The sequence below is a fragment of the Odocoileus virginianus genome, chromosome 23, assembly GCF_023699985.2.
Source record: "Odocoileus virginianus isolate 20LAN1187 ecotype Illinois chromosome 23, Ovbor_1.2, whole genome shotgun sequence".
In the NCBI taxonomy this organism is placed as follows: domain Eukaryota; kingdom Metazoa; phylum Chordata; class Mammalia; order Artiodactyla; family Cervidae; genus Odocoileus; species Odocoileus virginianus.
In genome coordinates, this window is record NC_069696.1 from 1,926,738 (window position 1) to 1,998,826 (window position 72,089).

The following is a 72,089-nucleotide window of genomic DNA, read 5'->3' on the forward strand; positions in this document are numbered from 1 at the left end:
GGTGCACTGGCTTAATTGCTCCGTGGCATGTGGCATCTTTCTGGACCAGGGATCGAACCTGCATCTCCTGCATCAGCAGGTGGATTCTTTACCACTGAGCCACCAGGGAAGCCCAGTCATTATCTTCTTGATGTAAGTTGTTCACAAGGGTTTCCCTCATCGTAGCAAGAAAATATTATGAGACTATAAGAAATAGAAGCATCGAGTGGAAAGACAAATGGCTGAGAGGCAGCCAGTGACTTCACTCGGGGGTGTGGAGCCCTGGGCAATGGGAAGAGGTTGACTTCATCTATTGGGAGGGAGGTGGGGGAGCAGGGACCAAACTTTCACTCACTTCACAGTTCTGCCGAGATTCTGCTGCATCATTCTTTCTGCCCCGTCTGGAACGGAGAAGTCAAGTGTAGAGACAGAAGGCAGACCCCTTATCAAAGAGTGAACACATGTAGTGGGATTAGGGCCTGTGGACACGAATAACTCCAGCAGGCTGGCCCCGATATCTTCCTGATCTGTTTGAAGGGAGGGATCCTCGGGCTGAGACATAACCTCACCCCCAAAGCCAAAGTATGTCATGGAGCTTTTAATAACCCTGCCTGTGCCGGCCTCCCCCACAAAGGGGAACAGCTGGCCTCACCCTCCCTTCTTTTCATTGTCACTTGTCCTCTGTGATTCCAGGACATTGTCTTCGAATGGGTGTCCCCATTCTGAGAAGCATGCATCAAGGTTATTAGCAGCAATCATTTGATAATTTCTTGAATGCTATTGTTTCTGGGATTGTCTGTCTACGTGATGGTTACAAAAGGCAGTTGGGGAGATTTGGTCTAATTAGGGGCCCATCAGACATCTCACCTGCCTGCAATTTCAGTCCCACCCATGTTTGCCTGGGCCACCCAGGCCCCACGACACCTCCTGCTCTCAGCGCTTGAGGAGAAGCCCCACATATTCTGGGAGTGCTTCAGACCAGCGCCATGGGCCAGGTCTACTTTTGGGGACCTCCTGTCTCCCCGTTTGGTGCCTCTCCACCTACTCATGGGGACCCACAGCAAGCCCACACTCACCCAGAAGCAAATGCCAGTCAATTTTTCATTTCTAGGAATTTTGGGAGCCAGTTGACATTACATTGTTGTTGCTGTTTAGTTGCTAAGTTGTGCCCAACTTTGTGCAACTCCATGGACTGTAGCCCGCCAGGCTCCTCTATTCATGTGATTTCCCAGGCAAGAATACTGGAGTGGGTTGCCATTTCCTACTCCAAGGGATCTTCCTGACCCAGGATCAAACCCATGTCTCTTGTGTCTCTTGCATTGGCAAGCGGTTCTTTACCGCTGTCACTTGGGAAGCCTTGGCAAATCATGGTTGCTAAGTAAATACTTACGAAATGACCTTAAGATCTTTCTCAACAAACTAGGAATTCTTCCCCTATTTTGAGCTTTCACTTGTTTTTCTTCCTATAGTATAGTAACCTGAACTTAAAGGCATTGAAGTACTATTTAATCAGGAAGCAGAGGGGTCTAAAAGCACAAATCCTCTGATACGGATAGCTTCTATTTATTGGTTCTAGAGTAATTCCATTGGAGAATCCAGTTGCTAAGCCCAACTCAAGAATGTCAGATCCCCCCATGACCCTTAATCAAGTTGTTAACACTTTTTGTGACCCAATTAGCTTAGCTGTGTAGACCAGGTTATTAAGGTGACTGTGGTCAGAATGAAGCTGAATAGGGGATTAGAACTATGTCTTGAACCCTGGGCTTCCCTGGTGGCTCAGTGGGTAAAAAATCTGCCTGCAATGCAGGAAATCTGGGTTCAATCCCTGGGTTGGGAAGATCCCCTGGAGAAGGAAATGGCAATCCACTCCAGTATTCTTGCCTGGAGAATCCCATGGACAGAGAAGCCTGGCGAACTACAGTCCACGGGGTTGTAAAGAGTCGGACACAACTGAGTGACTAACACTTTGACTTGAACTTCATCAATTTCTTGATTATTCAAGGCTTCTGGGAAGAGACTGTACTTGTGGCTGTACACATACCTATCCACCTTGCTGAAAATACCTCTTATCTTTGATGGGTCAACAAATGCAAGTGATTCCCCAACCCTCTCTAAGGCAAGGTAAGTGTCCTCTGCTCCAGGACTGTCTCAAGGTGTTGAGACAAAGGCTATGGAAGTCCTTTAACAGGAAAAGGCACCGTGACGAGGTGTCCTTTATGTAGAGAGAAGATGATACTGATCTACTTTATTTTTTTAATTGATACAACAGTGTGATAGTTAGAGATGTAAATATGCATATACATATTACTACTCTTTTTTAGATTCTTTTCCCATGTAGTTTATTACAGAATATTGAGGAGAGTTCCCTGTGTTCTACATACAGTAGGCATGACCATTAACTTGTTGGTTATCTATTTTACATACTAGCATGTATGTGTTATAGTAGTGTGTTATACTGATCTACTTTCAACAGGGCATAGGCTGAAAGGTATTTTCTCAGTAGCAGAACTGGGCTTCTCCAGCTAAGTCACTCTCTATAACTAAGTTTTCTTGAGCACAGTGGATCTGAATGGCCAGGACGGGGTTATAGACACTTTATACTGCTGCTATACTGTGGCATTTTCTTAAAATTCTGACTGCTCCTCTTCCCAATCCCCAACTCCTGCATGGGGCACATCTAAATTTGGGTGCAGTCCCCAGGTTTTCTCTTGCTCACTAACTTCCCCCACCTTTTATTTTGGCCACACCACATGGCTTGCAGGATGTTGAGATCTTAGTTCCCCAAACAGAGACGGAACTTGGACCCCCAGTAGGGGAAGTGCTGAGTCTTAACCACCAGACCACTAGGGAATTCCTTTGTTAATCAGTCCTTAAGTCAGACCTGGAGATAACTATTTCCTAAGCATGAGTATTAACCTGCTGAGGGTTCATCTAGTTTGGACAGAGGTTCTCAAAGTATGGTCTATAAATCAGCTATAGCATCAGCATCACCCAGGAATATGTTAGGAATGTAAATTCTAAGGGTCCACCACAGATCAATGTGCATGCGGGCTCAGTCGCTCAGTCATGTTCAAGTCTTTGTGACCTCATAGCCTCCCAGGCTCCTCTGTCCATGGGATTTCCCAGGCTAGAATACTGGAATGGGTTGCCATTTCCTCCTCCTAGGGATCTTCCCGACCCAGGGATCAAACCCGCGTCTCTTGCACTGGAGGCAGATTCTCACCTGGGAAGCCCGTAGATCAATGTATCAGGGCCCCCAAATCTAAGTTTTAACAAACTCTCCAGTTAATTCACATTCCAGCTGATCTCAAGTTGAGAATCACTGATCCGTATTTTAGACCATATTTTAGCCTCAATATTCTCCAAATTAGAACTTGGAATGGAATTATGAAACAGGAAGTCTTCTAAAAATAAATATTGTTCACCCACCCTATTTTTCAGGTGGGTCAGTTGAGGCTGGAACAATTTGTTCAAAGACATGGTACCTTCTTCACAGAACTTGGGTCTCCTGGGTTCATATTCCAAACTCTAAGAGCACAGATCAGAGTGTTCCCAGAAGGTCTGGTCTTGGAAATGTGCTCATTTCTCTCCTGTCAGGGCAGGAGCTGACATTTCTTGGGCTTGACCTTCTGGGCTGAGATACAAACCCCTCCCTCCCTCTTCTACTCTTTCCTCCTAATTTCTGAAGGGCTTCCAGGTGGCACTAGTGGTAAAGAACCCACCTGCCAATGCAGGAGACATAATAGACAGGGGTTCGATCCCTGGGTCTGGAAGATCTCCTGGAGGAGGGCATGGCAGCCCACTCCAGTATTCTTGCCTGGAGCCTGGCGGGCTACAGTACATAGGATTATAAAGAGTCGGACAGGACTGAAGCGACTGAGCACGCAAGCATGCACAAAATCTCTAACCACACCCCAAAGCAGAACCGTCTTGCAGGAAAAAAAAAAATCTCCAAAGTCTTGATGCAGAAGTGTGGCCTGCCTTCCGGAGCTCCAACAGGTGATTCCCAAATGTAATTGTCACCCAGATTCCCTGCGTGCCTGAGAACAGATGGGCTGCCTATAGAGGACTCCCTCCTGGAATTTTGGGAAAACCTATTCACAGGGGTGGGAGAGGGGCTGCAAAATGTCTCCCAACAGGTCGGCTGCAAATGCACAAGGCCTGGCAACCTTTGCTGCCCTTAAAAAGGAAAGAACTCACTGTGTTTGGGGCTGGTCCATTATCACTTGGGCAAAACAAAAGAAAACAAAACCCTAAACCTTCTTTCCAGCCTCGGCTGCCTATGTCCTTCCAACTCAGGACCATTGCCAGCTTTAAATTTCATCTATCATTTGAGACCATATGTGGAAATTCTGATCACTGACATTTTATTTTTATCTCTCAGACTGAGAAGGCTTGTCTCTCTTCCAAACTATCTTATTAAAAAGGGTAGAGTTGACTCCAAGTGCTGCAGGCAGAATGGTGACAAGTGAAGGCAGGGATTGGGGGGGGGGGGGCACAGGGGGATGCAGGGGGAGTTGAGTGCTTTGGGAAGGACAAGGCTGGTGCAAATCCTAGCTTGTCTCAGGCTATCCTGCATCGTTCACGAAGCCTCCACTCACTCTCTCCCCAAGACCCTCAAAAGCCTTGACTTATGCAATCTGCCCATCTCCTCTCCCCTAAACATAGTGCTGCGCGTTCCTCTATCAAAAGAGGTTGAAACAGTAAATTGTTGGAAGAACAGTGGCTCCTTCTCCTTCCAAAAATTTCTTTTTCCCCCCCTGGCTTTGGCATTAAGATTTTGGCATTGAGTGCCCTAGCTCTTTGCCTTCAAGAGATCTGTAAGTTAATATTTGCAAAGAAATGATCACTAAAAGCCAGTAAGGGTTCACTGAGAACTGGCCATGTGGAACTAACCCCATTTCCTCTTTTTAAAAATGGTTACCAGGCAGCAAATCAGAAGAATGCTATCGTTATGTAGAGTATCTTCATTTCAGAAGGGCATTTAACAGTCTTTCGTGGTAGCCATGTAAAACAAATAAACAAAACACAGAAATAAAGATTATATCCAACTTTGCATATGAATTCACAGTGATCATCATTCAACTTGAATGAAGGTCTTTTGCGCCCTGACCTGTGCCCACCCCCACATGCCTTGCTTGTCTTCAGTAATTTCTACAAAAGCAGAGAAGAGCTGTTTATCAAATTTAGATAAGGTATATCACAGAGAAAGATGAATGCTTTGGATAACAAGATGAGGATTCAAACATTCTCAACAGATAGGAGTGCATAACTAAAAGCCAAAAAAGTAGAATTCTTAACCCCAAATCCTGCAATTAATTACATAAAAAGAAGATGAAGGTAACTGGGTGGGCATAATAGTCATTGGTTAAAGCAAACAAAAAAACAAACAACGACTTAGTGGTCCCGTTCAACTTAAGCACTGACATGCAGCTGCCAAGAAAGCCAGACACTTCGGGGTTCTATTAATAGAAGCATATGCAGCAGATCAAAGGAGACAATGGCCCCATCGCACCCTGCACGGGACAGACCGCAGCTGGACTATTGCCTTGTCCTCTTATGCATGCCACATTCTGAGAGGGACATTGTCAAATAGGAGACTGTGCAGAGGGCCAGAAGTGGGATGGCTCACCGCCTGGAATCTGATTCATGGATGCTCCAAGAAATGGAAAAGTTCAAGAGGTTCCAGAAGTTATAAAAAGGCAGATTTCAGCACAATGAAAGGAAGATTTTCTAATAATCAAAGCTACTCAATAATGATCTATCTTTTTCTCACAAATTAATGAACTACTTTTCATACAGAATGCTTCAACTCAACTTGTAAGATATATCTTATATTCTTTTATATATATATAAACTTATATAGATATAGATATGTATATCTGGCAGCGCCAGGTCTTAGTTGCAGAATGCAGAGTCTAGTTCCCTGAAACAGAAACCAAACCCGGGACCCCTGCATTGGGAACGTGGAGTCTTAGCCACTCGATCACCAGGGAAGCCCTGATACAACTGATATTTTGTTGGAAGGATGTCTCTTTAGTGTGAATGTGATTCTAGGTCCTTTCTAAGACTATTTCCAACTCAAAGATTCTGTATTTGGCCTAGTTTTTTCACCACAGCAACACCCTGGACAGGGAACCATGAGATTTGGTTTTCAAATATGATTTTGATAAGACCCAGCTGGGCAAGTAACTTCTCTCTAGGTTTCCTTTTTTTTTTAAACTTGAAAAGTGGGAGGAATGAATTACATGATTTCTAAGGTCACTCTTAGGAAAAATATTCAATTTATTATATTTTTTAAATTATAAAGATTTCTTGCTGTTGTTCAGTCACTAAGTCGTGTCTGACTCTTTGTGACCGCATGGAATACAGCACGCCAGGCTTCCCTGTCCTCCATTATCTCCCAGAGTTAGCTCTAGTTCATTTCCATTGAGTCAGTGATGCTACCTAACCATCTCATCCTCTGCCATCCTCTTCTCCTTTTGCCTTCAATCTTTCCCAGCATAAGGCTATCTTCCAATGAGTCAGTTCTTTGCATTGGGTGGCCAACATATTGGAGTTTCAGCTTCAGTATCAGTCCTTCCAGCGAATAGTCAGAGTTGATTTCCTTTAGGATTGACTGGTTTGATCTCCTTGCAGTCCAAGGGACTCTCAAGAGTCTTTGCCAACTCCACAAGGTGAAAGCATCAATTCTTTGGCACTTGCCTTCTTCATGGTCCAACTCTTACATTTGTACTTGACTACTGGAAAAACCATAGCCTTTACTATATGGACCTTAGTTTGCAAAGTGATGTCCCTGCTATTTAAGATGCTGGCTGGGTTTGTCATAGCTTTTCTTCCAAGGAGAAAACATCTTTTAATTTCATGGCTGCAGACACCATTGATAGTGATTTTGGAGCCCAAGAAAAGAAAATCTGTCACTGCTTTCACTTTTTTCCCATCCATTTGCCATGAAGTGATGAGACTGGATGCCATGATCTTAGTTTTTGAGTTGAGTTTCATTATATTTTTTTAAATTACAAAGATTACTGAGTTAGAGAAGTGATCACTAACTAGGTGGAACAGACTCTTGGAAAACTTATCTTGCAAAATGAATATTTCAAGATCTGCTTGAAGAAATCATTTCATCTTTAATTCCTCTTTCCCAGCCTCTGACAGAGGATGCCTAAGAAGGTAGTCCATAGATTTCTGCAAATGGATATTTTTTAGTGATGGTGGCTACAGGGCTTTTTTTCCAAAAATGAAATTCTCTTATGCCCATAGGAACTATTCAGTGCTTTCCTATAGCATTGCAACACTAAAAAGCTGTAAAACTCTTGACACCAAGCCTCATAAGCACTGTAGAGATGCCTCTAGTCCCAGCTGGTAGAGACCTAACTACCTACAACCACTTCAAAGAGTGATTTAAGTGTTTCTATTAAAGTTTAAGACTGTCTTACCTCCTGACCAGTGATTCCTTTTCTTAGTTCAACCCTACAGAAATATACTCACATGTGTGAAGAGGGCTGTGTATTGGTAGTCATTGTAGACCTGTTTGTAACAGCAAAAGCCTGAGGACATCTAATCGCTCATGAACACAGGAAAGGCTAACCACGACATTGGGCATCCATCCAAGGGACAGTGTGCTTGTGCTTGATCACTAAGTCATGTCCAACTCTTGCAACCCCATGGACTATAGCCCACCAGGCTCTTCTGTCCATGGGATTCTCTCAGCAAGAATACTGGAGTGGATTCCATTTCCTCCTCCAGGGGATCTTCCCGGACCGGGGATTGAACCTGCATCTCCTGCATTGGCAGGTGGGTTCTTTACCACTCGGCCACCAGGGAAGCCCTAAGGAACATGTGCAGCAGCTAAAGAGAGGGGACTGATGAATGAAGAACTACATGACTCATTCTAGCGAGTGAAAACAAAATACGTTGCAGATAATATATCCAGCATAATATTCAATTATTTTAATATTCATAATATTCAACTATGTTGCTTGACCTGTATATAATGGGCCCTGCACTTTGCCTTTGATTTTTCTGAATTGGTGACTCATATTCTAAATTGAGAAGTTTTACATTAAAACACAGATTTATTCTTTAAAAGAAAATTGGCTTTTGAGAATTCCTTAGTGGCCTAGTGGTTAGGACTTTGAGCTTCCACTGCAGGGGGCGAAGGTTCAATCCCCGTTCTGGGAACTAAGATCCTGTAAGACATGTGGGACCAAAAAACAAAATGGCTTTTAAATCTAAGCTGATAATTTACTGTGTATAAAACATGCATAGAAATAAAATATGTGACAACAATTGCACGAAAGGTTGAGGGGGCAAAATGGAAACATAATGTTAAAATATCCTGAGAGTACACATTAAATGGTACAATGATTGAAGATAGGCTCTAACAATTTAAAGATCATTATTGTGAACTCTTTAAAGTTCATCTCTTAAAAAATTAAAGCAAAGAGGGATAGCTAATAAGCCAACATTGTAATTAAAATAATAAATTTTAATAATTTATTATATGAATAAGAAAGATACCCAATGAACACAAAAGAAGACCAAAGACAGAAGAGAAGAGGGACAAAGGATAGATGGCATGAATTTTTAAAAAATAGCAAGATAATCAATTTATATCCAAATATTAAATACACTAAACATAGAAGGTATAAATATTCCAATTAAAAAATAGACATAGAAAAGAAAACAAGACTCAGATAAATATACTATTTAAGAAATTCAAATATAGTGGCAAAAATAAGTTAAAAGGACAGAAAATATAAGCCAATATATTTTTTCTTACCAACCATCAGAAAGATAGAGTAGCTATGTTAATATCAAAAACTAGACTTCATTAAAAGGATCACAACCAGGACAAGGGACATTTAATAATAATAAATGAATAAATTCCTTAAGAAATCATAGTAACCCTGAAAATGCATGTATCCAATAACAGGGTTTCAAAATATAGGAAGCAAAAGCTAATAGATCTTAAAGGAGAGACAGAAAAACCCACAACTGTAACTAGACATTTCAACACTCTTCTCTCAGCAATTGATAATGAGTAGGAAAAAAAACAAAAACAAAACCGAACATTGATGAAATAACACTATTAACCAACTTGACCTAATTAAAATTTCTAAAACACTTTGCCCAGCAATAGCAGAATATACATTCAGTACACATAAACATTCACCAAAATAAATCATATTCTGGGCCATATACAAGTCTCAACATATTTGGGAGGGTTAAAATAGTACACAACATGATTTCAATCACAATGGAATTAAATTGTCAAGTAGCTTTTAAAATTTTTAATTAATTGTAAATGCATTATAGAGTGGATGGGAGAATCCTGAAATATATTTGCTTCAAATCTTCAAAAGTGTGGAGCTGAACTTATTGACTTTTAAGCCTGAACAAAGCACAATTGATTCTCTTACTCTTTTCAATTCCTTCAAGGCCACAGACCCTCTCAAGACTTCCCTAGTCACCAAAATAGTATGCAGCAATGTCTTTTCATAGAAGCAAAGTAGCAGTTGCCCGTGTATGTTCTGAAACATACCATGAAAAGCCCCTGCCCTTTGCCACCAATATCTTCCTCTCTTCTCTGTTGTGGTGACCACACATAAAGTTGTATTTGGGCATTTGTCCAAGTAGGACACAGTGTAAAACCCCAAAGAGCTGTGAGTGTCAGTAGGGACATTTTCGAGTAGATCACTTTATCGTAGGTAGACTACTCAAGCTGTGAAGGAACCAACTCATTTTTATGGAGGGAAATGAGAAAGCATCAAGGTGTCCAGATTATGGTCCTGTCTTAGCTGAACAAGCCCAGAAAGGATGCTTCTACAAATGACCTGAAGAATCTTCTGTGGCGAACATTATCAGGAGAAAAGAGAGGCGGGGCGGGGGCAGAGATCAGGATACAGTGAAAAAGGCAAAGCTGGTTAGTGACAGCCAACTGGCTCCCACCTCTACTGTAGTCCTGTCATAGATCTAATGAGAATGAAGACTTACTCCCTCACTTTCCTGTGCCTTCCTAGAGGATGCAAATGCCTGAAACATATCCTGGCAGGCACTGCATACAGACAAGGCCTTTACCATGGAATGTTCCATGACGTGGACTCAGATGGCGCCAAAGGGAACATTTTCCCAAGAGGTCCTGGTTAAAAGATTTATTTCGTTGGATTGTATTCCTTTGTTTCCCAGGGTCTAACTATATGTCCTTGCTTTACCCATGTCTCTAACCATAAGATCTTCTTTTGAGCTTATTGTGATCATGGATAACCTCTTCTTCTGCATCAGGGAAAAGCCAAGAGAACCTGGCAGGTGAGGTGACTGGTCACCTTCTGGTGTGATTTGAGGAGTCAGCCCTTCCTTCAAGGCCACTTCCTTTCTCCAAATCTCCCTTGTCACAGTTGCAGACTCATATTTTTGGACTGGGGCCAGTAGGTTTTATGCTTCTGCAGGGCAAAATTCAAGCCTTATCTATCTTTGAATCCATTTAAAGCAGGAGGGGCAATTCTTTGTTCAGGACTCTGCATAGGCAAGAGAGCTCCACCAGCATAATTTGCACTGTGTTGTGTTCAGTTGAGTTCAGTTCATCAGTCGTGTCCGACTCTTTGTGACCCTATGGACTGCAGCATGCCAGGCTTCCCTGTCCATCACCAACCCCTGGAGCTTGCTCAAACTCATGTCCATCAAGTTGGTGATGACATCCAACCATCTCATCCTCTGTCGTCCCCTTCTCCTGCCTTCAGTCTTTCCCAGCATCAGGGTCTTTTCCAATGAGTCAGTTCTTTGCATCAGCCAAAGTATTGGAGCTTCAGCTTCAGCATCAGTCCTTTAGGATTTTCTTTAGGATTGACCAGATGGATCTCCTTTCAGTCCAAGGGACTCTCAAGAGTCTTTTCCAACACCACAGTTCAAAAACATCAACCCTTCAGTGTTCAGCTTTCTTTATAGTCCAACTCTCACATCCATATGTGACTACTGAAAAAACCATTGCTCTGACTAGATGGACCTTTATCGGCAAAATAATGTCTCTGCTTTTTAATATACTTTCGAGGTTGGTCATAGCTTTATCTTCCAAGGAGCAAACGTCTTTTAATTTCATGGCTACAGTCACCATCTGCAGTGATTTTGGAGCCCAAGAAAAAAAAGTCTGTCACTATTTCCATTATTTCCCCAATTATTTGCCATGAAGTGATGGGACTGGATGCCATAATCTTAGTTTCTTGAATGTTGAGCTTTAAGCCAACTTTTTCACTATCCTCTTTCACTTTCATCAAGAGGCTCTTCAGTTCCTTTTCACTTTCTGCCTTAATGGTGGTGTCATCAACAACAATGCAGATGTTATTGATATTTCTCCCAGCAATCTTGATTTCAGCTTGTGCTTCATCCAGCCTGGCATTTCACATGATGTACTCAGTGTATAAGTTAAATAAGCAGGGTGACAATATACAACCTTGATGTATTCCTTTCCCAATTTGGAACCAGTCTGTTGTTCCATGTCTGATTCTAACTGTTGCTTCTTGACCTGCGTACAGATTTCTCAGGAGGCAGGGAAGGTGGTGCATTAAGGTCTCTTAAAATGCAAAACCTCTTGAAGGTGTGCAGGCTTGACTCTTACCAGTTAGACCAGGAATTACTGTAGGCATGGAGAATTCTCCCCCAAGGGAAGTTTGGTGGGAGGGGAAAGGTGTAAGTTGGTATGTGGTGGTAGTTTAGTCCCTAAGTCATGTGTGATTCTTTTCAACTCCATGGACTGTATTCCACCAGGCTCCTCTGTCCATAGGATTTTCCAGGCAAGAATACTGGAATTGGTTGCCATTTCCTTCTCCAGGGGATCTTCCTGACCCAAGGAAAGAACCTGCATCTCTTGTGTCTTCTACATTGACAGGCAGATTCTTTACCACTAGCACCACCTGGGAAGCCCCACCTAGCAGGGGCTCTGCTACCCTTTTGAGTGGGATCATTTTTCATTATGGATGAGGAAATGGCAACCCACTCCAGTTTTCCTGCCTGGAGAATCCCATGGGCAGAGGAGCCTGGCGGGCTACAGTCCACAGGGTTGCAGAGTTGGACACGACTGAGTGACTGGGCATGAGCACAAGGATTCAATTCTAGGAAATGCGCTTACAAAGGAAACATTTTGGTAGCATTTACTTACTGTATTTGGGGCTGTGAAGGTGATAAAATTTTTTCTAACATCAGATTTTTAGGCAAGTACTCAATGGAATTCAAAGTAGAAAGTCAAGAAACACCTGGAGTAACAGGCAAATTTGGCCTTGGAGTACAGAATGAAGCAGGGCAATAGCTAGTAGAGTTTTGCCAAGAGAACACAATGGTGATAGCAAACAACCTCGTCCAACAACACAAGAGAAGACTCTACACATGGACATCACCAGATGGTCAACACTGAAATCAGGTTGATTCGATTCATTGCAGCCAAAGATGGAGAAGCTCTATACAGTCAGCAAAAACAAGACCAGAAGTCAACTGTGGTTCAGATTATGAACTCCTTATTGCCAAATTCAGACTTAAATTGAAGAAAGTAGGGAAAACCACTACGCCATTCAGGTATGACCTAAATCAAATCCCTTATGATTACACAGTGGAAGAGAGAAATAGATTTAAGGAACTAGAACTGATAGACAGCGTGCCTGGTGAGCTATGGACGGAGGTTTGTGACACTGTATAGGAGACAGGGATCAAGACTATCCCCAAGAAAAAGAAATGCAAAAAAGCAAAATAGCTGTCTGAGGAGGCCTTACAAATAGATGTGAAAAGAAGAGAAGTGAAAAGCAAAGGAGAAAAGGAAAGATATAGCCATTGGAATGCAGAGTTCCATAGAATAGCAAGGAGAGATAAGAAAGCCTTCCACAGTGATCAATGCAAAGAAATAGAGGAAAACAATAGAATGGGAAAGACTAGAGATCTCTTCAAGAAAATTAAAGATACCAAGGGAATATTTCATACAAAGATGGGCTCAATAAAGGACAAAAATTGTATGGACCTAAAAGAAGCAGAAGATATTAAGAAGAGGTGGAAAGAATACACAGAAGAACTATACAAAAAAGATCTTCAAGACCCAGATAATCATGATGGTGTGATCACTCACCTAGAGCCAGACATCCTGGAATGTGAAGTCAAGGGGGCCTTAGGAAGCATCACTAGGAACAAAGCTAGTGGATATGATGGAATTCCAGTTGAGCTATTTCAAATCCTGAAACATGATGCTATGAAAGTGCTGCACTCAATATGCCAGCAAATTTGGAAAACTCAGTGGTGGCCACAGGACTGAAAAAGTTCAGTTTGCATTCCAATCCCAAAGAAAGGCAATGCCAAAGAATGCTCAAACTACCACACAATTGCACTCATCTCACATACTAGTAAAGTAGTGCTCAAAATTCTCCAAGCCAGGCTTCAATAATATGTAAACCATGAACTTCCAGATGTTCAAGCTGGTTTTAGAAAAGGCAGAGGAACCAGAAATCAAATTGTCAACATCTGCTGGGTCATCAAAGAAGCAAGAGAGTTCCAGAAAAACATCTATTTCTGCTTTATTGACTTTGCCAAAGCCTTTGATTGTGTAGATCACAATAAACTGTGGAAAATTCCTAAAGAGATGGGAATACCAGACCACTTGATCTGTCTCCTGAGAAACCTGTATGTGGGTCAGGAAGCAACAGTTAGAACAGGACATGGGACAACAGACTGGTTCCAAACAGGAAAAGGAGTACGTCAAGGCTGTATATTGTCACCCTGCTTATTTAACTTATATAAAGAGTACATCATGAGAGACGCTGGGCTGGATGAAGCACAAGCTGGAATCAAGATTGCCAGGAGAAATATCATTAACCTCAGATATGCAGATGACACCACTGTTATGGCAGAAAGTGAAGAAGAACTAAAGAGCCTCTTGATGAAAGTGAAATGGGAGAGTGAAAAAGTTGGCTTAAAGCTCAACATTCAGAAAACTAAGATCATGGTATCCTGTCCCATCACTTCATGGCAAATAGATGGAGAAACAGTGGAAACAGTGGCAGACTCTATTTTGGGGGGCTCCAAAATCACTACAGATGGTGACTGCAGCCATGAAATTAAAAGACGCTGACTCCTTGGAGGAAAGTTATGACCAACTTAGACAGCATATTAAAAAGCAGAGACATTACTTTGCCAACAAAGGTCTGTCTAGTCATGGCTATGGTTTTTCCAATAGTCACATATGGATGTGAAAGCTGGCGTATAAAGAAAGCTGAGTGCCTAAGAATTGATGCTTTTGAACTGTGCTGTTGGAGAAGACTCTTGAGAGTCCCTTGGACTGCAAGGAGATCCAACCAGTCCATCCTAAATGAAATTAGTCCCGAATATTCATTGGAAGGACTGATGTTGAAGCTGAAACTCCAATACTTTGGCCACCTGAAGCAAAGAGCTGATTCATTTGAAAAGACCCTGATGCCAGGAAAGGTTGATGGCGGGAGAAGGGGTGACAGAGGATGAGATGGTTGGATGGAACCACCGACTCAATGGACATGAGTCTGAGTAAACTCTGGGAGTTGCTGATGGACAGGGAGCCCTGGTGTGCTGCCCTCCATAGGGTTGCAGAGCTGGACATGACTGAGTGACTGAAGTGAATGGAAAGCTGCCGGAATATTTATTGAGCTCCTGAAAGTGAAAGTTGCTCATTCGTGTCCAGCTCTTTGTGATAGTCCATGGAATTCTCCAGGCCAGAATACTGGAGTGGGTAGCCTATGCCTTCTCCAGCAGATCTTCTCGACCCAGGAATCGAATCAGGGTCTCCTGCATTGCAGGCAAATTCTTTACCAACTGAGCTATCAGGGAAGCCATGGAGCTCCTAAGTGTCCCCAAACATTCTTGCTCTGACAGCCAAAATCAAAACAAATGCCTCCAGCAAATGCCTTAAAAATTTCCTGGTATGATGAACATTTCCCTTTATTTAGAAGAAGAAATAGTTCGAGTTGTGAAGCTGCACTTATATAGTGCTTTGAAAGAACACACATTTTATTTAGAACTGCTTTTTAGAAGCAAGAATAGATGACTTAATTTTTCAACCTTTAAAAATCTGTGGAGAAAAATGTAGAAATGGTATTTCCTTTTTCACAAGGCTATTTTGAAACTTAATGAATTAGTGCTTATTAAGAGCTTGGCTGAAAGGTGAGATGAAAAATATCAGTCATCTACATTCTTCTTTTCCAAATGTTCATCTGCCAGTAATAAAAGCCTGGGCCCCAGGCGTCGTCTTTTGTACTCTTGTCTTTGGAGGGATCCACCTACAAGTTTCCTTTGTCCTGGTGAAACATCATAATTAATAATTCATTCATTATACTATGGCAGACACCAGGCCAAAGATGCACCGCCCCGAGGGCTGGCAGGCTCAGCACCACTCTCTCCTGCTCACATGCCTGATATTTGTTTGTATTGCAGAGACGTGGCCATGGCAGAGGCCCATGAGTCCTGAGCAGGAGGCCAAGGGCACCCTCTTTCTTGATCTATGACTTTGAAAGATGCTTTTGGAAAAAAAAAAGAAAGATGCTTTTGGCACATTTCCATGGAGATGGCTGGTCTTTCCTGGTGGCTCAGTCGTTAAAGAATCTGCCTGCAATGCAGAAGACCGTCTGCAGTGCAGGAGACACGCGTTTGATCCCTGGTTGGAAAGATGCCCTGGAGAAGAAAACGGCCAGAATGGCCGGGCAAATCCCATGGACAGAGGAGCCTGGCAGGCTATAAATCAAGGGGTTGCAAGAGTTGGACATGACTTAGTGACTAAATCACCAACCACCACTATGGAGAAGGCTACCAATCATGGACTCAGAGGACTGCAAGGGGCCAGAAGGATTAAATAGCAGGGACTTGGGTCAAATTCGTACCAGGTCTGGAGACTGCTCAGCTGCTCAGTTGTATCTGACTTTTTGCCACCCTATAGACTATAGCCTGCCAGGTTCCTCTGTCCATGGGATTTTCCAGGCAAGAATATTGGAGTGAGGTTCCACCCCCTCCTCCAGCGGATCTTCCCAGCCCAGGGATTAAACCTGTATCTCCTGCATTGGCAGGCAGATTCTTTACCACTAGCGCCACTTGGGAAGCCCATTCTGGATACAAGGGGGTCACTTTTCTTAACTCCTCTCTGGCTTAGGCTTGAGTTATTTTACCTGGAATGTCAGTGAGTCCCTATTGGACCTTGCCCGTTGACCCCTCACTCAACAGAAACTCACATGATAGATTTCAATTGGAGACACTGACCAATATCAGAATTTCACTATAAGAAACTACCTCCCTCCTTCCAGAGTTTACTACATATAGGAAATCCTAGGGATCATCATCTCTCTCTTCTGCCACCACATCCCTACATGTTCCAACCTTGGCCATAAGCAAACGTCAGCTAGTAGGCCAGGATTAACAACTGGATGTGCTAAGACACATGAAAAGGGAAGTAGTCAGGGGCTAAAGAAACCGTCTACTAATCCAGGACTGAACAGGCAAGAGGAACACCCTACTGAATCTGTCTGCTCGTGTCTGTCAGATGCTGGTCAGTGGCCAAACCTCTCTAGACAAACAGGGCAAGATTCCATATCATGGTACTTTCTTCTTAGGGTCCATGTCATGAATTGGTAACCACTCTAGCGTACTCCATCATGACATATTTAAAGCAGAATAATAGGCTGGCTGGGTCGTGACAATGATTTAAAAAGGTATCATTTCAGTTTTAAGTTTGATGGGATCTGGGAGACGATTCAGTGTAAATGACTTGTTTTATGGATGAGAAAACAAAAAGCTCATAAAATGATTCACACAATTAAGAGCTCTATGCCAGGAAAGAAGGCAGTGGTTGTGCATTTACCTTACCGTCAACCACTACACTCCATCCTGAGTATTCCATTCTTTTTCATCCAACTCAGGACTAAATATTGGAACAGTACATCACTGTAGAGGCCACCTTGGGTCTTCTCCAATTTATAGCTAAAATATACAATTTGCTTGCAAAAGTTGGTGCCTTTTTCTTTTTTTATTGGAGTATAGTTGATTTACAATGTTGTGTTAATTTCAGGTGTACAGCCAAGTGAATCAGTTATACATACACATATATCCACTTTTTTATTAATAGACTCTATTCCCCATATAGATCACTACAGAGTAATGAATAGAGTTCCCCATGCTATACAGTAGGTCCTTCTTAGTTATTTATTTTTATATATAGTAGTGTGTATATGTCAACCCCAGTCTCCCAGTTTATCCCCCCTTCTCTCTTGGTAACCATAAGTTTTCTCACTGTATCTGTGGCTCTATTTCTGTTTTGTAAATAAGTTCATTTTTAAGATTTCACATATAAGGTGTATCATATGGAGTTTCTCTGACTTACTTCACTCAGTATGACAATGTTTAGGTCCATCCATGTCACTGCAGATAGCATTATTTCATTCTTTTTTATGGCTGAGTAATATTCTATTGTTGCTCAGTTGCTCAGTTGTTTCCGACTCTTTGCAACCCTATGGACTGCAGCACACTAGGCTTCCCTGTCTGTCACCATCTCCCTGAACTGGCCCGAGTTCATATCCATTGAATCAGTGATGGCATCCAACCATCTCATCGCCTGTCATCCCCTTCTCCTCCTGACCTCAATCTTTCCCAGCATCAGGGTTTTTTCCAATGAGTCGGCTCTTCGCATCAGGTGGCTTCCCAGGTAACTCAGCAGTAAAGAATTCACCTGCCAATGCAAGAGACACAAGAAACACAGGATTAATCCTAGGTTGGGAAAATCCCCTGGAGAAGGAAATAGCAACCCACTCCAATACTTTTGCCTGGAAAATTCCACGGGCAGAGGAGCCTGGTGGGCTATAGTTCATGGGGCCACAAAGAGTTGGACCCAACTGAGTAACTTGAGTGCGTACACACACACGCACATATATATGCCACATCTTCTTTACATTTTTAGTATGTTTTACCTTCATAGTTCACACCTGGTCACTCATCTTCTCCCACCAGGGCTGTTTGGACACACAGTCCTCTGTTGTAGCTTCTTGCTACTATTGGCAGATTCTGAAAGATTATAAACCTCATCAGGCTAAAGCCAGGTTGGGAAAAGTGTGCGCTTAGCCTTGAGGACAGTTAAGGACCATGAAGTCTCATGGAGGATGGAGTTATCCCTTCTCCATGACATGGTCAGGTACCACTAGCGATTCCAAAGCTTCTGTCCCCTGTGCCCTGTGCCCGTGCTGAGAGCCCCAAGGCTAGTGCATCTGCCCAGCACTGACCAAGGGCTCCTCTCTCTAAGTTTGGGGCTGCAGCCTCAGCATCTTGCCATCATCACTGCTCCAGTCTGACTGCCAGCTCCCCAGAATCTCAAAATGATAACATGGAGTTGTTCTGGCCTCTTGTAGAGCTGGTGAGGATAACTGTTGTGCCCCAGTTACCATGGAAACCCCTTCCACAAATAAATATTTGGATAAGGATGAGCAACAAGCCCCCTTAAAGAGTATGTATTTTTATTTAATGATGAAAGAATTTGAGGCCAGTGCAAAGGGAAGCTTGGCCAGCAGTCACCAGCTCTTCTCAGAAGGCATGTTGCTTCTCTTTGACTGTGTGCTACCCTAACTTCTTTTCTCTCCCTTCTACTTGTCTAGTTTCTCTTCTTTTTCTCTTGGTTCTTTTCTCTACGTGTTCTTTCTCCTGTGCGTCCCCTCGGCATCTCTTCTCCCTGTTCTCTTGCTTCTCCTTCTCTCACTGCAAAGCAGAGTGCCTTCTGGGCAGCTGAATCTGCATGGAGCTGGTTTTGATGGGCTGTGTTCCTCAAGACCATGAATGACAGGAGCCCCTGTCCCTTGGCTGCATGTCACAGTGCAGGCCTGTGGCCAAGACCCACTTCCGGTGCTTGCCGGAGAGATGCTGAGAGGTCCTCCTGGCCCGAGCACAGATGGTGGGTGATGGAGTCCGGATGCCGAGACTTAGGGCAGGTCAAAACGATGATCGCTCAAGTGTAAACTGTGCTAATTGCTGGGGACAAAGGGAGGGCCAGGCCCCAGTGGAGCGTGTTCCAGGGAGGAGTTCCCAAAGCAAGGGGTAGCTTCAGTTGCTTATACATTGCTAGTAAGAGGTTAGCCTAAGCTTCCAGATTGCCTTGCTTTTAACACTCATTTATTGATGTAGAGACTGAGTGCTACTATTTTACCCTAGCATGCGAAACTTGATTCTGATCATTTGTAAGTCTTTCCTGATGGCAGAGATATTTTTCTTGAAAGACGTCTCATTTAAAAAACAGTTTAAAAATGGTAGAGATGAACCTCTTTGCAAAACAGGAAGAGAGACACAGATGTAGAAAGCAAATATATGGACACCGAGGGAGGAAAGAGAGGCTGGGTTGAATTGGGAGATTAGGATTGATAGATATACACTATCAATACTATGCATAACATAGATAACTAATGAGAACCTACTGCATAGCTCAGGGAACCCTAGTGTTCTGTGGTGACCTAAATGGGAAGGAAATCCAAAAAAAGGGAATTCACTTTGCTCTACAGGAGAAACTAACAACATTGTACAGCAACTATACTCCGATAGAATTTTTTTTAAAAATTACAGATGCATAGATAGATAGATGACAGATCAATAGAAAACTTGCTGGATAGAAAGAATACATATACATACACACAGACACACACATATGAATACACAAATACACACACACACATTTGTGGGGTTTTGTTTTTTTGCTTGATTTCTGTTTATTTCTTTTTTTTTTGTTTTTTTGGCCATTAATCTTGCAAGATCTTGGTTCCAGGCTAGGAATCAGAACCAGGCCCCAGCAATGAAAGTGTTGAGTCTTAACCACTGGGCCACCAGGGAAGTCCCCCTCTTTATCTTTTTTATTTGCACCTTATCTCTTCTTTTTCTCTATTTTTTTTGAATTTCTTTAATTTTTATTTTTCCCCTATGAACTAATCCTCAGGATAGAGCCCTGTTCTGTAAGAAAATCCTGGAGTCAGATTTTTATTTGTCTCTCGGACCTGATAGGAGGACACGTGCCCTCACCTGCTATCGAAGTGAGTAACAGTGCTACCACTCCTATGTTGCTCACTAGCTTTGATGTCTGCGTTAATTTATCTAACCCTTTTCATTATTTTTCTTCCACTGTAACATGAGAATAATGTTAGACACCTCACTGGGCTTTAGGGATATTTATGAAAACAGTAAATGTGAAAGCTCCTGGTTCATTACAGACATCTCTTCATCATTTCCTTCTCTTTATCTGAAAGTGTGGTACTTGGTTTTCAGCTTTGATCAGCCCCAAGCTGACTGTGTATTTCTGCATCTGACATTACCATCATCATTGTCGTTGTTGTGATGGTGGTTACTGTCCACTTCGTAGAATAGGAATGGAAAAGACAATTGATGGACTACCGCAGAGCCTCTGCTCATGTTGACAAACATCTGTCCCCACAACTTAAGGAATGGTTTTGATATACTGTTCCTGTGAGTCGCTCAGTCATCTCTGACTCTCTGAGACTCCATGACCACAGCCCGCAGGCTCCTCTGTCCATGGGATTTCCCAGGCAAGAATACCAGAGTGGGTTGCCATTCCCTTCTCTGGGGGATCTTCCCCACCCAGGGATTGAACCTGTATTACAGGCAGATTCTTCACCATCTAAGTCACCAAGGAAGTGACTTTGATATAATCTACAGCAAGTTAATTGTGGAACAATTTGCAGCAAATTAAACTGATATTTGTAAGCCTGTGGTTGTCAAAGTAAGTTTCCCAGTGCCTATGATGTATAGGGCTTCTCCGTCCCCCCAAAGCTGTGTTGATAGCCTGGGATCTCTTCTCCAGGAGATAACAGGTCAGGCAGTATCTTCTCAGAGCCACTGCCAAAGCACCTAAATGGAAAATCACATTATGTGCCTTGGCGATGGCAAGCAAATTAGCATTCCCATCAGCCTGCATTTGCATAGCTTGTTCTGATAGATGAATTAGATGAAAAACATGGAAGGAGAACAAAGCACAGTCATTCGGTATAAAGGCTACTCTTCAAGCTCACTTATTTGTCAGATGCTGGTTTTTTAATACATGCAGAGGCTTCTAAACACATGTTTCCAGCTACATTATTTGTACAGAGAAAAAAAACTGGCATATTGACTAACTCATCTCTGATTTTGAGCCAATCACTGAATCAGAACCCACTTCAGCACTGGGTCTCCTCTAACTCGCAGGAATTTTCTTTTGACCTTTTCCAATTTCAAAGCCAGGAAGGAAATAAGGAAGAGGAGAGATAGTGTTATGTAATTTCTATTATGTTTGCCTCTTTTCAAGGTACTTTTTTAAAAAATTTTTTTATTATTATTTTTTCATTTATTTTTATTAGTTGGAGGCTAATTACTTCACAACATTGCAGTGGGTTTTGTCATACATTGACATGAATCAGCCATGGAGTTACATGTATTCCCCATCCTGATCTCAAGGTACTTTTTTAAAAATTTAAAAAAAATTTTAAATTTTTAAAATTGGGGGATAATTGCTTTCCAGTGTTGTTAGTCTCCGCTGTACAACAATGCAAATCTGCTCTACATATATCCGCTCCCTCTTGAGCCTACCTCCCACCCGTCTAGGTCATCACAGAGCACCGAGCTGAGCTCCCTGTCATATAACAGGTTTCTACCAGCTATCTGTATTACACATGATAGTGGGTATGTGTCAATGTTACTCTCTCGGTTTGTCCCACCCTCTCCTTCCCCCCACTATCTCATCTCAGATGCAGACATAAAGCAAGGCACTTTTAAAAGAGGGTATGTGCTTATACACAATAACGTATAATTCTAAATGCAGCAACCTATGACAATACATATCAAATTTGCTCTTTAGGTCTAGTTAAGACAAGTGAGATCCTGGCTGCAGTCATGACTTCTTTTATGAGTGCTTAGTTCTGTGCCTCCTTTAATCTGCTTCTGCATCTCACATCACTGCACATTAAGGCTGGTCAGCGTGGTTGTCTTCTGGTTCAGAGCCACCTTCCTAAATACAGGGGGCTCTCAGAACCTCTCTTGTTCTGCATATCCTAGTATTAGTCTTTTGTCTACAGTCTTCAACAACCATATGTTGACACTTTGGGCTACTTCTGTTCCTAACTGCTAACACACAAATTCATACAAAGACTTGAAAATCCCCTTCAACTAAAGAAATATGTCTCCTTTTGCCAACTGGGAACACTTGCCTTTTCACCCCTCTCCACCCCACCTCCCCCCACCCCCCCCGCTGCTGACCTGGTAGAAAAGAGTTGGATGAATTTCCTCTACTTTAACTGAAGTCTGAGCAAATCCTGAAAGTCTCTCTCCAAAGTGGCTTTTATTTCCTACAACCGAACTCGCTGATTCTTAGTTTACATTATTTTTTTGTGAACCTCCACCCCAATCCCAGCCCTACGGCAATATGTTAAACTGCATCCATGGATGAAGTAGTTCTGGGGACCAAACATATTGTATGCTGACTACTGTTAACAACATTGTATCATACTGGAAGGCAGCTATGAGTGTAGAACTTTAATGCTCTCACCACTACCATCACAATGACAAAATGGTAACTATATGAGGTGAAAAATGCAGTAACTAACCTTATTCGGGTAAGCAGTGTCATCCAAGGAGGCTCTCTGATTCATGAGTACTTTTTATTAATTAATTTATTTAGTTGTCTCTGTTGGGTCTTAATTGCAGCATAGGAGATCCTAGATCTTTTTGCTGCATGTGGGATCTTTAGTTGTGGCCTGAGAAGTCTTCAGCTGTGGCATGTGAGATCTAGTTTCCTGACCAGGGATCAAACCCGGGCCCCCTGAATTGGGAGCTCGGAGCCTTAGTCACTGGACCACCAGAGAAACCACATGATTCATGAGCACTTTAGTTCCACAGGGCACCTTTACCTCCAGTCACCTTCCCTTCTGCCACCCCTTCCTCCTCTCCACCAATACTCTGCTCACCACTCAGCCCATCTTAAGAGTCACTTACATGTCCTAACAATTGTTGGGGATTTTCTGACCTCAGTCAATCAGGTCTTAGTGTCTAGTCTCCCTCTGGTGCCTCCTAAGAAAACTGTTTTCTGTTCATAAGATTTAAAGTCTTACAAACTCTGATTCTTGGCAGAAGGTCAGACTGGGCTATATGACTGCTTTTTACTGCTGTACATGGCATCTTGGAATCCAGCCTGTCTTCCTGAGCTGGGCTGTCTCATAGTTCTCTTCTACACCTCCTAAACAGAGCTGAATGGCGAGCTTGGAGACAGGATGGCAGGAAGGGCACCTTGACAAGGGTCCCTCCCCCCAGGCATTCACAGCTGGCTCCTCCTCTCATACCAGGTCCATGGCCTCTCCTGAGGACAGGAAAAACTACGGAAGCTATCACGCTCTTGCTGGCTGGACCAGATTCTTGGAAGCCACACAATTAAAGGTGGACTCTTTACGTACTGGCAACTGCATTGCTTCATCTCTCTTCTTGGAATTTCGGCGAATGACAACCTTTCTCCAGGAAGCCTTCCTGTCTCAACTCTACCCATTTTGCAAACCATTCACACAGTTTCTGACTCAGTAAATAAGGTAAAGACCTTATTCTCTCCTCTCCTTCAATCTATCTCCCTACCTGAATATATAACATCATAATTAATTGCTGGTGATCAGCCATTATGTGTATAATTTGGATATGCCTTAGGACTCTAAGCTACTGCATAACAAATGAATGGCATGAGATTTTTAAAGCTGTCCGTCTTTCAAACCCCCAAGGCTCCATCTTGAAAGTTTCATTCTACTCTTTTCTAAGGCTTTTCTCACAACTGGCCTGTAGTCCTTTCTTTTGGACATTTGTTATACTACGTGTGAATGTGACTTCCCAGTCAGCCTGGGTGTCCCTTGGAGGGTAGAAGCCACATTAATCATCTTAGTATCTAATCTTTGCTCCTTCCCACCTAGCACTTCTGATATGCACATATTTGGTACACACTAAATACAACTTATGTAAAATACTTACTGCACTAGCAGGCACTAGAGTCAGAGTTTACAGAGTTTATAAATAAACTCTAATTTTAGAATTTAACTAGAGTTAATCATTCTCAATGGGAACAAGGTTTACAGGGTCTTAGTGTGCTAATGGGCTTCCCAGGTGGCTCAATGGGTAAAGAAACTGCCTACAATGCAGGAGACCTCAGAGATATGGGTTCTATTCCTGGTTTGGGGAGATCCCGTGAAGGAGGGCATGGCAACCCACTCCAGTACTCTTGCCTGGAGAATCCCATGGACAGAGGAGCCTGGCAGGCTACAGTCCATGGGTCGCAGAGTCGGATATGACTGAAGCGACTGAGCACATAATTCTCAAGAAAAATTTCTAATTAGCATGTGTGTGCATGTTCAGTCTTTTCAGCTGTGTGTCTAACTCTTTGCGATCATAGCTCACCAGGCTTCTCTGTCCATGGGAGTCTCCAGGCAAGAATACTAGAGTGGGTTGCCCGTGCCCTCCTCCAGGGGATCTTCCCGACCCAGGGCTTGGAAGCCCCATCTCCTGCATTGCAGGCGAATTCTTTACTGCTGAGCCATCAGGGAAGCCCCCGCTAATCAGCACCACTGAGCATTCAATGTCCTCACCAAGTGGAATCGTCAGGGATCTGATGGTGAGTACAGAGGTGTGACAGAGAATGTGGTTGCCAGAGTACAGTCTCTGTTTCCTTTAGGTGATGGTGGAGGCCCGCTCCCACATGTGATGACAGAGCCCCGCCCCTCATGTGATCACAAAGCCCCGCCCCAACATGTGCTGACAGAGCCCCGCCCCTGCAGGTGATCACAAGCTTCCTTGAGCCCTTATTTTCTGCGGATTTCAGGTTCCTCATCGATAAAGTGTTGCTGTCCCCTCCTGCCCCATCATGTATTCTTTCCAGTGACTCTTTATGACTTTCTAGATTCTCAACTGAATGAATTAGAATCATTGGCATTTACCCCACCCAGCCCGGTGGTGGCCACGTAAGTTTCTCCTGGAAGCCTGAAACCAGATGTGAGCTAATTATCCACACACGATCTATTTGGCCTTAGTGCAAAATGTTCATCTTTTCAGATGCTGAAGCAAAATACACTATTCATAACACTCAGTGGTGATTTTTTTTTTTTTCCCCTTAAAAAATTTTTGGCTGCACTAGCTCTTCATTTGTGGCGCTTGAGCTTCTCTACCTGCGGTTTGCAGATCAGTTGTTGTGGGTCACAGGCTTAGTTGCCTCAGGGCATATGGGATCTTAGCTCTTCAACCAGGGTTTGAACTCATGTCTCCTGCATTGCAAAGTGGATTCTTAACCACTTAACCACAAGGAAGTCCCCTCATGGCCTTTTGAGTTCAGGTTTCTGCCCAACCCTTCTACATGGGTTTTAGACAATCCAAAGCACATCTTATCTTCTTTGGATTTTATTAGGAGGTGGGAGGGCCATGGGTGGAGGGACAGGTAAGCCTGTACACGTCCATGAATTTCTTTGTTAAGCTAGTTTGCATATGTGTTTGCTACTTTCTGCCACTAACTAATCTGTGGAAAGTTCTTTGTGGAAAATATTATCGTCTCTTACTTTGGAATCCCACTCTATATCCTGTCTCAAATCACCTTTCCTGCTCTATCAAAAGGCTTTGTATTGGAAGAAACAAAATACTTTGCTTGACATCATGTAAAAAGAATCAGTGGCCCATAAAAACACGTAAGAAGTTCTGAATGATTAATTATAAATAACAATACATGTTAAATAAGATGGGCACAAATTTGTGCAGAGGAGGGTGCAGGTTTTTTCAGATTAAAATTTGCACTGGAGCCTCATAGGGTGGTCTTTACTAAAATTTACTAAATTTCAATTCATTTGCTAAAATGAATTGAAAATTACATTTAAAAATTTGTTAGACCCATACTTGGTCATTTTCTATCAGTTATAGATACTCTTTTTTATTACTCTGTTTGGGTTGCCATATAGAATATCATAGTGGCTTAAGAGAAATTTATTTTCTTACAGTTAAAGAAGCTGAAAATCAAGATGAGGTAGGCCACAGTGTTGGCTCCTGCTGAGACCTCTTGCCTTAGCTAACAGACAGCCACGTTCTCCATGTCCTCACGTGGCCTTCTTCTGTGTGTTCTTATTCCTGGTGTCTCTCCCTTTTTCTCAAGAGGACACCAGTCTTATTGGATTAGGGTTTCATCCTTATGACTTAATTTAACCTTAGTAGTAGTAGTGAGCGTTGCTCAGTCATGTCAGACTCTTTGTGACACCGTGGACTGCAGTCCACCAGGCTCCTCTGTCTATGGAATTCTCCAGATGAAAATACTGGAGTGGGTTGTCAGTCCCTTCCCCAGGGGCTCTTCCCGAGCCAGGGATCGAACCCGGGTCTCCTGCATTGCAGGCAGATGCTTTACCGTCTGAGCCACCAGGGAAGCCCTGATTTAACCTTAATTACCTCCGTAAGGGCCCTATCTCCAAATAATGTCACACAGTTGGTTAGAGCTTCCACCTGTGAATTTTGGGAAACACAATTCAGTCCATAATAGTCTTCAAGTCTAGTTTTTGGAATAAAATAGACACGGCAATGAAAGGCTTAGTTTTAAAGCCACCTAGGTGCAATTCACCGTCCTTCATTCTAGAAATCTGAAGCTCAGAGGATTCAAGAAGACATTTGTATTCAGCCTTAGAATGTATTTTTATTTTCCCCCTAATTTGCACCAGGTTGAATTTTGAGATTAACTCTCTGGTTTGGTTTCCAAAAGTTGTTTCCAACACTTTGCTATAAAAATGTTTGTGCACATGTCTCTCTGTATGTTTGAGTAAAGCTGTAAGGAGTAAAATTTCTGGGTACCTGCGCACTTGACCAAATCCTGTACATTTTACATTAAAATGGCTACACTGGCTCACATGCCTATCTCCCAAGTGTGTGTGTCTCCATTTTCCCAGTATTTGATATTATCCCAATACTTGATGTGCCTTCCTATTTTTGCCAATATCATAAGTGGTATCTCAAATTATTATTTGATTTCATATTTTCCTGATCAGTGATCGAGTTGAATACTTGTTCACAGGTGCATTATCTTGTCAGTTTTTACTTTCTATAAATTGTCTCTATGTTTTCTTGACCCATTTTCTCGTGGATTTCCTGGCTGCTGCTTGCAGATTTACATAAGTTTCTTATATATTCTGCATTACAATCAGTCATGTGTTTTACAACATACTTTCCCTGTCTGGCAACTGTCAGATTTGTGTAGAGAGTCTTTCTAGGAACAAAATATTTCCTCTTTTACGTGGTCAAATCCAAAGTGTTTTCCCTTATGCTATATGCATATGCATCTTGCCTAACAAAGCTTCATTCAATTAAAAAACACAGAGCTAGCCCCCGAAGTTTCTTCTAATAGTTTCGCAGTTTTGTCTTTCACCTGTAGACTTTGAATCTACTTGGAAGTTATTTTTGCAAAACAGTTTGAATTTGAGTTCTAATTTTACTTGTCTCTATGTTTTTCAAATTTGCTATCACTGTCTATTAAATAATTGATCCTTTTATTATTGATCTGTGAAGGCTCTTCTATGATAAACCAAATTCCTTTTTATATGTGTGCTCTGTTTCTGAATTCTCCATAGACTTATTATTCCTACACATTTTAGTGTTATCTTCTTCTTCAGGATTTACATTGAAATTATGTAAACTTTATATGTGATGTGAGGGAGAACTGGAATTTTTATGTGTTTCTTCACATGGCAGTAGCATAGATTTCCATTTAGCTAATTTTTTTAATGTCCTACTGGCTATTTTATAAATTCTTTCCATGTAGGTCTTGTGCATTTTCATTCATTTGCAGTTTCTTTAAAGTTTTTAGTTCCTATTTTAAATGGCATTTTTATTTGTGGATTCTTTGTGAGTTTATAATCTTATTAAAAATGTTACTTTCAAAGACATTTTCTGGCTGGTTATTGCTGTTACAGTAGTCTGTTGATTTTCTTGGGCTATGTAAATCATTATTTTATATATTATGATTGTCTTTTTCTACCTCTTATGCCTCTTCTTTCTTTTTCTTATCACTTATTCATTGGCCAGGACTGTCTGTTGAATGAAGAGTGGGAATAGCAGCAAACACCTTTATTACTTTTCCAAGTTCTCTGACAAATAAAAAGAACAAGTCTGAAATGCTTAAAAGATATTTTAGAGGTTTAATGGGAAAATGTGGCCTGTCTACTGTTGTTAGAATGAGATTTATCAAGTGTTAAAAGATGGTATACAGATTAGAATTGAATAGTTTCTCCTTGATTTTATCAGAAGCATCAAAAGAACTGAATCAATCAATAAAGTTGTTGGCTATGAAAATTAATGTTAATTTGGTTTTAAGTGCTAAAATCTTCTGTGTCCCACAGTTTGGTAACCTTTCTAAGAAAATGGGTATTTTTTTAAAGAGCGTTTTGAGCAAAGAAGTGACATGAGGTTATAAACATTGGCAGTCACTACAACGTGTGGACTGCTAAAGAATATTCAGATCCATCCAGTCAGCTCTGTGCAGAACGCCCAATCCCCTGATCATGACCCTAGGACAAGCCTCCTCAACTTCCCGCCTCTACTGGACTCCAAGTCAGGAGTCTACAGAAAGGGCCCTCCCATCCTACTTCACTCTGAGGCTGGGGTCACTTATTCTGTGATAGGGTGCCATTCACCTTTCACGATGGGAACGGTAAGGGAGGAGCATCTCCAAGGCCCTGGAATTCTGAGGGTAGGTGCTTAGGGGGATGGTGGTCTATTAGCAGAAACAGGGAAGGAAGGAGGAGGTGATCTTGATGTCCTCTAGGACTGTACAGTTGCAAAGTCCTTCTGGTGTGAGTCCAGTGTTGGGAACGGAGATGTAACACAGACCAGGGAGATCTAACTGCTGACTTTGTGGTGAGAGACTGGAGACCTCACTATGGGTGTGAGGACAGAGAGTGAAGAAGACATACTCTGGGAAAATGTTCTGCTGGAGACACAAAAGGAAGAAAACCAGGACACAGAAGAGGAAGAGGGGGAAAGAGAAAGGGCCAGAAAGTGGGCATGGACCAGGAGGGTGTCTGGGGGCAGAAGCTAAGAGGGGAGAATTCCAGAGAGTGAAAGGTCGGCGATATCAAGTTCCACGCAGAAGATGGGGCTGAAGAAGAGGCCATGGAGGACCTTGGTGACCTTCGTGAGAGCCCTTTCCTGAGCTGAGGAGGGGGCGGGGACCCTGCCTGATGTGCGGGAGAAGGTGGGCGGGAGGAAGCAGAGGGGGCAGGTGCTGCTGGGTCTCCAGAAGATTTGGCAGCGGGGAGGGAGAGGCTGGGAAGGGCTGGGATGTGTTGTTTGCATTGGGTCTAGCTCCAAACTGTGTCCGACTGTCCCCTCGTCTTCTCCATTCCCGCGGCCATCCCCTCTGGCCTGGTTTTGAGAACAACCTGCAGGTTTTTCTGTTCCCATTTCTCTTCACTCCATGGCTTCCTCTACGCTGGGGGCTAAGTCTTCTCCACGCATTTTGCTGGTCCTGATTCTCCTAGGATCAAAGATGAAATGAAGTCCGGTATTTCAGCCAGCTGCACCAGATTCTCCAAGCTTGGACCTTGACCTCTTTATAGCATCCCCTCCCTTGCAGTCCCCAGAGCCTTAGCCTATACACCAGCCCCTGTGGGCCCCCCCAATGCACGGGCTTCCCACCCTACCCCACCCCCTGAACCCAGTAAGACCTTCCAGCTCCCTGCCTCCATCACCTCCGTCCAACCATCTCCAAAGTCACTGTCTTATTTCTTTTATTCACACATTTCCTTTATCTCTCGGGCTGGAAACTGATCTTCCAGAATTGTCTTCCTTCAAAAGACATCATCTTTATTTCTTTTTCAGAGGAGAGATTTCTGTTTTGCCAGGGGAGGAGGGGTTTCCCAGATGGCACTAGTGGTAAAGAATCCACCTGCCAATGCAGGAGATGCAGCAAGAAATGTAGGTTTGATCCTTGGGTTGGGAAGATTCCCTGGAGGAGGGCATGGCAACCCATTCCAGCATTCTTGCCTGGAAAACCCAATGGATAGAGGAGCCTGGCAAGTTCTAGTCCATGGAGTCACAAAAGAATCAGGCACAACTGAGGGACTGAACACAACACACATGTTGTGGGAAAAGCTGAGGGGCCTGTCTCTTTTAGCCAGAGGGAGTCTGTATTCATCCCATGTGCAAGCCAGAGCTGCCCCACCAAGGCCATCTGCAAATGCCCTCTCCACCAGGGAGACCTGATTTCTCAAATTTCATGCTGCTTTAAAACACTGAGTTTACATATGTATGTGTGTTAGTCGTTTAGTCACGTCCAGCTCTTTGCAACCCCCGGACTGTGGCCCACCAGGCTCCTCTGTCCATGGAATTCTCCAGGCAAGAATACTGGAGTGGGTGGCCATTCCCTTTTCCAGGGGATCTTCCCAACCCAGGGATCGAATCTGAGTCTTCTGCACTGCAGGCAGATTCTTTCTGGCCTGAGCCACCAGGGAAGCCCTAAACATATATATATATATAATATGAATTTGTATCTACACACACACACATAGTCATCCTATTGCTTTTTTAGGCAGACCTGGGTTTTACCTATTTTGTATCCTCGTTAGCCTACTATAGGCCTACCTCCTAAGGACGTAATAAATGTGAATTAAATTGTAGGGAAATCTCCTCTAATCCCTAAACAGGCGGAGAGGATGCACAAATGGGCAGGCACAAGCAGAGATGGAGTTTTCCATTGCCCAGACAGAGCAGCTCCACAGTGGGTGGCGGGTTGGGGTGGGGCTCCTGTGAATTCAGACAGACATCCTATTGTCCTGCTCCCCCCCACCCCCCCAGAGCCCTGGGGGCGAAGGGCGCCTGTCATGCGCTCAGGTTGGCACCTGGTGATGTTTAATTCAGTGCTGTATCACAGACTGTCTGGCTGTTCCCCGTGGGGGTGCGTTTTCACTGCAACAAGGCTCAACAGGGACAAACAGTGACTGTTTATCTACTTACTTATGTGTGCCAGTCGTTTCATATAGTTTTCATATATAAGACTCACAAAAGCCGTGCGTGGTAGGTATTATTATTATTATTTCAAGTTTTCTGGGGGAGAAATTGAGTTTCATAGGCTTGCTGAAGGTCATGAGACTAAGCATTCAGACCAGCATAAGCCAAGCCCCTGTGAGGGCTGGACAGGGCTTAACCTCCTCCCTTCTACCTGGAGCCAGCCCTTCCACCCATCCCCGCAGAAACCTCGGTCGAAAGCTCTATAGGCATCCTTCCCTTAAACTGATGGGAGAAGGGAAGACGGCTTGAGGCCGGTCTATGTTCTGCCCATGCGCAGAACCCGGCCCTGCAGGTGTGAAGGCAGAGCTATAAATACTTGCCGCATTGTCCCCCATCAGGGCCAAACATCCAGTCAGGGCGCCTTCCCTAGGGGAGCTGATGAATAAATGAGAGATGTCATTCACACAAAGGCAGCCCTGCCTCAGGCTGCGCCTGGTGATTCCAGCTGAATTGTTAAGGGCTGTGAATCTATTTTACGACCTTTGTGATGAACCGGAGATCATTACTGTCTCCATTGAGTACACGGTGACGCCATGCCAGGGTGGGAGGGAAAGCAGGCCCCAAACAGCTATTTTCCTGTAGCTGTACTCATTCTCCCACCCTGCTCCCACACCTGAGACCAGGTGATGGGGAAAACGCAGCCAGCTCGCTGCTCCTTCCTTCCCCTCCGAAATGTCACCGTATCATCCTTGCAACAATCTAGGCAGCAAGATCTTTTGTAAGAAGCCTAGGGAATTCCTTGGCAGTCCAGCAATTAGGAGTACATGCTTCCACTTCTGGGGTATGGGTTCGGCCCTGGTTGGGGAATTAAGGTCCCAAGAACTGCAGGGCACATCCAAAAAAAAAAAAAAAAAGAAGAAGAATCTGAAAGTCCTTCGTGTTTAAACATAACTTGATAGTTTACAAAGAACTTGTGAGCCAGATGATGAGGGCATGTATGGTGAGCCTCCCTGCCTCAAGCAGTTAATCAAGACTCGGAGAGGAGAGATGCTCTCCCTAAAGACACCCGGCAAGTTCAGTTCAGTCGCTCAGTCGTGTCTGATTCTTTGTGACTCCATGGACTGCACCATGCCAGGCTTCCCTGTCCATCACCAACTCCCGGAGCTTGCGCAAACTCATGTCCACTGAGTCGGTGATGCCATCCAACCATCTCATCCTCTGTTGTCCCGTTCTCCTCCTGCCTTCAGTCTTTCCCAGCATCAGGGTCTTTTCCAATGAGACAGTTCTTCTCATCAGGTAGCCAAAGTATTGAAGTTTCAGCTTCAGCATTAGTCCTTCCAGTGAATATTCAGGACCGATTTCCTTTAGGATGGACTGGTTGGATCTCCAGTTATTAGGGGAAGCACAGTGACTGAAACCGCCCACCCTGGCCAGGCACCATAGTAACCATTTGCACGAGTTGTTTTACGACAGGAGGTCCTGCCAAGGAACATGGAACTAATAAGCCACCACCAACTGGAAGAGTTCAGAAAGCTCAAAAGGAGACACCACATGTCTGACCACCTCCCAGAATCCTTCTCTCTGGCATCCATCTTGGCTGAACAAGGTGTACACCACCAGGAAGGACTGAGTCAGAATGATCGGCTGAAGACAACCCGGAAACTAGTCCCATCACCATAAAACCTGAGACTGCAAGCCGTGTGGCAGAGCTGTTCTGGGTTCCCTTACCCTCCTGCTCTCCACCCGGGTGCCCTTTCCCAATAAAATCTCTTGCTTTGTTGGCACATGTGTCTCCTTGGACAATTCATTTCCGAGTGTCAGACAAGAGCCCAGTTTTGGGCCCTGGAAGGGGTCCTGCTTCCTGCAACACTTGTAGTCCAAGGGGTTCAAGTACCAGACACAAATGCAGGTCTCCTGGCTACAGTTTTAGGACCTGTAACTGGCAGGAAGAAACAATCTTGTTGTGCCTTCTTGTACCTTGTTCCTTCCGATCTGCCACCAGGGGACAAGGGAAGGGTTTTGAGATCGACTGGCCTGGCCTCTGCAGGTACCTGTGTGAGGGCATCCTCCTCCTTGCCCATGTCCGGAATCTATATGTAAGTCTCAGAACCTCCAGCTTGCCCTCTGTCTCAGGCCTCCCAGACCTGGAAGCTTGTCAGTAAGTCAGAGTGGAATCTGTGTAATCAGGGTTGGGAGACGCTGTCTAAGGATGTGCATGTTCAGTCACTCAGTCATCTCTGATTCTTTATGACCCCATGGACTGTAGCCCCACCAGGCTCCTCTGTCCATGGGATTTCCCAGGCAAGAATACTGGAGTGGGTTGACATGCCCTTCTCCAGGGGACCTTCCTGACCCAGAGATCGAACCAGTGTCTCCTGCATTGGCAGGCAGGTTTTTAACCATTGTGCCACCTGGGAAACCATCTAAGGACAGCCCTGCATATATAGGCTTTTTTGCCCCCTTAAGTCTCTTCTCCTTCTAAGGTAGAAAAAGTCCTTTTTTTCATTTATTTGTTCATTCATTCATTCATACCTCCTATTTTTTGAGTGCCTACAAAGTACCAGGAATTGTTCCCCATGCTGGGAATACAATAGTGAATCAAACAGACAAAAACTTCTTCCCCTGTGACACTGACATTCTACCGGGAGAGGCTTTTGTGGAGTATTTCCTGTCTACAGCAACAAGTAAGACAGATAATGAAATATACAATACGTTACCTGATGATAAGTGCTGAACAGTCTGGGAGACACACAGCCACTTGGGGAGACTGGGACTTTCAGAGCAGATGCTTAATTCCAAGTGGAAGGAGTCAGAAGGCCTTACCAAGAGGGTGGCCTTTGAGTAAAAACAGTGGAGATTGGAAAATGTTAATTGCTACTCTTTGGCTATGTCCTGATCCTGTAGGAATAATAACCTCAACCACTATTTACTGAGCAGGTGGGGGAGTGATGTTTATAGCCATCTGGGCAAGAAGAACTGAGGGCAAAGGGGACAGTGGAGACAGGTCCCAAGAGAGAAGTGTAGTAACCAATGAAATAGATGACAACCGGGGTCTTGGGGAATGCAGACTCTTCATGGGCTCTGAGGACCATTGCAAGGACCTTGACTTTCCTTCCAGGGAAACCTAACATCATGGGAGGTGGCCTCCTGACCAGGTATCTGGGTTAACAGTGCCGTGCTGAGGGCAGCATTGGGAATGGGCTCTTGGGAGCAATGGTAGATGCGTAGAGACTGGATAGAAACTTTTTCAGAACTTCCAGGGGACGAGGCTGGCTTTGATCAGGTTGGTGGCAGTGGGAGAGGTGAGGTATATCATGATCTGAGTCGATTTGGAAGGTAGAGCCAATGGGATTGGATGCAGAGAGTGTGAGAGACAGAGAGGTCAAGGTCATGGTTTTTATCCTGAGTACTGGAAGAAAGGAATCGCCACCTTGGAATCAGGAAGACCACGAGTAGACCAGCTGGGGAGGCAGAATGGAAGCTCCATCTCAGACTTGATTTCTGAAAATCAAGATGGCACAGTGAGAATATTCTGGCTCCAAGCTTACTAGCTGGATGACCCTGGGCAAGTCACCTCACCTCTCTGATTCTCTATCTCTTGACCAACTAAAAGGAGATAGCATCAGTGCTGCCCGCTTCAGAGAAGCGATACAGGACTCAGAGTCCCATAAGGGTGAGCGTAGCATCTGGCACATACCTGGGCTCAGTAAACAGTGGTCGAGGTTGTTATTCCTACAGGACCGGGGCAGAGCCCAAGAGTGGCTATCAACATTTTCCAGTCTCCAAAATGCAGTCTGTGGGTGATGACAGGGGCAGGCACTTCCTTTGAAGTCTTAAAGGTCAGGGCTTTGCCAGCTGCCAACTAAAGACAAAGGCAGCCTGATTTTCCCCCTTGATGCTCTTTGTTTCTTGCCTGTCTACCTCAAACTGCCCGCCTGAGGCCAGCTCCCCATGGCGGGGGCGAAGGACAATCTCACCCGAGATGCCTGGCTGCCAGCTGACTTCACAACCCTCCACGCAGAGCGAGGGCTGGCCCCTGCCACCCTCCTGCAGTCCTTCCCCCAAAACCCACCTCTTTGGAAAGAACACTCCTTCAACCCCACTAACTGGCTAGGCGGGCTTGGTAAAGTTGCCATGCCTTCTTGGGCTCATTTTCTCCTCTGTAGAGTGGGAATAATATGACAGTTTTCCCATGGTGGTTGTTCTGGCATCCACGCCCTAGGCTGTAGATTTGAATTCAGACTTTCTTGTGAATTCCTGCAGAGTTGTGTTGGTGGTATAGTGGTGAGCATAGCTGCCTTCCAAGCAGCTGTCCCGGTTTCGATTCCTGGCCAATGCATTGTGGTCTTGTTTGTTTTGGGCTTCCCTGGTGGCTCAGAAGGTAAAGAATTTGCCTGCAATGAGGGAGACCCAGGTTTGATCTCTGGGTCAGGAAGATCCCTTGGAAGAGGAAATGGCATCCCACTCCAGTATTCTTGCCAGGGGAATCCCTTAAACAGAGGATCCTGGTGGGCTACAGTCCATGGGATTGCATACAGTCAGACACGGCTGAGCGACTTTCACTTGTGAATTCTTTCACAAGTTCCTTAAAGTTTTGGTGGCTTGGGGTCCATGTTTTATTGTTTTCAACTTTGGTTTCTAATTTACTCACCATGGCATGTGGGATCTTGTATCCCCATCAGGGATTGAACCCACACACTCTGCAGTGGAAACACAGAGTCTTAACCAGGACTGCCGGGGAAGTCCTCAGTGTCCACATTTTACTGCAGAAGTTGTAATAACACACACCTACTTCATAGGGTTGCTGTGAGAAGCAGTGTGAGTAGAAATGTTTAAATTAAGAGTCTCACACATGGTAGGTTCTTGAAAACGTGAGCTGTTATGATTGTGTGAAGAGTACTGATAAGTGCTTCAAAATGTGCTTTAAACATATGGCTTCATGTTTTTACACTTGTCTTGAATTTATGACGTTCCTAAGCCCATCCTCTTTCTGCACTGTTACACAGAAGTGCTGAGATAGATTAAAAACATTAAACTTTTTTTTAAGGAAAACTTGCCTGACATATTGGAGAAGGAAATGGCAACCCACTCCAGTATTCTTGTCTGGAGAATTCCATGGACAGAGGAGCCTGGCAGGTTGCAGTCCGTGGGACCGCAAAGAGTCAGACACGACTGAACGATTTTCACTTCACTTCACTGCCTGACATATATTAACTCATCTCAATATTCAGAAAAATTTTGCTGATAATTCTTCAACAGAATGAAAAAAAAAATGCCTCCAGGTGATTTGAGTTGCTGTTTTCATCATTGAGTTTTCTTAGTTCAAAGTCCGACAACTCTTCCCTGTGTCCAGGGCTGTGATTGACCCGAAGTCAGGTTTCACATCTCCCAGGAGGCCTGGGCTTGTGTGCAAGCTGAGGTCTGCTGACTAAGCACAGAAGATACATGGGCCTGTGTCAGAGTGCATTTTAGAAAGATGGGAGAAATATCTGAGTGACCTGAGATTTATACTGATGAGAACACACTGAAGCATCAGGTCAACATGTTTGCTAAGACAGTCCTCAATGGTTGCCAACTATGTGTTCAAAGTCCAGATTAATCCCTGCTCCAGACAGACGTTCATGGCCCGGCTCAAAGGCAAGGCTCCAGGACACAGCTGCCCCTCTGTTCCGCTCAAAAATGTATCCTCAGCTACCCTCAGACTCCATTAACCAAGCCCTCCCAGTGGTGGGCCAAACCTACCCTAGAGGGGTCAGGTCAAGAAGCAACAGTTAGAACTGGACATGGAACAACAGACTGGTTCCAAATCAGAAAAGGAGTACATCAAAGCTGTATATTGTCACCCTACTTATTTAACTTATATGCAGAGTATATCATGCTAAATGCCAGGCTAGATGAAGCACAAACTGGACTCAAGATTGCCAGGAGAAATATCAATAACTTCAGATATGCAGATGACACCACCCTTACGGCAGAAAGTGAAGAAGAACTAAAGAGCCTCTTGATGAAAATGAAAGAAGAGAGGGGAAAAGCTGGCTTAAAACTCAACATTCAGAAAACTAAGATCATGGCATCCAGTCCCATTGCTTCATTGCAAATAGATGGGGAAACAATGGAAGCAGTGACTGACTTTATTGTTCTGGGCTCCAAAATCACCGCAAATGGTGACTTCAGCCATGAAATTAAAAGACAGCTGATCCTAGGAAGAAAAGCTATGACCAACCTCGACAGCATGTTAAAAAGGAGAGACATTACTTTGCTGATAAAGGTCTGTCTAGTCGAAGCTATGGTTTTTCCAGTAGTCAAGTATGGATGTGAGAGTTGGACTATAAAGAAAACTGAGCACCAAAGAACTGATGCTTTTGAACTGTGGTGTTGGAGAAGACTCTTGAGAGTCCCTTGGACTGCAAGGAGAGCCAACCAGTCAATCCTAAAGGAAATCAGTCCTGAATATTCATTGGAAGGACTGATGTGGAAGCTGAAAATCCAATACTTTGGCCACCTGATGCGAAGAACTGACTCGTTGGAGAAGACTCTGATGCTGGGAAAGATGGAAGGCAGGAGAAGGGGACGACAGAGGATGAGATGGTTGGATGGAATCACCGACTCGATGGACATGAGTATGAGTGAGCTCCAGGATGGACAGTTGGTGATGGATAGGGAAACCTGGCACAATGCAGCCCATGGGGTTGCAAAGAGTTGGACATGACTGAGTGACTGAACTGAACTGATTGCTGGACTCACCCTACAGGTATCTGTTTCCACTGGCATGTTCCTTCTCACTCAGGTAGATGAGCTGGTCTCTGTATCCATGTCTGCTTACTGACCAGCTGGGAGATGTGAGACCTACTGTTCAGATCACAGAAGACCTTTGAGACTTAGTTTCCCTGTGGGCAAACTCAGATCCCATTACCCGTTCCTCAAGGTGGTGGATCATGGATGGGCTTTGTAAAAAGTCAGGCGACAATCACTGCATGACGGCAGTCATGAAATTAAAAGATACTTGCTCCTTGGAAGAAGAGCTATAACAAACCTAGACAGCATATTAAAAAACAGAGACATTACTTTGCCAACAAAGTCCATATGGTCAAAGCTATGGTTTTTCCAGTAGCCATGTATGGATGTGAGAGTTGGACTGTAAAGAAGGCTGAGTGCTGAAGAATTGATGGTTTTGAATTGTGGTGCTGAAGAAGACTCTCAAAGAGCCCCTTGGACTTCAAGGAGATCAAACCAATCAATCCTAAAGGAAATCAACCCTGAATATTCATTGGAAGGACTGGATGACAGAGGATGAGATGGTTTGATGGCACCACTGACTCAGTGGACATGAGTTTGAGCAAATTCTGGGAGATAGTGAAGGACAGGAAAGCCTGGTGTGCTACAGTCCATGGGGTCTCAAAGAGTTGGACACGACTTAGTGACTGAACAGCAGCAACAAATCACTGCAAGTCACCATCCCCTGACCTGGCTTATGCCTTTCTGTCTTTGCGCATTTAAGTCCCTGGTCGGGATAGAGTGGCGAATAGCTTTCTGTCATCTAGAGCGTAAAGAAGATTAACAAGCTCCAAGAGGCCAAGGCCAAGTACTTGCTTCTTTTGTCAAAACTCTTTTCAACTCTCTGGCTGTTGGTATAACCCAGGCCACCAGGGGCATTTAGAAAGAGTAGCCAACACCTACCGTCCACCCAGGCACACTCACAGGATCCTATTGCCATTCACCCTGGATTCTAATTGAGTTTGCTCCACAGATACATGCAGGCTTCGGAAAATCATTTCCCTTGTCTTGAGCTGAAATTTCCTCCTCTGTAAAAGGTGTTATAATAAGAGATCTGTATATGTCATGTTGTTGAACTGTTTGTTTCTGTCTGCTGACCAAAAAGCATAATATCTAGCCAATTGACCCAAGGACTAAGGTGCATTTTTATTAATTAAAATGCTAAAGTCCTCGGTATCATTTAGTTTCCCAGGTCTGCACTTCTCACCCATTTCTGATAACCTCTTAAAACGCGGGTAGCTTGAAGGTAGATTCTCCCATTGGCTATAGGAAAAGTCCCCTGGACCAGTTCACCTCTGTGCCTTGTAGATCCCCAGCACCCTCCTTCAAGAACCAAGAAGCAAGGATTTCTCTTAGTGAGGAGGGCTTGGGAAAGCTGAGAGAGTTACAAAGTCAGGGACTAAGCATTTGAAGGAGGAGGGTAGAATGTAAGAGGAGAGGAGAAAGGCTTTTGCTGTCATTCAATTCTATGCCCCAGCTTTATTCAGACCCAGGGAAGGGGAGGTGACTTGCCTAAAGTAACACAGATATTTGGTAGCAGAGAGTTTTTCTCTGGAAATCAGAACTGCCTCTTTCTACTTATCTCTTCCTTCAGCTACTGCCCAAGAGAAGGTGGCCTTTTTTCCCTTTAGAAAGCAGAAGAGTTTCCTTGGTGGTCCAGTGACTAAGATTCTGCACTCCCAATGCAGGGGGCCCAGGTTTTGATCCCTGGTCAGGAAACTAGATCCCACATGCTGCAACTAGATTCCACACACAACTAAAAAAAGATCCTGCATGCTGAAATAAAGATCAAAGATCCCACATGCCATAGCTAAGACCTGATGCAGCCAAATAAATGAAGGAGAAGCAGAGATCTGAGAAGCTTTCAGTACAGTTGTCTGATAGCACACACCATCTTGTTGTCATTAGCAAATCTATTTCCCTAATTGGCTTCTTTCCATAAAGAAACTGGAGCCAACTGGCATGTGTCTACTCTTATTTAATTCCGAAAGTCTGGTCAGGATCAGCTTAATAGTCTTGTTTGATTATTTGATTCGACTTTCCCAAAATGTGCACTCTTTTTCTATTGGCTGGGAAAGCTGTAGCCTAAACACACATTTGCTCATGTGCCCGGATGCTCACATGCACACATACACACATGTACGTGCACACACACATTTAGGATGCAGGAGTGTGTATATGGTGCCCACGGGAGAGGGTGTGACTTGGTGGATCACACTTCATCACACTTTTGAAAAGATATGCCTGTTATCCCTCCCTGTTGGCCCGGGAACTATGCAACACTGGAAGACACGGAGCCATGCCTTACGTACCTCTGTGCCAGAGAATCTCAGGATGGCCCTTGCATGGTTGATGGATGGCACATGTATGCAGGCACAGAGTTTCGGAAGCAATCACGGTAGACCCAGGTCTCCTGCGGGTCCACAGCTCCACCCTGGTATTCTGCTGGAGTGCAGAGGGTCCACCTAGGGCTGAGGTGTGAGGACACTTCTCTTCCCAGGTCATCTCTGGTCAGTTAAGTATGGCCATCTAGGGTGTTCATTGTGAGACCGACTTGGGTCGGGTGGGGGTGGGGTGGGGTGGGGAGGGCAGGCTTGCTCTGCTCTACTTGGGGGCATCATGGCCAGCTGACTCCGAGTCATGAAAAAACAAATTGCGTGAGCTGATTGGGCTGCTAAGGAAATGGTAACGTGGGAGGCAAAGGAGAGAGTGGGACAAACGGAGAGACGGCTGTGCTGTGCTTAGGTGTTCAGTCGTGTCTGACTTGTTGTGACCCCTTTGGACTGTAGCCCACCAGGCTCCTCTGTCCTTGGGGATTCTCCAGGCAAGAATACTGGAGTGGGTTGTCATACCCTCTCCAGGGGATCTTCCCGACCCAGAGATCCAACCCGAATCTGCTGTGTCTCCTACACTGCAGGCAGATTCTTTACCTGAGCCATCAGGAAACAGTGCCATGTGTAAAACAGGTAGGCAGTCAGAAGCTGCTGCATAGTACTGGGAGCTCAGCTTGGTGCTCTGTGATGACCTGGAGGGGTGGGTTGGGAAGGGGGAGCTCAAGAAGGAGGGGATCTGTGTATACTTTGAGCTGATTCATGTTGCTGGACAGCGGACACCCGCACAACATTGTAAAGCCATTCCACTCCAATAATAAATATCATGCAGGACCCTATAATCCCAAACATTGTAATGCTTTATTTACGTTATGTGGCTCCAGGGGGCTAAAATCAGGTCTCTCTCTCCACTGAGTGCAGGAAACAAAGTGATCCCCCAGTTCCCAGGGAAACAGTGGGCCTTTCATTACTCACTTTACAGCTTATCTTCTGGAAATCTTACTTCCAGCCTGAGGGGTGGGAGGAGCCATGGTTGGCTTGTTTACTCCTCTCAGAAGCTGCAGCTTGTGGCCCAGAGTGGAGACAAGGGAAGTCTTAGGGCCTCCCTTTTCCCCTTAGTTAGGAACACCCCAAGCTCCTCTGAAGTGTGGTTTTGATGTCAAAACCCACCAGATAGTGTGTTAATGACAAGGGAGGGAGTGGGGGTGGGGGGGGGGCCAAGTCCTGCTTTTTGTCCAGTAGGGCTGGTCTAGGAGCTCACCAGTGGGTTCTGACTGAAGAGCTGAGGGAAGACTTTCCTGGGCTCTTCCACTCAGTGTTCAATTCTATACACACCTGATGTGCAGCTTTCAAATGCAAATGTGTATGTTTGATGAGTATTTCATAGCTTATAAAGCCCTTTTTGTATTATCTGTTTGGAGCTGTGGAAACCCCAGAGACAAGGCATTATTATTCTTATGTTACAGATGAAGGAACTAAATTCAGAAAAGTGGAAATGATTTTCTGGTGGTTATAGGCTTACTCAGGCTTCCTGGAAGCTCAGCGTCTGCCTGCAATGCGCGAGACCTGGGTTCTATCCCTGAGTTGGGAAGATCCCCTGGAGAAGGAAATGGTAACCCACTCCAGTGCTCTTGCTTGGAAAATTCCATGGATGGAGGAGCCAGGTAGGCTACAGTCCATGGGATGGCAAAGAGTCGGACATGACCAAACAACTTCACATAGGCTTACTCAAGGCTTCCCTGGTGGCTCAGAAATTAAAGAATCTGCCTGCAATGCAGGAGACCTGGGTTCTATCCCTGAGTTGGGAAGATCCCCTGGAGAAGAGAATGGCTACCCACTCCAGTATTCTTGCCTGGAGAATTCCATGAACAGAGAAGCCTGGTGGGCTACAGTCCGTGGGATCACAAAGAGTTGGACCTGACTGAGTGACTAACACTGTAGCCTCACTCAACAACTAACCATGACTTAGCCCTAATTCATCTAGCTCTACAAGGCCCCATTCACTGTAGCACGTATGCATTCCTGAGCCAGACAGAAATAATTCTTGGGTCTTAGCTCTTTGGGATTATATGTACCAGTCTTTCTCTGCGATAGCACAGATAAATGGGAGCTGATACAAAAAGCCTGCTTATTGTTTTGGAAGAGATGAGAAGGAAAAGCAAGTGAAATTTTGATTGCCTAGAGGGATTGCCAAAGAGTATTGTCATGTGCTTTGGAAAGTTGGTATAGTGTCAGCAATTAACATCTGTAGGATGCCTTTGTTAGATCTTGCCTAGATATAGAGGGGGAGGTAAGATGGGATTTCGGGTTCTCATCTGATCTAGAGGGCCCTTGAGTCTTTTAGAATTTCTATGGCATCGCCTCTCAGGTATGCTCAGTCACTCCTCACGCCTTCTCCCATCATGGAATCTGAGAGCTTGGCCTTCCTAGGGCACCTCCCAAAGATACAGAACACTCCTGTCAGCATCTTCCCAAGGCTGCTAAGAAAACAACCACCTCCAGACCATATCCATGCAGCGATGTCCTCCATAAAGCCTGACAATTCCCTAGTTGCTGGGTCATTCCACATTGAAGGAGATAGCTAGTTTTTTGTTTTGTTTTGTTTTGTTTTTTGGATGGGGGGAGAGTGCTGCACTGGGTCTCTGTTGTGTGGGCTTTCTCTAGTTGTGGCCCATGCACTTAGTTGCCCCATGACATGTGTGATCTTAGTTCCTGACCAGGAATCGAACCCAAGTCCCCTGAATTGGAAAGCAGATTCCTAACCACTGGACCACCAGGAAAGTTATTAGATTTTTTTTTTGTTTTTAAAGGACCCACGATTTGATGTCCAAAAACACTACTATATTTGAAGTCAGTATGGTAAATATCATCGCCACAATTAGGCAAAAACATGCCCTGTGTTTAGGAATTACAAAGACATGATGCAAAGTTCTTTGATTTTACTAAGAAAAATATTTAAATATAAATTTAGGGCAAGCAATTTGTTATTGTTTAGTAGTGTATAAAATATCTTATACAAGCATAGTGGGTTAAAAAGTAAAAGTGACACAGAAATCATTGAAATTTAAGAAACACTCACAAATGACCAATAATGAGCAAAATGTTTCTTGTTAATGGTAGGACATGGCAGCAATGATAGCTTTTACCAAGTGAAGATGTCAATGTTATGTGGTAGCCTGGATGGGAGAGGAATTATCAGGGTCCCAGGATCACAACCCACAGCAAGAAAGCAGACCACCAGCTGACTCTTGGCTTTGGGAGAGTTCACCAATTACGGCTCTCTGGTTACAGATGAATTGAGTTGTCCTTACCCTTTGCAGTTACTTCTAAGAAGTCAGCTATTAGGCTTTGGTCCCTGAAGTGCACTATTCTTCCAGATTACTGAGAACCAAAACAAGGCCCCTGGTTTTCCATAGTGGTGTCTATTCTGTGGCAAGGGAGGGAAAGGAGGAAGATATGAAGAAGTTTGGATTTAATATGGGATTAAGAGCAGCAGCTATGTTAAGTGATCTGATTATTTTGACTTTGGACACGGAGGCTACAGAGGACTCCTGTCTCTCAGACTCAATATCTATATTATAAACAGGATTGTAAATATCTTTTCTTAACGTAGACCCAAGTCCAAACAAGGAACCAAGCAGAACTAATTCTGGGAACTTCTCCTAAGCTGTGCAGATACAGAATGACTTGTTTGGGAATCCGATGAGAAATACAGGAACTGGAGACCAGCAGCATGATAATGTCACCAAGACTCTAGATAAATGTTCCAAGAGAGCTGTCATCCCACAAGGATCTGTAGACCTAAACTTGAATCCCTGCTCAGCCACTAATCTCAGCTGAACTGCACTGCTTGAAAGTCCTTTTCTACCTGGCATTTCCTCTTTTCACATCCATAACTGAGCCTCACTCTAAACTCACAGCATCTCAGACTTGATTCTTCTTCCTCAAAAAACAAGACCATGCAGAGTAAAGTACTCCAGCTTCCGACCTTCTCTACCATCATGAAGTCAAACTTCTCAGCTTGTCAGCCTTTCCTCCATGGTCAACTCCTTTACTCCCAGGTCAGAGGACAAGGTGTTTCCAGTTCCTTGTGGTCCTTGATCACCCCTTCTCGCTTTCCTAAGACTTTGCATCAACAACTGCCTCTTTTCTCTGTTGCATCTTCAACCTCTTTTGTTTCCTGGCTCTTTGCTGTCTGCTGGTAGACACGCCCAAGTCTTTCTTTTCCCCATAAAACCTCTCTCCTGACTCTCAGTCCTCCTCCAGCCAACCTGTCTTTCATTTTCCTGAAAAAATCTTGTGCTCTTGAAATAGATGTCTACATTCATTGTTTGTACCACTTCATAAAGCTATCACTCCTCAGCCCCTTTCTGTCTGGGCTCCCTCTCTCCTCTGCTTCTGCCCACTCTAGCCAAGGTCAGCATGCATGGGGGGTTGATGTCATACCCACAAATGCTTTCTAGCTCTATGTCATCAGACGTCCCTTCTCCTCTAACATTGTGGGCATGAACTCCTGACTCCCTTGGCGTCTCTTTTATTTCAGCTTGCATCTCCTCAATGATCCTCCCTTGACTTCCTCACGGAAGACTCCTCAGCCTTCCCCTTAAATGCACTGTTCCCAAGAATAAGACCTTGACCTACTCCTGTTCTTCCAATAAATGTTCTTTGAATGGTCACGTAACTCATTGCTTTAAGCACTCTCTGTGGCTTAAAGACCACCACAATCCTATCTTCTGCCCCACTCTCTTCCTTGAGAGCCATGCTTGCCCTCCAACTGCCTACAAGTCTTGGCCAATTATCCTTTCTCATCTTATTTCTCCTCCTTCGTGGAGTCTCACTTTCTCATTTCATAATCTGTCACCCATCTTGACAGCCACATGAAAAACTTGACATCATTCTATACTCGCCTTTCTTTCTCATCCCCCACATCTGACCAGTCACCAAGTCCAGCTGACTTGACCTCTTAATTCCTTTTCCAATCTGTCCCTCCCCTCTCTACTTCTGCTGCCCTGGTTGAGATCCTATTAGCTCTTACTCAGCCTTCTGAAATCCTCGCTTCTATATTAGTCCATCAGAATCCACTCTCCAAATGAAAACAGAATGTTCCATCTACGTGTAAACATATTATTCCCCTGCTTAATCCTTCAGAAGCTCCCTATTATCCTGCAGAAATCATTCCAGTCTCTTTACCAAGGCAACTCCCTGCTTTCGCGCTGTATGTTCCCGTATCGACCAACTGCTGCGGTCCCCATCCACTCCCTGTTCTTGCACACCTGTGCTTCTGCACACGCACAGAATGTCCTGCCTTTCTTTCACTGCCTGGCTAACTCATTCTCCTTCAGAACCAAATTCAAGCATCGGTTCTTCTGAGAAGCCTCCTCTAACTCTGCGGGAGAACCCAGTGTTCCCCCTCGGCTCCCATAACCTCTTAAAATCTGCATCTCTCTCTCTCTCTCTCTCTCTCTCTCATCACTTCCATTGCCAAATTATGTCTACATGTTTGGTGGATGTGTTTGCTTCTGTACAATATGGTAGATTCCTTACGAACAGGAACTAATTCATCATTGGAGTCTAGTAACTGACACAACAGTCTGGACACAGTAGGCACTTAATAAGTGTTTGAATGGAACAAAACCACCTGGTTGACCTTTGGAAGTCACTTTCTCTCTCTGGACCTTGGATCCTTCATCTATCAGTGAGCAGGGGCGGGGGAGTGAATGAAATGGTCTCTATTAAAGGTCATTCTGTCTGTAACTTCCTGTGCTTTGCTTGCTTCTGAGCAAGGAGGTGTTGACAGGGCAGGGTTGTCCACATGTCTATTTTTTTTTTTTCATTGTATTCTTGCTGGAGTCGATTAAAAAAAAAAAAGAACAAAATAATAATAGCTCACATTTACTTCATGCTCCTTGGTGCAGACACCCTTGAAAGTTCTTTCATAATTTCTTTTGATATGTATTCCTACCCCATGAGCGGCGTCATTATCCCAATTTTCATGTGGGGAAACTGAGATACATAGTAATCTTCCCAAAGTCACATGGGAAGAAAGAAATTGAAATAACATGAAACTCAGCTCCTGACATAAGAGTGTGTGCTCATGACCATGATACTTAGGATGCACAGACAGACAACCAGATGGAGAGACACACTGATGGAGAGGCGTGCAAAGGGAGAAGAGGAAAATGAACACTGCATGGAAGAACAGAGACAGGAGGGAGGTTGCAACTCATCCTCTGATGCCCACATGCCCACGTGACATCTGCCTGAGCTCAGCACGTGATAAGCAGAAGGGCCGAGGCATGCAAGCTACCCGTGGCCTTCGAGGCGTTGAATGGATGACAAAGGAAGAGTTTGTACAATTGGACTCTGTGGGGCGTCTTGGGGCATAATGAATTCTTCCTGCATTTGTCATTATAGTGCTAATTAAGCTACATTTTGTGGGCTTTAAAGTGGCTCTGGCCAGAATTTCCTAGATATTTTATTGTCGTTTAGCATGAGTCAGGCTTGAGTTAATGGACACAGGCTGCTTCATCCACTCTGGTTGGGGCCCCACCATTGCTATTATATCTTTTGAGATTCATCCTGCTGACACTAATCAGCAAGTATTGATTTAGACATTGTACATTTCCATAGGAATTCCGTTTTAATTCAACATTAGAGTGCCGATTAAAATGCAAAGGCAAGGGCATGCAGAAGTCACCTTAAAGCATTACTGTCTCAGGGAAATCTGCTGGATTTAGTCACTCTGCCAGCTCAGCTTGGGGTAAGACAAAGACCAGACAGGAAGAAGTAGCCTCCTTCACGAGTCACATGGAGGCCCTATAGCTGCTTGAGGGTGTGGCCCATTGGTCAAGGTTTGAGGAGCCGAGGGAAGTAGCTCAGAGTGTGAGTGGGGAGAGGGACCCTCTGAAATCTAGCCCTACTAAGATGAAGCAGCACTTTGCAGTGTCCTTGAAGAAAAATGGAAATGGGGACCTGTGATGTGGGGCAGCAGGCATCCAGCCTGACCATTAAGACCGAAGGAAAGGCACTATAGAGTGAAACCGAGTCTTCAAAATGCCTGTGGTCCAATGGAATATTACTCAGCCATAAAAAGGAACGCATCTAAGTCAGTTCTAATGAGGTAGAGAACCTAAAACCTAGCATACAGAGTGAAGTAAGTCAGAAAAAGAAAGATAAATATTGTATACTAACGCATATATGGAGAAGGCGATGGCAACCCACTCCAGTACTCTTGCCTGGAGAATCCCAGGGACGGGGGAGCCTGGTGGGCTGCCATCTATGGGGTCGCACAGAGTCGGACACAACTGAAGCAACTTAGCAGCAGCAGCAACGCATATATACGGAATCAAGAAAAAAATGGTACTGAAGAATTTATTTGCAGGGCAGCAATGGAGAAACAGACATAGAATAGACTTACAGACATGGAGAGAGGGGAGGAGAGGGTGAGATGTATGGAGAAAGTAACTTGGAAACTTACATTACCATGTGTAAAATAGATAGCCAACGGGAATTTGCTGTATGTCTCAGGAAACTCAAACAGGGGCTCTGTATCAACCTAGAGGGGTGGGATGGGGAGGGAGAGGGGAGGGAGGCTCAGAAGGGAGGGGGTATATGTATACATATGGCTGATTCATGTTGAGGTTTGACACAAAACAGCAATATCCTGTAAAGCAATTATCCTTCAATTAAAAAATAAATAAAAATTTTTAAGAATACTTGTGTTCTTTTTTATCCTTTCTCTGTGAGATCAATAGACAGGTTTCGCTCGTCTTGTTCATCCCTGTATCTCTCTACATCTTTGGTTTGCCCAGATCTCATCATCAGCACCCGCTGCCATCGGCTGGTCTCCCCTGGGCCCAGGAACAACAAGGATGGCCATCAAGAACCAAAAGCCAGGAGTGAGGGGAGGGGCAGACTCAGAGCCTTCAAAAGGGGCCCAGTCCTCACACAGCTTGACTTCAAATTCTTCTCTGACCCACTGAAAATGGCCTGAGGAGGTTTTTGAATTCAGATAGTCAGTCTCTCTGAGAGGCAGGATGTGAGTTGGAGTTTGAAGCTCTATGATGGATGCTGTGCATCTCAATGGCTCCTGATCCTAAAGCCATCTGGGTTAGTAGGTGTCTTCATTTCACTTATCATCATAGCATCATACAGAGGATTTCTTTGTATGGATGGCAAATGAGGAATATTGAGAAAAGTCATTGAAATGATTTGTAAAGACCTAAGTGGGAAGACATTACTTTGCCAACAAATGTTCGTCTAGTCAAGGCTATGGTTTTTCCAATAGTCACGTATAGATGTAAGAGTTGGACTATAAAGAAAGCTGAGTGCAGAAGAATTGATGCTTTTGAACTGTGTTGTTGGAGAAGACTCTCGAGAGTCCCTTGGACTGCAAGGAGATCCAACCAGTTCATCCTAAAGGAGGTCAGTACTGGGTGTTCATTGGAAGGACTGATGCTAAAGCTGAAACGCCAATACTTTGGCCACCTGATGTGAAGAGCTGACTCATTTGAAAAGATCCTGATGCTGGGAAAGATTGAAGGCAGGAGGAAAAGGGGACAACAGAGGATGAGATGGTTGGACGGCATCACTGACTCGATGGACAGGGGTTTGGGTAGACTCTGGGAGTTGGTAATGGACAGGGAGGCCTGGTGTGCTGCAGTTCAAGGGGTTGCAAGGAGTCAGACATGACTGAGCGGCTGAACTGAACTGAACTGAAGTGGGAGGAGGCCAAGAAGTAGCTCCACCTTTGGGTCCATGAGAATTAGACTGGTCAAGATGTTGTTGGAGCTGAAATGAGGGAAAGAAGCTCTTGGGTTGGCAACAGAAGATATTAGTAGGGGTGGGACTTGAGGGCATTATGCTAAGTGAAATGAACTAGAAAGGAAAAGACAAATACTATTTGATCTCATTTATACCTGGAATCTAAAAACCAAACAAACTCATAGAAGAACAGGACAGGTTGACAGTTGCAAGAGGTGGGGAGTGCAGGATGGGGAGAAATGGGTGCAGGTGGCCAAAAGGTGCAAACTTCCAGTAATAAGATGAGTAAGTCCCGGAGATGTGATGTACAGTATGGTTGTTGTTCAGTTACTCAGTCATGTCCGACTCTTTGCAACCCCATGGACTGTAGCACACCAGGCTCCTCTGTCCTCCACTATCTCCCAGAGTTCATTCAAATTCGTGTCCATTGAGTTGGTGATGCCATCCAACCATCTCATCCTCTGTTGTCCCCTTCTCCTCCTGCCTTCAATCTTTCCCAGCATCAGGGTCTTTTCTAATGAGCCAGTTTCTTTGTATCAAGTGGCCAATGTATTGGAGCTTCAGCTTCACCATCAGTCTTTCCAATGAGTATTCAGGGTTGATTTCCTTTAAGAGTGACTATAGTTTGACCTCCTTGTTGTCCAAGGGACTCTCAAGAGTCTTGTCCAGAAACACAATCTGAAAGCATCAATTCTTCAGCACCCAGCCTTCTTTATGGTCCAACCTCAAATCTGTACATTACTACTGGAAAAACCACAACTTTAACTAGATGGACCTTTGTTGGAATTTTTTTTAACAGCATGGGGACTATGGTTAATAATACTGTATTACCTATTTGAAAGTTGTTAAGAGACTAAATCCTTTTCTTGGCAATTTTTTAAAGATTCTTTTCAATGTGGACCATTTTTGAAGTCTATTGAATTTATTACAATATTGCTTCTGTTTTATGTTTTGTTTTGTTTTGCCCTCAAAGCACATGAGATCTTAGCTCCCTGATCAGGGATCGAACCTGCACTCCCTGCTTTGGAAGGCAAAGTCTTAACCACTGAACAGCCAGGCAAGTCCCGAGAAATTAAATCTTAATAGTTCTCATCACAACAAAAAAATTGCAACTGTGTGTGGTGATGGATGTTAACTAAATTTATGAGAGTAGGTGTTTTGTAATATATACATATATCAGATCATTGTGTTGTATGCCTTAAATTAATGCCGTGTTATATGTAAATATTATACAAATGAACATCTCATTACATTTGGAAAAATTAAAGAAAAAAATAGCCTGAGTTGCTGAAGAACTTGGAAGCAGGAGCAAAAGAAGCCTTACCAACTTTCTGTCTGTCCCTAGGATCTGTGGATAAAGCTGGCCCACAAAGGTGTGGCCTGTGGAGTTTCCAGACAATTGGTTACTCCTTCTTTCTCCCGCTGGCTTCTTTTAAAATTGAAGTATAGCTGGTTTATAATGTCTTGTTGGCTCTAGATGTATAGTAAAATGATTCAATTATATATACAAACATATATATATATATATATTCTTTTTTATTTTCCTTTCCATTATGGATTATTATGGATTATAATAATAATAATAGAGATGATATTTGGTCTCTTGTCTGCTTCGGGGAAAAGCATCTGAGAAGTGGAGTTGTCTAGTACACATTCTGGGGCCAGACACCCTGGCTTCTGTCCTGGTTCTGACATTGACTATCTGGATAAAGTAAAAGTGTTAGTCACTCAGTCGTGTCCAGCTCTTTGCGATCCCATGGACTACGTAGCCTGCCAGGCTTCTCTATTCATGGAATTCTCCAGGCAAGAATCCTGGAGTGGATAGCCTTCTCCAGGGATTGAACCCGTGTCTCCTGCTTTACAGGCAGATTCTTTACCATCTAAGCCACCAGGGAAGACCCCAGACCTACTATCTGGAAGTCCTGAGTCAATTACTTTATCTCTTGGGACCTCAGTTCTTTTCTTGGCACAGTTGGAATAAAAATAATAGTAATTTCCTCCTAAGGTTGTTTTTCAAGACTAAATTAGTTCATATACCTAAAATACTCACAAGATTGCTTGACCCAATAAATATTCAATAATATTAGTAAATAGGATTAGTTATTCATAGATAATGTTAAGTGGGGGGAAATACAGCTTGCACCTTGATGTTCACATCTATTTAAATGTTAGATCATTTTACCTTGATTTACAATCATTTGAATGCTTAGCGATCAGTGATGATTAAACAGGTTTATTGTTATGTTTTTATTTTTATAGCTGCTGCTTAAGTAATTGAGTCATTAGGTAGGTGTTCATTTTCCAGCAGTTATAAAGGGTTAGCTTCTGTACCCCATAACAAGTTAGGCAATTACCCTAACTGCATACAGAATGTCTGGAGAGCATCTTCAGCTAGTGAAGAGCTTGTCTTTATGGCACTATATTAATGGCAGTCATCACACCCTCGTCTTCTACTGTAATTGCCAACAAATGAGTGTGACTGTTTTGAGGGCTGGTTAATGGGCACATTAAATCCAGGTGTTTGAATTTCTTTTTAGAAAATATTTATTTTGCTGTGCCAGGTCTTAGTCGTGGCACACGGGATCTTCAGTCGGGGTATGTGCGATCTAGTTCCCTGATCAGGGATGGAACCTGGGCCCCCTGCATTGGGAGGGTAGAATCTTAGCCACTGGACCACCAGGGAAGTCCTAGGGTGTTTTGAATTTCTTAACAAATAGGTTTTTCACACTAGACATAGACCAGTTTGGAACTACTGGGAAGAACCCCAATTCCCCGTTACACTTTACTGAATGGATGTACTAGCAATGTGCTGATAAATTTTAACAATTGACTCATTGCGGGGGTGGGGGGTGCAGGGGAAACTCTGATGTATAGCATTTGCCAATTTCTGTAGTGTCGATGCTCCTACCATGGGCAATCTTGAACCACCACTGAATGCAGCGTCTGGAGGAAGAGCTTCAAGCCACTGAATGCAGACTTTGGGACAGATGCAAACCACTGGCTCTCATGGACCAGCACAAGCCGGCGGTACCAGTGCATCCTTGCCCTCCCCCCACAATGTCTACACCCCTTGTCACAAAAAGTGTCAGATTAGGAGTTAATTTGGCAGGAAAGAAATTTACTCATCAGGTCCCTGCATTATCAACTTGATTTAGGGGCTTCCCAGGTGGAGCTAGTGGTAGAGAACCCAGCTGCCAATGCAGGAGACATAAGAGACATGGGTTTGATCCCTGGGTGGGAAAGATCCCCTGGAGGAGGCCACAGCAATCCACTCCAGTATTTTTGCCTAGAGAATCCCATGGACAGAGCAGCCTGGTGGGCTATAGTCCTTGAGGTCACAGAGTTGGACACAACTGAAGCAACTTAGCATGCACACACACAATAATGATTTTATCCTTTTCTTACATTTTTTTTGTGTGGTTATGCATCTCTCTGACCAGATTATAGACTTCCTGGGAATAGGGACCACGACTTTCATTTGTAGTTGAATATACAAATGAATCTTGTATCACCCTCCCACTTGATCGGTCTGCTTTCCAAGCAGGTACAGATGTGTGGGTAACAACAAAGACTGTCTTTATCATCATACCTGTAAGCACTGTTCCCAGGACATAGCTGGTGTTCATCAATGTTTGTGACTTGAATGATGTGAACTCTCTACTTAGGGATATTCAGCTGTCTCCAGTGTCACCTTTTTAGAAGCAGAGTGGTAAAGAATCTGTCTGCCAGTGTGGGACCTGCAGGAGATGTGCGTTTGAGCTCTGTGTTGGGAAGATACCCTGGAGGAGGAAATGGCAACCCACTCCAGGATTCTTACCTGGGAAATCGCATAGAGGAGCCTGGCAGGCTGCAGTCCATGGGGTTGCAAAAGAGTTGGACACGACTTAGTGACTAAACAACAAAAAACATCTTCAGGAACATCCACACTTACTGCACTTGACTTTGTTCATACCTGTGTGCTTGTCTTGGACTCCTTGGATTCGTGACGTTAATAGAGACTTATTGCCTTCAGAGTCCTAGGATCCAGCATAACGACTACTGCTTCAGGTGCATGCTAAAGGTGTTTCCAGAATGAAGCAAACCAAAAGTACTGAATAAGTACTTGTTAATGAGTAAGTAAGGGAGAACTTGCTCCTCAAAGTAGAACATGTCTAATAGGAATATTGACTAATAGGAATGCTTCAAAGCTATGGTTTTTCCAGTAGTCATGTATGGATGTGAGACTTGGACTATAAAGAAAGCTGAGTGCGGAAGAATTAATGCTTTTGTGCTGTGGTGTTGGAGAAGACTCTTGAGAGTCCCTTGGACAGTAAAGAGATCCAACCAGTCCATCCTAAAGGAAATCAGTCCTGAATATACATTGGAAGAACTGATACTGAAGCTGAAACTCCAATACTTTGGCCACCTGATGTGAAGAGCTGACTCATTTGAAAAGATCCTGATGCTGGAAAAGACTGAAGGCAGGAGGAGAAGGGCAAGACAGAGGACAAGATGGTTGGATGGCATCACTGACTCAATGGACACGAGTTTGAGTACACTCTGGGAGTTGGTGTTGGACAAGGAGGCCTGGTGTGCTGCAGTCCATGGGGTCACAAAGAGTCGGACCCAACTGAGCTACTGAACTGAACGGAACCGAACAATGTATTTGTTGCTGTTGTCCAGTTGCTAAGTCGTGTTGACTCTGCAACCCCATGGACTGCAGCACACCAGGCTTCCTTGTCCTTCACCATCTCCCAGAGTTTGCTCAAGCTCATGTCCATTGAGTCGATGATGCCATCCAACCAGCTCATCCTGGAGCTGCATGTATATATATGTCGTTATATATATACATTCTGCTGTAACTTCTGGAATGTTGATGACAGAAGGGGGCAATTTGAAGGATTCTGCTGATGTGCTGAGGATGACTTTGAAAATTGTCTTGCAAGAGCAGTCAGATTTTCCAGGAAAAACATTGGTTTAGGGCCTCAGAGTTCAGGATTTGAGATCTGGTCCATCCTATGCATCCTATGAGCTTAGGTGAGTTTCATTTTGCCCTTCTGGAATTAGGATCCACATGTCCTCCCAGCTAATGGTTCCTGATTAAAGACCTAGTGCATGTAGTCCAAGAAATAGGATACTGATGCCTGATAATTACTCTGGAACCCTAAGAGCTGCCTACCACTGAATCTCAAAAATGCTGAAGAGATAACATGTAACCGAATCGTTGAACAATTCATTTCATAAATCTCAATGAAACATAATGACCTGATGAATATTAACTGCCTTCTCTTTCCTTTCCAGGCATGAGGTGAGGATGGAGGGGGAAAAGGAGAGAGGAGAACAGAAGGGATGAATTCTTAAGTGGTGTGATTGAATTACCTCCAAAGGATCTCCAAAGATGCGTATGCAATTACTACTAATTGCAAATAGTGCTACTGATAATGATAACAATCCATCACTTTGCTTGGCCCCCTTCTAAACAAGACTACAGGCATGACCACAGATTCATCACAATAATGGTCAGTGTTCTGAGGGGTTGTGATCACGAGGTTTGTATAACTGTATGCTGAATAGTTGCGTAACAGAATCTCAGGGTTTGCAGAAGTCATCCAACTGCATCCTTGCCTGCTACCCACTGCTGGACACAACCTCACCTAACCTAGAGAGACGGGCATTCTCTCTCCTGACAGTCACAATATTTAAAGTAACAACAGAAAGTGAAAAATGTCAGTCACTCAGTCATGCCCAACTCTTTGCGACCCCATGGACTGTAACCTTCCAGGCTCCTCTGTCCACGGAATTCTTCAGACAAGAATACTGGAGTGGGTAGTCATTCCTTTCTCCAGAGAATCTTCCCCACCCAGGGATCAAACTGGGGCCTCCTGCATTGCAGGCAGATTCTTTAACTTAAAGTAACAATAGCAGCAACAAGAAAATAACCTTGGTTTAGTCTTCTGGGTGATGGGGCTTACCTCCTTCTTGTTACAGTTTATCCTTTAACTGGAACCTAGGACCTGAAAGGGTGGACACAGATGGTAGAGAATACAGTTCTATTTCTGTTTCTTAGGGACTTTGATTTGCCTGCCTTCAAAATAGAGATAATACTAATTATGTCCTTTGCTTTTGTTTTGTTAAGGTGGAAACTGTATGGTAAATTAATGGTGTGTCTTTGAGAACACTGCTCTGCGTACAAAAATCAGAGATCATTCTGGGATTTCTTCTGGTATTTGTCAAAAAATCACTTATGATTCTGGGTGTCGGAACATGAATGGCTGCTTTCAATGTAAACAAAAATGAACCCATGCAGCCATGGTTATTATCATGTCACCCTCTGTTCCTTTAACCACGAAGATTATGGCAAGGGTCTGGTCCCATCAAACAGTTGAATCCAGAGATGATATGGGGAAGCCATTCCTGTAGAGATGCAGGCATTGCTCTGTACCCACCGCAACCCAGCCTGGCACAGAGGCTGTCAGCTCCCCCCACCACTCATGCACAGGTAATCCAACTGTCGCTCCTCCAAAGAGGCTTTGAGCCCCACCTGTGTTACCTGCTCTTAATTCTGCATTGAAAAACCACAGATCAACACACAAGAAAAAAAAATTTCAATCACTCCTCCCAAAGTAAAAGGAGCAAGCAGATACACAAAAAAAGGCAAGAATAATACAGCTTCCCAAAGCTGATACAATTTGTCTTTGGTTTATCCTTTGTCTCAAATTACCCACATCAAGAAGCAACTTTTGAAAAGGAAGTTCTGAATACATCAGTAGAGTCCACCTGATTCTATCAGCAGAGGGAATGTCCTGCTATTTGCCCTGCGCACTTATCAGATTGTTTTCTCAGTGGAGTGGAGCTCACCCCTCTATGGGAATTGGGAGCATCTACAATGACAGAAGAGAACTACTCATTGTTAAATGCATCGGCTCGTTCTCTCCTGCACCGGACTCCTGCTTTGATCCTGAAATAGGAAAGCCTCGCCATAAGAGACTGGGGAGGGGGTGGCCCCCCAAAGATGCTTTCTTGCTTTAGAGTTAAATATCCCAGAGAATCAGGATAAGCTAGCCCTTGTCTTGTGTTGTCTAGACTCCAATAGTTATCCTCGCTACTTACTTTACTGACACAGACATCAGAGCAGGAGTGAGTACCTTTTGCTGTATTTCACAGGACGATTCACTTGGACGGATTCTTCCTCATTTTCATTCCCATTTGGCTTGTGGCAACATGAAGGGTGGGGATTCTCTGGTGGCTCAGTGGTAAAGAACCCACCTGCTAATGCAGGAGATGGGAGTTTGATCCCTGGGCTGGGAAGATCTCTGGACGAGGAAATGGCAACCCACTCCAGTATTCTTGCCTGGAGAATCCCTGTGAACAGAGGAACCTGGTGGGCTACAGTCCATGGGGTCACAAAGAGTCAGACATGACTGAACAACTAACACTTTCACTTCTTTCACAGATGAGGAAACCGAGGCACTCGGAGATGAAGCCTCTTGCCCAAGGTCGCACACCTGCAAAGTAGGACAAGTGTCAGCTGGCCCATTAGGCATAGAGAGGGTAACGGCGAGCACGAGTGATCCGTTTAGTCAAAACTGTTGTTGCTGATTAGTTGCCAAGTCGTGTCTGACTTCTTGCGACCCCATGTACTATAGCCTACCAGCATCCTCCGTCCATGGGATTTCCCAGGCAGGAATACTGGAGTGGGCTGTCATTTCCTTCTCTAGGTGATCTTCCTGATCCAGCGATTGAACCCATGTCTCCTGCATTGGTAGATGGATTCTTTACCACAGGGCCACCTGGGAAGCCTATTTAATGAAAATATTTTTCCTAAATTTCTTTCTAATTAGCTGTTGGAGAAAAAGAAGGAATTTTCTAGTTAAAAGTGCCGTGCACAGAGGGGAAGAGAAGGATTTGCCAGAAAAAGTCAATATTCCAAAAGTATGTGGGTTCAGGGAGCTCAGGGAAGCCTGATGTTTGGCTGCTTAGCGGGTGGGAGAGAGCCAAGGGTGCAGACCCAGCTCTTAAGCCCTTATTCATCATTGATGTCCAGACGTCATCACCGTGGAGATGACCCCGCTGACTTTCCCTAGGATGTGCTCTCTTAATAGGTGGCTGCTGTCACCACCATCCTCCCCTTCCTCATCACCACCCCTTTCCCTCACGTTGTTGCATTATTTCATAAGCAGTAAATGCCCTTCACAAGTATCCCTCCATGTGTTCATCATGATGTCATGAAACAGGCAGAACTGTAGTACAGATGAAGAAACTGAACTGCACGAAATCTCAGCAATTTGTTGAAGGTCTTCCAGCTGATTCCCTTGAGAACCAGAACTTAAATCCAGGAGTGCTGACCTTCTCTGCCTACCCAGGTTCTTTCTACTCCAACCCCCAACCCTGGGTTCTGGGCTGCCAGGAGCTATTGGGGTTGGGGGCTCTGCCATGAGCCCAACTCCTCTTGCCCTGTGTAGTGATCTCCGGGGGGCTCCCTGCCCAGAGGAATTCAGAACATGCTGTGGTTATTTGTGGAGCACTTTGTCTCTGGGAGATGGGGGCTTACACAGCTCAGAAAAAGCAGCACTTGCCCACACAGACTACACTGCCCAGGGCTATTAATATCCAAGCACAATAGCTGAATGACGAGGTGAAGTGTGGCTCACTCTGGCCACAGGACTTCTCGGCCGTGGAGATGGTATTACTTTACAGCAGCCCTGCTAATACCCTGGCAATACGACTCTTGCCCCATCTTCTGATCCAGGGCAGACAGCAGAAGAAGGCCTTGCACAGAACTGCAATTGCCTGTCCTCATCATCTTTCCTGGGAGATCAAGACAAATGGAGGCTTGAAGTCTCAAAATACTATTTGATTAGTGCCCCTGTGGGATTTTAAAGCATCCCAGGCATTCTGCATTTGTTGGCTTTCTCAGTCTTATAGTTATCTTTGTGCCTAGGGAAAGGATAAACATTTTTAATGCATTTATTCACTCAGAAAACATGTGTTAAGTCTTTACCATGAGCCTAAAGCATCTCTGCTCTGCTGATACAGAGATGAAGAAGGCAGCTTTCATTCACTCAAGCTCGTGGCTTGGGGGAGAAAGAGAGTTTAATCATTGTTAGATCTTGCGGTAATGGTTGCTGTAGCAAGGCTAAGCAGAAGAAGCAATAATAGCAAAAGGAAGCAGCAGTCGACTCAGAATAGAAGAGACAGTGGTCAAGGAGACTTCAAAGAAGAGAAATAGTTGCACAGGGCCTTAGGAGTGAGTAGACGTTCTGTAGGACAAGCCTGGGAAGGGCGTTCCATCAAAGGGAAAAGAAGGTGAAAAGCCAGGGAGCTACGCACCAGTGTGGCACCCAAGATAAAGGATCTAAATCCCAGGGAGGGCGGGGCAAGGGTAGTTGGGTATGAAGATGGACAAGAAAGAGCAATTTTGCAAACCACTTAATGTACTTCCTGGGTGGCTCAGCAGTAAAAAATTCTGCCATTCACCAAGGCAGGAGACACAGGTTAGATCCCTGTATTGGGAAGATCCCCCAGAGTAGGAAATGGCAACCCACTCCAGTATTCTTGCCTGGGAAATCCCAAGGACAGAGGAGTCTGGTGGGCTATAGTCCATGGGACTGCCGAAAAGTCAGACACAGCTTGGCCACCAAACAGCAACAGCAGAAACAAAATGTCTTTGGACCTTAGTTTTCAAAGGTGTTCTGGAAAGCCAGTGCAACTCATTTTCACTAGTGATATTGCCTACTGCACATCTAACTGTGTACCCAGGGCTCATGCCACTGGGCTTCAAAGTCTTCATAAGTGCCTCTGAAGATTTCCCGCACCCTACGCTGCTTATCCCTGGTGGTGCAGTGGTTAAGACTCTGTGCTTCCAATGCAGGGGGTTTGGGTTCAACTCTTGGTCAGAGAACTAAGATCCCACATGCTGCCTGGGATAAATAAATAAATGAATAAATAAGAGGAATTGTGGTGGATTCTCAAGCAGAGAATACTTTGTGTCCAGAGACCTGGTACAGAATGCTGGCCAAGTCTGCAGGGATGGAAGGGTGAAATGACAGGGCACTGGAAACCTCCCAGTAATGACCGATGATACCCAGACCATTCTCAGCTGTTTGGGAAGCTGGGAGGCTAGGTGGGACCCTCTAATTGGCACACCAGGCTTGGGGGGTTCTCTCTTGCTCATCTGTAACATTTAGGGACCCCCTGAGACACCTACGTGTCATTAATGCACATTACTCTGGTTCACCTGCTCCAGCAAAGATGAAAATGCCTGAGGGACCCCAAGACTGAAGCATGAAATGTCATTAACAGAATCACAGCCCTCACAACTCCCAGGACTAATTATAGAGCAAGGAGTGGCTGGGGCCAGACCCCTCCGATATAAAAAGATTTTATGAAAGGCGAAAAGGGAGGCAACACTAATTCTCACCCTATTATATTCCTTTCAATTATTTACAGTCATAGGCACTGGTGGTGACCAAATATAGAGCCTGGAATCCAGTGAGGTCACAGGGTGTTCTGGAAGCCAGTGATGTAGCCCTGGCATCTGGGGAGCCCATGAGGCAATGTTTCAGCTGCCCCAACATTCCTCATCTCCCATTGTTCCAGGCTCTCTCTCGGCTTCCCCGCCCCCCTGGCCAAAGTCAAGAGCACAGATCCCTGGTGAGAATTCTAAGCTTCATTCCATATCCAGGGCTAGCAAATATATTTCTTCCATTCAGTCTTTTTAAAATTAATTAATTAATTTTTGGCTGCACTGGGTCTTAGTTGTTAGCATGGACTTTTTTCTAGTTTTGGGGAATGAGGGCTTTTCATTGCAATGGCTTCTCTTGTTGCAGAGCGTGGGCTCTCGGGTGCTGCTGGCTCAGACATTGTAGCTCGCGACTTAGTCGCCCTGAGGCATGTGGAATCTTCCTAGACCTGCATTGACAGGTGGATCCTTAACCACTGGACCACCGGATAAGTCCCATTCAGGTTTTTTTTTCTCTTGCCCTTGGCAGTGAAAGCATGGAGTCCTACCCACTGGACCACCAGGGAAGTCACTCCATTCAGTGAATAAGCCATTCACATTCATTCTCTTAACTCAGTTCGATGAGAATATGAGCTTTTCCTCACCTGGGTATCATCTCCCCACCAAGAAGCCTTTGAACAAAAGCTCTGTAGCAACAAAAGATGTATTCCTCCACATCTCCCAGGCTCCCTGGTGTTGGGTTGATGCCTCGGACAACTGGCTTCTGGCTGATGAAATGTGGGCAGTGATACAAGCCACTTGAGACTGACCCTTAGAAACGTCCTGCAAATCCTCTCGCTCCCACTTCCATAGAAGATATCATTTTTTTTTTTTGCTTTGCTTTCTTTTGTGTGTGTGTGTGTGTGTGTGTGTGCTTTAGACGTCACACGTACCAGATGGAGTAGCTACAAGATGGAGAAGGCTCTTGACCCACCAGTTATCAGACTGTGACATAAGTGAGAAATAAATGTTCTTAAGAGTGATAAGCCTCAGATGACAGGCTTGGCTGATGTAGCAGTTAGCACCATTTTTTCTAAACTCTTAAAGCCCAGGCATTAGGCACAGAGATGTTCATTTCTCACAAAGAAAAAAAAAATCCAGTGCATTAAATAAATCTATCTTTTCCATGATCATATGATTCACGCTTTAGAAGAACCCTTGATCTGCGAGTTGGAGGAGAAAAGTGTTAGTCGCTGACTTTTTACGACCCCATGGACTGTAGCCCACCAGGCTCCTCTGACCATGGGATTCTCCAAAAAAGAACACTGGAGTGGATAGCCATTCCTTTCTCCAGGGGATCTTCCTGACCCAGGGATCAAACCTGGGGGCATACTCTTCTAAGACACTAGGGGAGCCCCAGATATAGTGAATAAGTCCCTGGAGATGTGCAGACCCTGTGTCACCGACTTGAAGCTGCAGCAGTTTTACTCTCCCAGGAATAGCTGGAAGGAGCCTTTCCTGGGACAGACTCCAACAGGCTTCCTTGACCCTGTGTAATCAGGATTGGGGAATGAAGTCACAACAAACTGGGGAGACGATTTATTCTATTTTATTTATTTGGCTGCATCGGATCTTAGTCATGGCACATTCAGGACTTCCCTGGTGGTCCAGTGATTAAGAATCTGCTTGCCAATGCAGGGGATGCTGAGCTGATCCCTAGTTGGGGAGCTAAGATTTCTCATGCTATGGGGCAACTAAGCCCATGCCCTGAAATTATTGAGCCCGTGCACTCTGGAGAGACAATTAAAAGCACAGACACACACACATACACACACCATTTCCCATGTGGAATAGTCTCACCATGTGTGTCCCTCGCTGGGGAGGTATCTGACAGAGGAAATTGATTGGCATGTGCAGTAATCTCAGTTGCCATGGGTTCTAGATTGTTTCCATACTTCTCAGTGGTCTGGGACCTAGTTCTTGAAGGACCCGACCATCTCTTTAAGCCATGACACGTGTTTCTTCTAGAAATTCTTCTTCTATTTTTCCTTACCTCCCCTTCCCTTCCATCTCACCCCCTGGCTCTAGTCTCTGAGCTCAGATCTCTGACATCTTTCCTGGCATATAGTCCTGTGCTCTCAAGGAAAGGGCACCTTCGATATTCTAGAAAACAGGACTCCCGGCTTTCAGACTGGCATGACACCCACTTTAAGTAACCAGACAGGTCTGAGCTGAGAGGATCCCAGTTGAGGAAGCTTAAGGGTCTCCTAGATTCAGGCATTGCGTGGTTTTTACCAGCTCAGTCACTGAAGCAGAGAGTCAGAGACAGAAGGCAGCTGCAGAGTCCATTTTACATGGCTCTTGAAAGCATCACATCAGGGGCTACTGTAAGTGGCTCTGCAGAGCGTCGCATCAGGGGCTACTACTGTAAGTGGCTCTGCAGAGCGTCGCATCAGGAGCTACTGAAGCCCAGGGATTCCACTGAAGGTGATGCACAGAGGGGGCATCACTTCTCTGCCCCCTCATCACATCACCTCCCCTCTAAGCATGCAGCCATCTCAGTCACCCCTCCCCTCTCCAGGGTATGGCAATGACCTTCTTTATTTGCTTCTTCTTATCCCCCAGCCCATCCTATTTGCTGCTCGCAGAACACCCTCCCCAAACCTATCAGTGGTCATATCACTCTTCTGCTCAGGAGCTTCCCATGATCCCTCATTGCCTGTTAACAAGACTGGAAGCTGGCATTTAAAGGCTCCAAAATCCATACCCAATCTACCCTTCCAAGCCCATTCTTTCCTACTCTTCTTCCCAGACTTATAGACTGCCTATGTCAGCTTCACCCCAAGCCTACCCCCCACCTTCTGAGATGCCACCATGGCCCTCTGTGACCAGGAGAATTCTGCTCACCTTTCAGACTCCCCCCACTTGGTACCCTCGATGCTCCTGGTGGCCCCCCATGCATATATGGTCCATCCCAGTCTCAAACACCACGGCTCTGTGAACCTCCCACCTACATTTCACCCGTTCTACCTTGTACAGTGGTTATCGCAGGGCTGTTGTTTTGTCTCCACAGTTAGAGAGTGAAATCTTTGAGAGGAGGGGTTCTCGAATGATTCCTGATGGCTTCCTATGTGGTGCATGTCTGCCCCTTGGCAGGGTGGTTGTTCAATAAATATACATGACATTGAATGGAATAAAAGGCAAGTGAATCAGCCTGGCCTTAATATTCAACCAGGCTTTTACCCAAAGTGAGGATTAAGAGTTGCCTGGACTTTCTTGAAATGTGACCAGATAAACTTTTCAAGATCAGCCTTTCTTGGAAATATAAAGGGGAAGGGATTGAAAATCATCAGAAAAATAAACAGTGGCCACCTTGTTTTTTAGATCTTAGCTGGGGATTTGTCCATCTGTACAAAACTCTGGCACCACACCTTTTGGAAGCACAAATCGCAGAGCTGATGGGTTCAGAGGTCTCACAGAAAGCGAGCCTCACCTTTTACCAAATGTTTTCCGCCTCCTTCCGCTAATTGGGAATCTGCGCTAGAAAGCGACACCCGGTGTGTGTCACTGAGTGTCACCTGCTCCCAGGCTTGCTGGTGCCTCCCAGACCCTTTGATCCTCTGCTCACATTGTCTCCTGTAACCAATCCTTCCCATTTTGTATTTCCTCTCCCCAGATCACCTGATACCTCCAAGCAACCAGGTGTTTCTTTCAGAAGCCAGAAGCTGATAACCTGGGCTCAAGGATCTCACCCCCACCCGCAGCCCATGTTCTGTGCAGTGGGAGACTTGGGGCAAAGATTCTTTTCACAGAGAGGTGGATGTCCACTCTCCCTTTCAAACTCGTTCATGGGCGAACTAAAGAGAACACCAGAAATGTGTAGAGCCACGGAAGCACCATTGGTTTGAGTAAATAACTGTACGAGACATTTACTTCAAGATAACATCTTACTAGATGTGTAAATGTTTGGTTAAAAAGAAAACGGAATGAAGTAAGTCAGAGAAAAGCAAGTATCGTACATTAACACATATATAAGGAACCTAGAAAGATGGTACTGATGAACTTAGTTCAGTTCAGTTGCTCAGTCGTGTCCAACTCTTTGTGACCCCATAGACTGCAGCACACCAGGCTTCCCTGTCCATCACCAACTCTGGGAGCTTGCTCAGACTCATGAACCTATATGCAGGGTAGCAATGGACACGCCGACATAGAGAACAGCCTTGTGGACACAGTGCGGGGACAGAGAGGTTGGGATTAATTGAGATAGTAGCATAGAAACATACATTACCATATGTTAAACTGACAGCTAGTGGGAATTTGCTGTATGATGCAGGGAGCTCAAATTAGGTGCCCTGTGACAATAGAGAGGATTAGGATGGGGTGGGAGGCAGGAGGGAGCTTCAAGAGGGAGGGAACATATGTACACCTATGACTGACTCATGTTGATGTATGGCAGAAACTAACAATATTAGAAAGCAATTGTCTTCCAATTAAGAGCAAAGAAATTTAAACTTTTTTGAAAAAGAATAAGACACACATGCATAGAAGAAAGACCATGTGAAGACACAAGGAGATGACTGCCACCTCTAAGAAGAGAAACCTCAATAGAAATCAACCCTCCTGTTTTCCACACCATGAGAAAATAAATTTCTGTTGTTTAAGCCAAAAAAACCCAAAAAACATGGAATACAATGAGTTCTGTTCTTTGTAGCTGGCATTTGAGTAATTATCTTCACAGCTTGATTGTAAATTTTGGGGACAAAAACTATGTCTTCTATATCTTTTGGGTCCCATACTATGTCCAGCTCCAAACTGAAAAGAGAAGGGCACGTGCCATGTTGACTTGCTGTCTCTTTAAATGCTCCTAGAGGAGACATTTTGGGGATGATACACCTCACTGATCTTTTCCATTAATTAGAAGAGCCAATTTTAAACAGTTGCTTGATGTTTTGTTAGTCCTCATGGAAGCTCAGTGAAGAAGTAGCGATGACTGTCATTCTCTCAGTACTCACTCAGTCATGTCTGACAGTTTTGCAACGCTATGGACTGTGGCCGGCCAGGCTCCTCTGTCCATGGAATTTCCCAGGCAAGAATACTGTAGTGGGTTGCCATTCCCTTCTCCAGGGGATCTTCCTGACCCAGGGATCGAAACCGTGTCTGTTGCGTCTCCTGCATTAGCAGGCTGATTCTTATCACTAACGCCCCCTGGGAAACCCCTGTCATTCACTAGACCTTTTGGAATCAAGACCAGAGGGTTTGAGAGAATTTTCAGATGTCTCCCAAGAAGTCAAGGATAAAACCCCTTAGTTAGGGAAGAAAATAGTCACAGGACCAGAATAAGTTCACTGAATACGGTCAATATGCTAGAGGCTTCTAGAAGGGAACATCCTCACTGCTTGAATTCATCCTGATTCCAACAGTGTCCCCTGTGTCTAGGGAGAAACAGCTATAAGAAAATCCCATAACACTGGAGTATTTTAGGCCATTCCTCTTGCTTAAAGAGACAAACCATAATCAACTCTTCCCAAAATTGGTCCACGAGGCTGTACAGAGGAGGCACAGGAGAGAAGGCTGAGGGTGGCCTTGTCCTCCCGACTTGCACTTGACATTCAGCCAAACCTCTCCTCCTTCATATTTCCCAGGACACAGAAGGTGTCCCTCCAGCAGAGGCCGTGCCTGCCTTCCTTCAGACACACATCAGTGATAAGGAGCTGTGATGTCATGTCCACAGACAGTATCCTGTTTAGACATCTTGGACAGTGATTGAGGACCTGCTCCGGGCCACTGTCCCTACCCTGAAACAGACACTGTATTTGCACACAGGCTCTAGGTTTCCTCTAAAACTCCAAGATTCTGGTCAAACTATGTGCATACTCCTTGTCTGGATGGCCCTGGTGGTACACCCTGAGAATCAGAGGCAAGAATGCCCTTGCCACTTTAAATTCATGGGCTATTTCTACTGCAGTTTGTTTATTGTTTAATCACTAAGCCGTGTCCGACTCTTTTGCAACCCCATGGACTGTAGCCCACCAGGCTCCTCTGTCCATGGGATTTCCCAGGCAAGAATACTGGAGAGGGTTGCCAATTTCTTCTCCAAGGGGCTCTTCCTGACCCAGAGATCGAACCTGCATCTCCTGCATTGCAGGGGGATTCTTTACGGCTGAGCCACCAGGGAAGCCCCAGCTAATTCTATGTGTCTTTGTAATTTGTGTTGCAATCTTCTTAGATCATGAGCATTCCCATTTTAAAACATTGTCAGAGGTTTCTCACATTTGTAGACAATAAAGCTGACTGGCGGTGCAATAGGAAGCCCAATATCCCTCTCTCCCAAGAAGCTATGAGGGCTTGATTCCACCCCCCCTCCAATAAATCCAATAAGTTTTATAACATGAGATTTTCTCCAAATTTGGAAGAAGCAAATAATTTGCGGTCAGAAAACCTTAAGGGGGTGGGGGTGGGGCAGTTGTTTATGAATTGTGTGAGTTTGCACGAATTACTCAACCTCCCCAAGTTTCAGTTTCTTCATTTGAAAAATAAGAACCTGATACCTGCTTCACACGGGTATAAGGATGATTCGGGGTAATGTATGCAATAAGTGCCCTGCAAATGGCTACTAACGATACAAATGCACCTTCCTATTGTCTTGTTCCCGGCGTTCCTGCCTGGCTGCAGCTACTTAACCCACCCTCCAAGATCTAGAATCAGATTTCAGCCGTATGGAATCCTCCCCAGGCAGCAGATGGGCTTACAAGTCTCTTGGTCTCTTCGTGTAATTAACAGCCAAGACGTGGAAAGCTTGCATTGTTTACGGGGAAGATGTTTCTTGCTCTTCTCTTGCTGTTCCCACGCCATACCATCTGAACCCGCCACCTTTTCCTTTGTTCAGTGAGATTCTTTAACTTTGCAGGATCCTCTGTGTACAGACTTCATTCAACTGTCTCATCCCACTCTCAACGGCTACTTTCCTGTGAGTTGAGTTCAAGGCCAGAGTGCCTCTCGGCCCTGTAACTTCCAGGGGAAACATGAATCAAATTGCCATTCCATTTCCCCCCCACAAATGATCATTACATTTGTGTCTCTGTTGTTGCTGTTCAGTCGTTCAGTCGGGTCTGACTCTGTGACCCCATGGACTATAAGCCCACCATCCCCTCTGCCCATGGGATTCTCCAGGCAAGAGTACTGGAGTGGGTTGCCATTCCCTTCTCCAGGGGATATTCCCCACCCAGGGATCAGACTCAGATCTCTTGCATTGCAGGTGGATTCCTTACCCTCTGGGCTATCCGGGAAGCCCCATGTTTAAAACAGGTTCTCAAGATGCTTTTCCAATGTGTGTTGTCTTCTAATTTCCACCAAAGCTTGTGGCTTGTGTAGTCACACTGCTGAGACACCCATACAACCGTGAGGTCTCCAGCAGGAACGAAGGCAGAGCGGGTCGGAATGATGGGCTACTGAGAGCGGAGAGAGAGGAACAGAAACCAAAGTGCAGCATTCCTTTGCTCCTCACCTTGCGGGGAATTTGTTTCCAGAGCTTTATTTAGATGCAAACACATCACATTCCCTTGTATTAATATTGGTAGAGCACTTTGTTTTTAGAGCACTTTAACTTATGGTGTTCACCCTTCACAAAAATTTATCTGCACAATAGACAAGGGGGGTACTATTATCCGTATTGAACCTAATGGGGAACCGAGAAAGACAGCATGTGGTTAGCCAGATGTTCTCCAGAGAGGCAGTGAGAAAGCACGCGCAGGAGACTTTTCTTCCAGTCTTTTCACCTTCTTGATTTTTGTAAACCTTTGTTAAATTTTGACTTTGTTGTGCAGCATGTGGAATCTTAGTTCCCAGACCAGGGATTGAACCCATACTCCCTTGCAGTGGAAGGACAGAGCCTTAACCACTGGGCCACCAGGGAATTCCTTACCTTCTTGATTTTTGCCATGTAATATTTCCCCCATACTATTGTTCTCTCTACACAGACACACTTACATACACATATACACAAAATATATGTATTTATTTTGTCTATATATGTATGTATGTATATACACCAAGTTGTTTTCGTTTAGTTGCTAAGTCATGTCTCACTCTTTGCGACCGCATGGACTCCACAATCCCATGGACTGTAGCTCGCCAGGCTCTTCTGTCCATGGGATTTCCCAGGCAAGAATACTGGAATGGGTTGCCATTTCTTCCTCCAGAGGATCTTCCCGAACCAGGGATGGAACCCACGTCTCCTGTGTCTCCATCTCCTGCATTAGCAGGCAGCTTCTTTACCACTGAGCCACTAGGGAAGCCTACATATAAATACACACACACACACACACACACACACACACACACACACACACACAAATACATACATACACACAAGATTTTCTTTAGAAAATCCTGCTAGGCCAAAAACTGCCTTTGCGATTCCTGCTCTATTTGGACCATGTTTATCTCTACACATGGCATAGGATAAAAATGATAATAGCTAGCCAGCTTTTCTGAGTGCTTACAAACATTATAGCTAATACCCACGGTCCTCCCACGAGGCGGGCCCCATGGACGCTCTCTGAAGCTAAAAGAGCCCGTCTAGGATCATACAGTGCATATGCAGAAGAGCAGGAATCCACAGCCAGCTCCCTCTGACTCCAGACGCCATGCACACGGCCTCTGGAACTCGTCCGGCCCAGTTCCCCCAATGCACCTGTCATTCCCTGGGGGCTCGCCAGGCTCAGCCTCTTGAGGCTGCTGAATCTTCACCATCACATCCCATCCCTGCACTGGACTGTGGGCCTGGAGCCCTCTTTCACTCTGACTCCATCTTGCCCTTCCTGAGTCCCAGATGGCTTTGGTCAAGGCATCCAGAGGGCATGAAGTCACATCAACTCCAGCCTTAGCAGGCAGGGTACCAGGGTGGATGAGGGCTTACAGTCACTGCTGACTTCTCTGGGGACCAGCACATGGCCGCTGTATGTCCAAGGGCCACCTGCCAGCCTAGAAAGTCTCGTGAAATGCCTCTGACACTCAGGGTGGGTGAGATGTTAAAAGGGTATCAGTGCTGGGATCCATGGCTGCTTGGCCTGGGGCAGTCATACCCCCAGGACTGCAGGACTCTTTGCAGGGAAGGGGGGCGGTGCAGCTCCAAGGCCCCAAGTCGTGATGAATGCATCTTCCTGGGGCAGGTTCTTCAGCAACCTTTAGGTAAAGTGTCCAATTGCCCTTTAGAAGAAGCGTCATGCTGAGTAGAAAGTAGCTCAACTGATTTAGTAAGAAAAGAACAGACACAAATTTAGGAGAAACCCGCAGGACCCGTGAAAAGTGCTGGGTACGCTCACTGCCTGGAGCCTGGACCCTGTGAATCCATCCCTGCCTCCCTCCCTCTCCCAGGGGGAGGTGCTGCCCCCCTCATAAACCTGCTCAAAAGACCCCTGGGCTTCCCTGGACTGACCTCTGTGACCATTCTTTCAGTCGCCCTAGGAATTTTTGGCTCTCACTGGTGTCGATTCCTAATCCAGCCCACCTTGCCCTACAGGAATGTCAGGATCGTCCTGACAAGCTGAGGGGCATCCGGAGGTCACTCACTCTGCCATCCCTCTGCAGTGCTGCCCAGAGACGGAGGACTGTTCCCCTCAAAAGGAATCCCCACCCCGGGCTAGATGCTGCAAGTCCTGGTGCTCAGGGCCATGTGGGGAAGAGCTCAGCACCGTCTGCTCAGGGTCTCCTGCAGAGATGCACACGAGGGTGGAGAGCACAGGGGAGTAGGAGGGAACCAACCCCACGGCCCCCACCCCTGCAGCTTCAGCACGGGTCCTCCGAGGCTGCCCGGGACTGAGTCACCCCCTGCACGTCCCCATAGTACCTGGTGGTGATTTGTGAAATACGTCACCGCTCCAAATGCATCCCACTGGTTTTCTGTAACCAGGTGAGAAGTAACTTAAGTAACTTGCGCAAATTCGTCTGTAGTGACCTCCTGCTGTCTGGTAGGTGCTGCAGGAGGTGTATCTCTGCCTTCCCAGAGTCTCCAACCAAAAGTGCCTCCTTCATCGGATATTTAGGGGGCTCCTGCGTTGGGGCTGGCACTCTGCTCCAGGTTGAGGACACGAAAACAACTTAACTGTCAAGGCCAAACCGTCCCCCACAGGGGGAGGCAGCTAGAGCACCCAGGGTGTGTCATAACCCAAGGTCATAGAGACGAGGCAGGAGGCCAGAGTGCCAGGGGCTTATTCATGGCCCTGCTGCTCCGACCAGGCTCTCCTGGAGCAGGCTCCTGGCCACCCCAGGATTGGGGAGGGGGACAGTCCTTCCTTCAGGAGATCTGAGTTCAGGTCTTGACTCTTTCAGTCACTTGGGGAATGTTCCAGAAGCTAACACCATCTACCTAAGATTCCTTTACTTCTGCCTTCTCGAGATCCTCTTTCTTCTGGGTGTTTTTGGAGTCAACTGGTGGCCAGAGGGAAACAGGTGGTGCCTGGCAGGCTAAGGATACGGGAGATAAAGAACAATAGGAGAGGCTCTGTGAAGGGATGGGTGTGTGTGTGTGGTGTCTGCAAGCAAGAAGTCACCTAAAAAGGCTCTTATCTAACCAGGTGAAGAAATGCTTCAGGAAGGCAGGTGAAGGGTGAAAACGTACCCTGGTGGTAGAGCTGAGATGTGGACGGGGGTGGTTGCTTCAGGTTGTGTCCTGGCTTCATCCCCATCTCCAAAGCAAGCACACGGAAAATACTCCAGCCCTACTCCCGGCCGCAGAGAAGTCCTGCCTGGGGCCTCTGGAGGGCCAGGGCCTTCCGTAAAGCAGGAGGAAGAGAAGGAGGTTTCTACTTTCCCCTTCTCACCCCCAAACAGAGAGATCACCGCACCGAGCCTCTCAGGCGTGGTCACCAGGCTGACGTCTCGTAGCTTCCATCGTGGCCGGGGTGAGGACCGTGCACCTCCGCGAATCTGGCGCGGCTCCACCGGCCCCCACTCCGTGCTCTTCCTGCCAATTAACGCATCCTTCCTTCCCCGCAGGTAGGGAAGTGGCCGTGGCTTCTGTCTGACGGCCGGGCCAGCACTGCTCGGACCCTGAAATCCCACTTAGGGGCTCACTGCTGGGATGGATGGAGCGGGGGAGGGGGACACTTCAGAAGAAGAGCGCAAGGGTCTGGGTCCCACCCTCCCCTCCTCCTTGAGGGAGGAAAGAGGGGGGAATACCAGGCTGGGGATGGCAGAGAAATTCAGGGGCTGGCTTGAAGGACGCAGACTGAGCTGCTTACAGCCTGCGGAGGCTGCCAGCGGCCCCAGATGGCGCGGTACCTGCTGCTCGAGCTGAAAATTGATTTTGGAGGCGGTGAGGGAAGGAGGAGGGGAGGAAGGGGAAGGGGCTACGGAGCAGGGGGTGGGGAGAGAACTTGCCAAATGGAGGGTGGAACTTACAAGGTTTGATGAAGACACAGGCAGACACTCTGGGGGTAGACGATGAAGGCAGGATGAGAGAGGAAAGGGAGTCTCCCTTGGGGATCCAGCCTCTGGGTTCTGTCCCATTTCCACCTGGGGGCTCCCACTCCACCCTCCCTCCATCCCCACTTGCCAGTCTCCAAGGACCCCCCCGGGTGCTGCCTCTGTGGTGTGGAGAGGCCAGGGGTCCGGCCCTTGTGACTCCCGCCCACACTCAGAGGGGACCTGACCCTGGAGCTGGGGGGGCTTCCTCTCCAGGCCCCTCGGCCTCCCAGACCTTTTCGGGCCATGTCTCTAACTCTGAACTCAAAATGTCATGTTCTCTTTCTTGGAAAGTGAAAGTCGCTCAGTTGTATCCGATCCTTTGTGACCCCATGGAATTCTCCAGGCCAGAATACTGGAGTGGGTAGCCTTTCCCTTCTCCAGGGGATCTTCCCAACCCAGGGATCGAACCCACGTCTCCCACATGACAGGCAACAGCTGAGCCACAGGGGAGATGGTGTCGAACTATTTCTTCCTTGGAGACAGTGCCAAACCTTTGTAGCCTTAGACCCACAGGACTCCTATCTGCCTCCCATCACCCAGCTACTCATCCCTTCCACAAGCACTACCCGGCACTCTCGGCCGGCCCTGCACCAAACACCGGGGAGAAAAAACCCCTGCCAGATGAACCCTCACTGTGCTCAGAGTCCACAAAGAAACTGGCCCCGATTCACTCCAGATCGTAAGAACATCCATGGACCCAGGGAGACACAGGGGCTCAGAGAAGCGAGGCCCTATTCTGCCAGAAGCTCAGGGAGAAAGTTCCAGAGTGGAGACAGGATCTGAGATGGGACTTTAGGGAGGGCACGGATGGAGGGGAAATGAAGTCTAGGGGCCACGAGGACAGGTCACTGCAGGCAGAGGTGACGGACCCAAAAGCCTGGACGTGGGCAGGGAAGGGGCGGGGAGCAGCGCTTCTTGACCTGAGCGGGGACAGGGAGAACAGGACGGCCAGGTCGATGGGCTGAGTGTGGCCACACCCGGCGTCTGCACTCAGGTCTGCAGACAGTGTGGCCCCATGATGGGACCCTGAGGCTCAGCATCAGGGAGGGGTTCGCAGACTAGCTGGGCAAGAATGAAGCCCTGTGATGGTGAAGTGACTGGAGAAGGAAGCAGTGGACTTCCACGGAGGAGACAGGCAGCATCTTCTTCATGGTTCAGGGAACATGAAAACCAGGGAGGACGGAGGCCTTCAGGGCAGGTGCCCAAGGGAGAGCGTCTGGGAAGTGTCCATCACAGGCAGCCAGCTCAGCCCCAGGCAGCCAGCCTGGGTCTGCAGCCTTCTGCCGGGGACACGTTCCTGGCTCCCAGTGATGTCCCCAAACAGCCCAGGAGCAAGCTGGACACGGCTCCCTGCTTCAACCTTGCAGAGC

General features: G+C 45.3%; 1 long non-coding RNA gene and 1 other non-coding gene across 2 annotated transcripts; one reads left to right on the forward strand and one right to left on the reverse strand.

Moving 5' to 3' along the window:
- Window positions 1-26,326: 26,326 nt before the first annotated feature.
- TRNAC-GCA (transfer RNA cysteine (anticodon GCA)) lies at window positions 26,327-26,398 on the reverse strand. The gene has a single exon. It is a non-coding gene; the product is annotated as a tRNA-Cys (tRNA).
- A 32,950-nt stretch (window positions 26,399-59,348) lies between these two features.
- LOC110130560 (uncharacterized) lies at window positions 59,349-63,066 on the forward strand. Its single transcript, XR_002311886.2, has 2 exons — window positions 59,349-59,465; window positions 62,930-63,066. It is a non-coding gene; the product is annotated as an uncharacterized lncRNA (long non-coding RNA).
- The last annotated feature ends 9,023 nt before the right edge of the window (window positions 63,067-72,089 follow it).